Source organism: Pseudophryne corroboree, chromosome 4 (genome assembly GCF_028390025.1).
Source record: "Pseudophryne corroboree isolate aPseCor3 chromosome 4, aPseCor3.hap2, whole genome shotgun sequence".
Lineage (NCBI taxonomy): Eukaryota > Metazoa > Chordata > Amphibia > Anura > Myobatrachidae > Pseudophryne > Pseudophryne corroboree.
Genome location: NC_086447.1, coordinates 46,957,349 through 47,029,437, shown reverse-complemented (window position 1 = coordinate 47,029,437; position 72,089 = coordinate 46,957,349). Strand labels below are relative to the sequence as shown.

Here is a 72,089-nt window from a genome sequence, read left to right as displayed (position 1 = left end):
ATATGGAAGGTACCTGTAATTAAAGGCTCCTTTCCTTGTGGTAATTGCAAGGCTTGCCAATATATGATCAAAACTGATCATACTTTTGACAAACAAGGAAGGAGGGTGGAGATCAGTAGGGGTAATATATTACCTGCATTGTGAGTGTGGAATAAGATATGTGGGTATGACATTCAGAGCCCTTAAACAAAGGGTTCTGGAACATATTGGCAATATAAGGAACATCTCATCTCACCTCAAAAAGATGAAGAAACTTTCACCTGTGGCTAGACATAGTCATAACAAACATGGAGATACATGTAGAGACCTCAAGGCATTTGGATTAGAGAAAATACACCTTGGCATTAGGGGAGGTGACATGAACAAGACTCTCCTACAAAATGAGAGCCAATGGATTTTTAGGTTGGGACCCTCAGCCCAGATGGACTTAACAAAAGTCAAAATTTTGCAGTATTTCTATAAAGATTAGATATCCTCTTTCATTTTCCTCTTCCACATATCACTTACCTGATGTTAAGCATAATATAGCACAATGTCACTTAAGATTCCCTTACTTTACTTTATTATTATTATATAATATTTTTATAATTATGTTTATTTTTATTTTTATAATTATATTTATGGTACAAGTATAGGAATTTTTACACTGCGCTCAACCCAGGTGTCTATTTGTGCATGTATATGCACTAATGCAATAAATAATGAAATGTTTGAATGGGTTTCGAAATAATAATATTTATTTTAAATGCAATAGCTGATTGTCCAGAATTCGCATATATTCGTATTGAGCTCTGCTTGGCTTTAATAAGCCCTATGCTGATTGTGCAGGGGCACACTTGCTCCTTGGTATACTTAAATGGAGTCCATATGCAAAAAAAGAAAAAACAATGAAATGGAAATAAAAAGAAAAAAGAAAAAGAAAAAGTCAGTTTGTTAGGCTGCAGACCGCGGCGTCCCGCTGGTCTGTATTAGAAGTAGTGCACTGGTTAGGATAACATGCCGTAACTGATGCTCAAGCAGTTGTGGAGGTTAAAATCAAAGAAAAAAGGCACTCCGGACTGGTCTTACCTACCCCTGCTCCTGCCGCCGTCACTGTGACATTGTTCGGTCACACGCCGGAGGCCGGTCAGCCTGGGTTCATAGCCTGTCTTGGGGGGGAGATGCACGCACTGCGACCGCTCTCGATTGACATATTGGCTGGGGACATAAACTACAAGCCCCATAAGCCATTGCACCACTTCATGTTTTACCTGATTTCAGGTAATTAGTACTTTACCACGATTGGCCCACAGAGTATACCATTGGGATAAATAACGCGGCTATTAGGTAGGGGGGTCACACTCCCGGATGAAGCCACCCAGGCGAAACGTGCACGTAGGAGAGCACTTGTGCACGCGGTTACTGCTATGTTTGTGGGTTTATCAGAGATGCCTTTCTCCATCTGTACAGACAAAACGGAGTACCAAATCGGATAAGTAATTTTCAATTCATTTTTTGATTGTTAAGGATGCAATTACTTATACCACTCTGATTTCACATACTAGAATGGATTACATAATAGCACGGCGCATTTAAGTACAAGATACCATATAAAATAATGCATATGCGCATGTTCACCATAATCATTTAGGAAACTGATATGCTATCTTTTACTCAGGGATTCTGGATGATACAAACGGCAGTAGAACAAGTGGTTCCAATTTATGGTTAATTAAGATTAATCATTGATATAGATCTAATGGCCCACAGCTCTCTGCTTTCCAGTTTTTCTAATGACATTTATCAGAACAGATGGTGTAGAAATTGTGGCGCTGTGTGTTACATATTATATATTATAACTTGATACTTATACAAATGCATTCAATAATTTATGAAGCAATTATACCCCCTTTTAAATCTGTCATTTAAATTGAAAGGGTTTTTTTCTGTGTGGATATTAAACTGAGAGCGACGACAGTTAAAATAATTCCAACCTTGATTATATAGGAATATATGGATATAGAAACATAGAAACATAGAATTTGTCGGCAGATAAGAACCACTTGGCCCATCTAGTCTTCCCCTTATTTTTTTTTCTTATATTCTTTTTATCACTAACCTTATTTGATCCTTATTTCTTTGTAAGGATATCCTTATGTCTATCCCATGTATGTTTAAATTGCTCTACTGTCTTAGCCTCTACCACCTCTGATGGGAGGCTATTCCACTTGTCCACTACCCTTTCTGTGAAATAATTTTTCCGCAAATTTCCCCTGAACCTCCCCCCCTCCAGTCTCAGTGCATGTCCTCGTGTCCTATTGCTTCTCTTCATTTGGAGAATGTTTCCCTCCTGGACTTTGTTAAAACCCTTCATATATTTGAAAGTTTCTATCATGTCCCCCCTTTCCCTTCTCTGCTCCAAACTATACATATTGAGATTTCTTAGTCTTTCTGGGTATGTTTTGTGATGTAGGCCATGCACCATTTTAGTTGCCCTCCTTTGTACAGTTTCTAATGTATTAATATCCTTTTGAAGATATGGCCTCCAGAACTGAATACAGTATTCTAGATGAGGCCGTACCAATGACCTATACAGTGGCATTATTACTTCTTTCTTTCTGCTGCTGATTCCTCTCCCAATGCAGCCAAGCATCTGACTAGCCTTCCTCATTGCCTTGTTACATTGCTTACCTGCTTTTAAGTCATCTGAAATAGTGACTCCTAGATCCCTTTCCTCCTCCTTCCTGCTTGCGGCTCCTTATGTGGTTTTACCGTTTCCCTTCAGATTTCTATAGGGGCAACAGGTGTTTTAGAGGCATGGTGCCCCTTTGTACTACGAATTAGGTATTCAATTTGCTTCATATGGTCTGTTATATATTCACAGTGGCATAGGATGATGGATGATAATATAAACAAATTATAACAAGGATACAAGGGAATCATATGTATTACTAACCTATGGTAAAAAAAAAAAACCCTCCTTCCCTTCCTTGGTTTATATAAATTAAGTAATTGGTTCAGGATCCCTGTATTTCTGATGTAATCCATGTATGATATGGCACATCAAAAGATGTCTCTGTTTTGACTTTGAGGTACAGGGTATTCTCTATTCAGGATCCTCAGACATTTAATATATTTGGTATCCTTCCATTTAATTTAATTTTGTGTTGATTTTCGGGGGACTCCATTAAGGCAGGTATTTAATTCATTGAGACTCATACTTCTCCATATCATCTTTTCTTGCACCCTCATCGGCTACCCGGAAATGGGGACACCAACAATAGTAGCACCTTTATTCCTTGGAGAGGTATTATTAGGTTCTCTCATCTGCAAATCGATGTCTCAATGATAAGATCGCTGACAGCAGAAACCTGTGGTATTACCTTCTTGTGAATACTTCCTTCTTAGAATTTCATTACAATTGTGATATTGATCAGTATTATCTTAATCCTCATCCTTAATATCTAAATTAGTATCATTGTATACTTTAAGAAATTTGTTTTCTCTAATTAAATGTTTTGATTTTTCGTTGGGCATGCTATTCTTGACTGGGATAATCTTTTATTAGGGATTTCTCCTCTGCACTCTCATTAACCGTTACTTAATACGGACATAAGAAGGGTTAACAGCAGATGCAGGATATTGGGATTTTATACATTTGCCCAATACGGTTCTCTCATTGTGAATTTGATGCTTTAAGCAGATTTACAAAAGCAGAAACCGGGCTAATGATATATGTCCTCCTTCCTTCCAAACTTTCTCTCTTATAGGCCCTACACACTGGCTGATCCGCCGCCGAGGTGCCCGACGGCCGATACGGCCGACGGGCTACCCGGTGGTGGAGGAGTAGTGATGGGGCAGTGAAGTTTCTTCACTCCCCCCATCACCCGGCTCCGTAGACGTGCAGGCAAATATGGACGATCTCGTCCATATTGGCCTGCATGCACAGCCGACATGGCACCAGCGATGAACGAGCGCGGGGCCGCACATCGTTCATCGCTGGTGCCTCCACACTGCACGATATGAACGTTATCTCATTCATATCGTGCAGTGATGTCGGCCAGTGTGTAGGGCCCATAACACTATTATTTATGCGGTACTTAGACATCTAAGGAGTAAACTGGTTTAACTCTTATAAACACCACCCTGAGGTAATTGATACTTTAAAGCAGTTCTAGTACATCAACTCTGTTCTAGTATATTACAGGGTCTCTATTGGTTGTTACTTTTTCTGCCGTAATAAAACACAGGAAATAATTACATCAATAACCAGTGGCAAGGACTAGACAGCAGAATTAGCATGTTTGTCAGCTTGTGACCGCACATTGAGCTAATAGTAATGCTATAATAAAATATTCCTCTTTACTCATATGTGATCCAAGTTCAGAGATATATCAATACAATACGGTTAACATGAGAGATGGTAGATTATAAGCCTAACCAGTCATTTTGCAGTAATTATTCATTTATGTTGTATGTAATTGTTTTATCTTATTAGTTAATTAAAATATTAAAAGTTACATTTTAAAGGCAATTATATTTTCTACCAGAGTGCCCCAATCAATAGAGTTGTCCTTTTCTATCCTTCAATGTCATGTTTACCGTTACAACTTAGGGGAGCACACACCGACTTTTCATAATTTCTAGCTGTTCAGTGAGGGCTGAACAGCGATCAATTTAATAGATATTTTCTTTCCATGCCAGTATCACGATTTAGATTATAATTAATAATTTTTTTCCCTTCAGGGAAATAATCCAGTGTGCAATTTCTATCCACATTCACCCCTTCCGCCCCTTTTTTCCCCATATTGTTATTGCTCTGCGCTGTGCACAGAAGACATGATGAAAGTTGCACTTATTCACATAGCGACAAGTTGCTCTGCCTATGATGTGTCTTAAAGATTAACAGCTGCAGTGTAATTACTGTATTTCTGTATTACGTGTTTTCTATGTTTGACTTTGATTACTAGATAGAATAGATTAGGACAGATTTTTTTTATATTGCTTCCCTTATTTATTACAAAAGCAAGCACAGGGATATTAAGCTGCAAATTGTAGAGTATGGCTTTAGGTAATGAGGGGCTGGTGGAGGGAGTTACCAGAACAATTAGCTGGACAGGAAAGTGCACACACAGGAAGTGCAGCTGAGTGACATTGCTCCATTGTGGTGACCAGTATTTTCTATATATTTTATTTCTTACATGTTTTGCCTGTCTTTTCTTCAATTTCTTTTTCTCCTCCATTTTCTCTTTTTCTGGATTATATGTTATTTCCTAATTTCCCAACGACATTTCTGCTTTTTATTTTTCCCACTTTCATTATTTTACTATCTCCATATTTACCCCGCCTTCTGTTTTTTTCTCCTATCCATTTTATACTCCACCTTGCCCCAACCTTTTTATTACTGTCCCTCAGCTTCCTGTCCTATTCAGTTCTCTTATACACCTCATATCCGCCCCTTTTTCCCCACACCGTCCCGCTTTTTCCCACCCTTTTTTACTCACTTGTCATTATCTTCAATACTGTTCTTGTGCATTATTGAATTCTTTCCTTAAATGTATTTGTCTGTTTTCCCCTACTCACTTTCCTTTCTGTCATCCTTCCTTGCTATTTATTTCCCACTCTTGTTCTTCTCCTTTTTTCTTTGTTTCCTTTGTTCCACAGATTTTCATCCCCTCTTTCACCATTTATGCATAATACATGTATTTAACTACTTATTTCTCAAATTCTCCCCTTTTGCCTTTGCTTTGTCCTGAGGTATATACTCAACACCTCTCACCTGAAGGATTCTCTACAACCCTACCCACTGCATCCTGGCAGCCATGCCTGGATGGCAACATTTATTCTTCTTCCCACCTCTTGATGGTCCTCTGTGTTTCTGTAGGGCCCACAAAATGGGGCCAATCTGCTATATACTGCTCCCCCCAAAAAAGTGCCTTCTTTGCCACTGCTAGTTGGATGGCAATAGCTCTGCCCCACAGCTTCTTAGTCCATTACAGCTTTCCATATTCTCTGTGGCTACTGTAACCCATGATCATTCTCTATGAGCAGAAATCCAATATTCCAATTAAATAGTTAGTCTTCCCCTAATGTATGTGGTACATATGCTCATTGGCCTCACACACTCCTCAGTTAAATGCAATGTATTGGGATTGTACATCAGATATAGGGGGTAATTCCAAGTTGATCACAGCAGGACATTTTTTAGCAGTTGGGCAAAACCATGTACACTGCAGGGGGGGGGCAGATATAACATTTGCAGAGAGAGTTAGATTTAGGTGGGTTATTTTGTTTCTGTGCAAGGTAAATACTGGCTGCTTTACTTTTACACTGCAATTTAGATTGCAGATTTAACTCACCACACCCAAATCTATCTCTCTCTGCACAAGTTATATCTGCCCCCCCCTGCAGTGTACATGGTTTTGCCCAACTGCTAACAAAGTTCCTGCTGCAATCAACTCAGAATTATCCCCATATTTATACCATCAGTCAATTTATATAAGTTGGAAAATGTAGCCTAACCGTCAAGAGAACTATCTGATATACATATGGGCCCTCATTCCGAGTTGATAGCTCGCAAGGCGAATTTAGCAGAGTTGCTCACGCTAAGCCGCCGCCTACTGGGAGTGTATCTTAGCTTCTTAAAATTGCGAACGATGTATTCGCAATATTGCGATTACAAACTACTTAGCAGTTTCTGAGTAGCTTCAGACTTACTAGGGTATTCAATTATCCGCAAATTCGCGGCAATTTTTCGCCCGCAAATTTTTCGCGGCAATCGGCCGAAAATTGCCGCGAAAACGTTCCATTTTTCAATTTTTCAGCCGGAAATTTTTCGCGCCAATCGCCCGAAAATTGCAGCGAAAACGTTCCGTTTTTCGACCTATTCAATTCCGACCGGGTTTCACGTGAAAATTCTTGCAGTGAAAAGTGCAGTTGAAAATGGGGAAATCGGCCTGTACCCCAAAAAATGCTAAACTAACATAGAAAAACAGAAGAGAAGTGTGTTAGAGATCACATTAGAGAGTTTTTGGGGACTTAAATTGTGTGAAATGGCTGTTATATGCATTTTTTTTTTAAATGCAAAAAAATGATAGAAAGCAAGTTTTTTTGAGCAAAATAAATGCTCTCATTAAATTTGGGGTACATGAAAATGGGTATAAGTATATATTTACATATACATATGTATATATATACATTTTAGGGTACTTTTAAAAAAAGTGGAAACAGACCGATTACTCCCATCTGCAAGCCTAAAAAACACCTGTCCCACTCATAAAGCACCCCAATATACCTGTCCCATACCTTGAACCTCAATTTAAATCACTTTTTACTTTTTCACCCCAAAAATGACATGTCATTATTGGCCAATTAAAAATAATTAAAAACTTCAACGTGCCTAATTAGTCATTAAGGGGGGTGTCCCAGGAGTTCTGTACCATATCCAAACATTTTTACCTTAAAATAGTGACTTTTCACAACTTTTCACCTGCTTCAGAGAATGTGAAGTGAAATTAGTGAAAAAATGATCAGTGATAAATTTTCCAGGATAATTGAATAGGCTGTAATTGCGTTTCACGTGAAAAGTCCGTTTTTTCACCAGAAAACCGGACTTTTCACGTGAAAAGTCCGTTATCACTGCTAATTGAATATACCCCTTACTCGGCATCTGCGATCAGTTCAGTGCTTGTCGTTCCTGGTTTGACGTCACAAACACACCTAGCATTCGCTCAGACACTCCCCCGTTTCTCCAGCCACTCCTGCGATTTTTCCGGAAACGGTAGCGTTTTTATCCACACGCCCATAAAACGCTGTGTTTCCGCCCAGTAACACCCATTTCCTGTCAATCACACTACGATCGCCGGAGTGAAGGAAAACCCGTGAGTAAAAATACTATCTTCATAGCAAATTTACTTGGCGCAGTCGTAGTGCGAACATTGCGCATGCGTAATAAGCAGAAAAACGCTGCGATGCGAAGAAATTTACCGAGCGAACAACTCGGAATGAGGGCCATGGTCTGAAGTCTGATACTCTGTGTGAGCAAAATGAAAATTGCACCAATAACATAGACTGGGGTATATTTACTAAGATTCGTAATTTCCGAAAAAAGGTCAAAGTTCAATCACGAATGACATCGACAGTGTAAAACTGCAACTTTTTGAATTGATTACGATGGATTTACTAAGCTGTCGTATTCGGGTTTTTCTTTGCTTCCGATGTCGATGTCATTCGTGTTTTTTTACCTAATTTTACGGCAGTGATTAGCAAAACACTGCCGTTTTTTTTTACAATCAATCTCGGCTGGATCTGTGTGATCCGTGCTGTGGTTCGTATTTTTTTTTTTTTAAATTAAACAATGTAAAATCCAAAAAAAAAATGCGTGGGGTCCCCCCTCCTAAGCATAACCAGCCTCGGGCTCTTTGAGCCGATCCTGGTTGCAAAAATATGGGGAAAAAAATGACAGGGGTTCCCCCATATTTAAGCAACCAGCATCGGGCTCTGCGCCTGGTCCTGGTCCCAAAAATACGGGGGACAAAAAGAGTAGGGGTCCCCCGTATTTTTAAAACCAGCACCGGGCTCCACTAGCTGGACAGATAATGCCACAGCCGGGGGTCACTTTTATATAGTGCCCTGCGGCCGTGGCATCAAAAATCCAACTAGTCACCCCTGGCCGGGGTACCCTGGGGGAGTGGGGACCCCTTCAATCAAGGGGTCCCCCCCCCAGCCACCCAAGGGCCAGGGGTGAAGCCCGAGGCTGTCCCCCCCCCATCCAATGGGCTGCGGATGGGAGGGCTGATAGCCTTTGTTGTAAAATAAAAGATATTGTTTTTAGTAGCAGTACTACAAGTCCCAGCAAGCCTCCCCCGCATGCTGGTACTTGGAGAACCACAAGTACCAGCATGCGGCGGAAAAACGGGCCCGCTGGTACCTGTAGTACTACCACTAAAAAAATACCCAAAAAAACACAAGACACACACACCGTGAAAGTATAATTTTATTACATACATACACACATACATACATACTTACCTTATGTTCCCACGCAGGTCGGTCCTCTTCTCCAGTAGAATCCAAGGGGTACCTGTTGAAGAAATTATACTCACCAGATCCAGGGGTCCAGGCTCCTCGGCAAATCCAGGGTTAATCCACGTACTTGAATAAAAAAAAAAACGGTGTCCCGACCACGAACTGAAAGGGGACCCATGTTTGCACATGGGTCACCTTTCCACGAATGCCAGAAACCCACTTTGACTTCTGTCTAAGTGGGTTTCTTCAGCCAATCAGGGAGTGCCACGTTGTAGCACTCTCCTGATCAGCTGTGTGCTGCTGTCCTCACTGACAGGCAGCACGCGGCAGTGTTACAATGTAGCGCCTATGCGCTACATTGTAACCAATGATGGGAACTTTCTGCCCTGCGGTTGACCTAAAGTGACGTCACCGCTGAGCAGAAAGTTCCCATCATTGGTTACAATGTAGCGCATAGGCGCTACATTGTAACACTGCCGCGTGCCGCCTGTCAGTGAGGACAGCAGCACACAGCTGATCAGGAGAGTGCTACAACGTGGCACTCCCTGATTGGCTGAAGAAACCCACTTAGACAGAAGTCAAAGTGGGTTTCTGGCATTCGTGGAAAGGTGACCCATGTGCAAACATGGGTCCCCTTTCAGTTCGTGGTCGGGACACCGTTTTTTTTTTTTATTCAAGTACGTGGATTAACCCTGGATTTGCCGAGGAGCCTGGACCCCTGGATCTGGTGAGTATAATTTCTTCAACAGGTACCCCTTGGATTCTACTGGAGAAGAGGACCGACCTGCGTGGGAACATAAGGTAAGTATGTATGTATGTGTGTATGTATGTAATAAAATTATACTTTCACGGTGTGTGTGTCTTGTGTTTTTTGGGGTATTTTTTTAGTGGTAGTACTACAGGTACCAGCGGGCCCGTTTTTCCGCCACATGCTGGTACTTGTGGTTCTCCAAGTACCAGCATGCGGGGGAGGCTTGCTGGGACTTGTAGTACTGCTACTAAAAACAATATCTTTTATTTTACAACAAAGGCTATCAGCCCTCCCATCCGTAGCCCATTGGATGGGGGGGGGACAGCCTCGGGCTTCACCCCTGGCCCTTGGGTGGCTGGGGGGGGGACCCCTTGATTGAAGGGGTCCCCACTCCCCCAGGGTACCCCGGCCAGGGGTGACTAGTTGGATTTTTGATGCCACGGCCGCAGGGCACTATATAAAAGTGACCCCCGGCTGTGGCATTATCTGTCCAGCTAGTGGAGCCCGGTGCTGGTTTTAAAAATACGGGGGACCCCTACTCTTTTTGTCCCCCGTATTTTTGGGACCAGGACCAGGCGCAGAGCCCGATGCTGGTTGCTTAAATATGGGGGAACCCCTGTCAATTTTTCCCCCATATTTCTGCAACCAGGATCGGCTCAAAGAGCCCGAGGCTGGTTATGCTTAGGAGGGGGGACCCCACGCAATTTTTTTTGTAAAAATAAGCACTTTCCCACCCCTTCCAACTGATATACATGCACGGATCTCATGGATCCCTGCATGCCTATCAAATCACGGAAAAAAAAAGCAGGTCTGTTTTTTTTTAGCACTTTTTTACGAGTTGTAATTTTTCACGGCAGTGTTTTGTGTTTTTTTGCTTTGCACTTCTTAGTAAATGACCGAGATTCATACTTAAACAGCCGCGTTTTGACCGATGGTGTATTCATTCGTAATTTTTTACCTGAACTTGGAAAAAATTACGAATGCCCTCATCACTGCCGTGATTAGTGCTTAGTAAATTACCGAGATGACACTTTGAAGAAAAAACGCCATCTCGGTCAAAATCGGGAGCTTAGTAAATATACCCCACTGTATCCTGTTTATAATGTTAGTGGTGGGGAATTGTTTTGTTTCATTGAGTGTTCTTATTTAAACTTGCTTTTAATAGCAATGAATATTTTTTATCAAGTTTCCCTTGACCTAATGTATGTATATTGCTATTACCACTGCTTAACAGTCTTGTTTAAGGAAAGTGCTTTCAAATAAGGTTCCACTCTGCATATTTTATTATAAATTGTAATAAAAAAAACACAAATAAAATAAAAGTTTTCCAATTTACAGGACTGCTGCATGTTTTATAATGTTCGAATGGTGTAATTTAGTGTCCCATTTTCTCAGAGTGTACAGTACTGTAGGTCCTCCTATTCACTCCTAATCAATGTTACACTTTCATAATGGAACTGGGTAAGGCAAGTAACTTTCCCTTCCAGTTGTCTCCTTGACACAGGTTGCATAGTCTTTCACATTGGTGGAGAACTAGTAAATTTGAAAGGGATATCTTATAATTTTTCCATATACTATGGTAGTCCATCACCTCAGATTTCATAATCTTCTTTTTAATTGGCCATTTGTGAGTATCTTTAATCTTCAACCTTCAATCGTGTACTACAATCTCTACAAGCACCACAGTGGCATGTTGTTGCATGGAGCCAGAGTCCAATGTTCTGAGGTCCAGTTTTTAACCAATCCTTGCTTGTTTCTTTGCTGCCTTCTGCAAAATGCAAACCAAAAGTGTATATATATATATATATATATATAATCTGTTTTATTCTTGGATTGAAGGACTAGATCAGCATAACAGACTGCACAGGATGACCAGAGAACCAAGCTTCATGTCATTTATACATGAATGATACTAAGATACTAAGCTAAATGAGAAATGTATACAGCATAAAGAGACCACAACTAATATATCAATATATATATAGTATTAGCTTATTAAAAATAAAGAGATGTATTATATGGTCATGTAAAGGGTTACTGGGAAAGGGTATATATTTGACTGGAGTTAATGTAATTGGGTACAGTCTGTTATTGGTGCATAATTTGAGAGCAACCGCTGTTATTAAAATTTGACTATGCAATATGTTGGTTTATTCTGTGATAAATATTAGTGATAGTCTACAAGCTTTTAGTCAGTAGGATAATTAGCCACAAATATTAAGAAAGGGGTACTCTCAAGCTTACCTTTGGTGGGACCAACACCATACAAATCTGTGGAAGCTTTGGTGGATGCACCAACAAGAATATTTTCTAACCATAGCCAAAGTTATACCAGAGGACCCATGGTAAGCCAGGGTTTCATTTGGAGGCACTACTGAGATCAAACAAAATTCAGAGCCTGTTTACCATTCAGTTGTCAACAGCCATTAATTTCAGTTGAGGAGTACATATATTTCTCAAAATTGAACATCATAGAAAAGAAACATGAGCACAGAGAAGAGGGTTTTTAAGTGCACTAGCAGCAGCAATTGGGGGAGTAGGAGCCCATAAGGAACAAGGATAGACAAATATGCAAAACTACAATGAAGGGGATGTGCCAAACCAAAAATTTTATTTTATTTTAGGTATTACAAGAGGAGCAGACAAGAGAGAGTTAAAAGAGTAGGGACTAACAAGAGAAATAAAGATGCCAAGGCAAAGGAAGTTACATTTAGACTGGACAACAAAAATAATGATGCAAATGTAAAGGAAGTAATAGCTAAATCTATGGTTTCCAGAAAGGTTGGTGAGAAAGTAGAAGACAAGACATCTCACCAATAACAAGAGAGTTTCCAAAGGAATTAGAAACTGCCACATCAACTGACATGAAGATAAAATATGATGATAAAGAAACTAATAAGAAAGGCAAGGAGAGGAGAAATACTGGACCCAGTTCTCATATTGACATAGTCATACATGATGGTTTAAAAGAGTCAGAGAGGGAGGATTGGCATAAACAGCTAGTGAAATTAGTGAAAAGGACATAGATACTAGAGAACAGAAAATTATTGAAGTTATGGAAGTAATATCTATGGACCTGAAAGAACATGAAGAGCTATTAGGGGATAGACCAAATGGATCAAGCTACATGGCAGAGATAATGAAACACATAGTAGGTATATAGCTGAACCATATTAATGGGATTAAAACTTTTCTCAGGAAGAAGTGACTTTATAGAAAAGATGTGAGGGAACTGATCTGCAAATTTAACTTAAAGAAGTCCACATGAAAACCTTAATTTCATAGTTCAAAATAAATAACTGCACGGGCAGCATTGTGGATTAAAGTAAGAACTGAAATCCTGCTTCCAGAAAAATGAAAGACAGACAGAAAGAGAAAGAGGAATATCATAAACAGAGATTCCTGCAAGAAGAGGAAAAAATGCATTCTTTGGAATCCCAGGTGATAGAGATGTCTTATCTTTTAGGCACAACTGAAACAACCCAACGCCAGGACCAGGTTATTATTAGACAACTGCAAGACCAACTAGTGCAGGTAGACAGAGAACAAAACTATTGATACTGCCACATCCATGGCTAAAGACACTGAAGAAATGATACACCAACATGCACAGTGTTGAATGCGGAGAATGTGGAGAATTTGATGATGTGGAAGGAGAAAGGGGACTAGCAGCTAATATAAAGAAATGCTACTCCTGGTGGATCCAAAACCAGACAAATCTGTGGAGGATTGGGTGGAGGCACCAACAAAAATATTTGGTAACCCTAGCCGAAATTAACCAGAAGACCCACAGTAACCCCGGGTTACATATATTATAATATTACACATATATATATATATATATATATATATATATATATATAAATAAAAAAGACAGCAAGTTTTGTTGGAAAAAATGTAAACATATATATATATATATATATATATATATATATATACTATATATATGTGGGATGCAGTTGATTTGCAGTCAGGATCCCGGGTGTCAGGTTACCAACATCGGAATCCAGACTTCTGACAATAACGACAGCCGGAATCCCGGCCCAAAGGGGCTATTCCCACTTGTGGGTGTCCATGACACCTGTTTTAATTAATTTCACTTGTAGCTATGAAACCCAGCATCTCCTGATCACCCCTGCCTCTTTTCTCCACCACTTCCACTGTTAATATCTATACAACATTCATGAACAAAATGTTAACATACTCCGGATTTGAATCCATTACTTGTGGTCTTGCAATCATACACTCTGTTCATTGAGCTACTTGCCCTTGCATAGAAATCTAGAGAAGTCTAACTATTTTAAGCCCACACTTTGTGAAAAAATTATTAGCATTGCAGCTGAGCAGATCTCTGCAGAGTGTGGCTGCAAATGATTGGATCAAATAGCTCAATGAGTAGGGTGTTTGACTGAAATGCAACAGGTTATGGGCTTGAAGCCTGGGTATGGTAGTATATTGAAATGTGTTATTTAATAAAGGGTATTGTAACTGAATAACAATAAGCTCTCAAGTTAAGTGGATGAATTTGATATAAAATGAATTTGCATTCAAATCCATTTACTTGCAGGGCTCTATAAATGTGTATGTACAATATATCCCCATTGTCACGCTTGGCTTGGTATGAGGATCCAGCGACTGAGGTTTGCCTGAGGAAGTAAACACTTGTGAGTGTAGAAGATGAGGAAAGTGGATGTAATTCTTTGTCATGGGATAGGAGCAGCTGAAGAAGGGGACTTGAGACAAGAAGAGCACTGAAGATAATGAACTGTGAGCTGTGAACTGTGGCTTGAATGACGAGGTTGAAGAACACTGAAGAAAATTAACTGTGGCTTGAAAGACGAGGCTGAAGAGCACTGAAGATAATGAACTGGAGACTGTGAGATGTGGTTTGAAAGACGAGGCTGAAGAGCACTGAAGATAATGAACTGGAGACTGTGAGCTGTGGTTTGAAAGATGAGGCTGAAGAGCACTGAAGAAAATGAACTGAAGACTGTGAGTTGTGGTTTGAAAGACGAGGCTGAAGAGCACTGAAGATAATGAACTGGAGACTGTGAGATGTGGTTGAAAGATGAGGCTGAAGATCACTGAAGATAATGAACTGGAGACTGTGAGCTGTGGTTTGAAAGACGAGGCTGAAGAATATGCTAAGTGTCTGAGACCAAAGATCCTCAAGGGATCAGGGTTACCGGGAGTGCCCCTTCAGGTGGTAGCAGGTTAGGAATGGCTGGACTACAGCAACTGAAAGAACAGAGGCAGAGCAATGCTGGAGAGTAACCAAGGTACCGGAGAAGCCTGGGAGCACAGAGCTGGAGTACCTACACCTGAGTAGTAACTTGAAGCACTGGCACCCATATCCTGAGCCAGCTCCCTTTTATGAGGAGAGATTCCCCTGGATTGGCTACACACAATGAGGCTGTGCTATTGGCTCAAAACATTGGTCTACAACATGGCAGCCCCTGTGTAACAGACACACCAATAGTGCACACAGAACCAGGACACCCCCTGGCCTCTCCAGAAGTTACAGCCTCTGCAACTGAGTTTGCTGTAGCAGCCTCTAGCCTCCACGAATGGACCAGCAGCAGCAGCCCTTTACAGCTGCAGATGGACCCGCTGCAGCAGCCCAGCCCCACCGCTGCATGCCCACCACCGGAGCGGCAGTCCCTGCGGCACCAATTCCCCAGTAAGACTCCGGGATGTGACACCCATGAGGGCATGTGCCTTATGTCCCTTTTGGTAAAATAGGGGTGTGGGGTTGCCAATTCTATTTATGGCACAGGGCACAAAAAATTCTAGTTACGGCTCTGAATGTATGAACCTTGGGTTGAAATCCTACAACCTGTTATGGGGATACTTTGCAGGTTTGAGCAACTGTGGAAGTCTTGAAACCTTCTTGATTCTATTTTTCACTAATACCTATGAATTATGCACTTTTTCAAATATCCTTAACCACTTGTCCGGCATGGTGGCATCAGATGTGACCATGCCTACAAGTGCTCTATCTGACCTGGTGGCACAGGATGCAACCAGTCAGATAGAGAGTGTTAACAGCGGCAAGGAAGATAAACTTCCCTCCGCTGCTGCTGTCAGAGGGACCGGAAAGGTCCCTCTGCCTCCCTGCACTCTCCCCCTGTGTCTGCCATGCTGTCGATCACTGCTGATCAGTCATCACGGCAGGATCTCCCCCCTCCAGTGGCTGCAGACAATGGCAGCCATGGGGGAGAGTAAGTGAACCCTCCCAAGCCACCCTCATTCCCCCTGTATACCTGCAGGCTGTCCTGGCTTTCAAAATGAAAGCCGCTATGGTCACAATGTTCCCGATGTTCCAATGGTCACAATGTTCCCGATCGATGTTTCGATGTTTGGGGGAAATATATATTTTTTAAAACATCCAAAATATTTATTTCCTTTTTTTAACTAAAATCATTTGGGACAGGGTTAAAGTCATGTTTTTCACCTAATTCACTGATAAAAAAACCTGACAATTTCGGAGCGACAGTCAAGTGATTAAAGAGATCTCTCCTAGACCTTTCCCCTAATTTCTTTGCCTTTTTCTACCCTTCCCTTAATCTCTCTTACTCACCCATTCCTATCGTTGCATCAATATCTTACATTCCTTGCATATGTAACTCTAGGCTGATGCATTGTTGAAATAAACCCTTTTGCAGTGTAGATCCTGCTCGTGCTCTAAAAACAGGCCCGTGGAAATATACATTATGTGAAATCTATGGGGGTGATTCAGACCTGATCGCGAGGCTGCATTTTCACACAGCCTGAGATCTGGTCTGAACTGCACCTGCGTATGCACCGCAATGCGCAGGCGCATCAGACGACTGCACCGGGCATTGGTGAATAGCGATGGGATGGTGTGAAAAAAGCTATCGCATGGGCGATCGGAAGGAGATTGATAGGAAGAGGGCGTTTGTCGGTGGCAACTGACCGTCTTCAGGGAGTGTCTGGAAAAAAGCAGGCGTGTACAGGTGTTTGCAGGGAGGATGTCTTATGTCAGCTCCGGTCCCGGACAGGCTGGTGTGATTGCAGCGGCTGAGTAAGTCCTGGGCTGCGCACACACTGCACAAAATCAGTTTGTACAGCTCTGCTACACATGCGATCGCACACTTGCACAGCGAAAATACACTCCGCCCCATAGGGGGTGAATATCTGATCACAGGGCTGCAAAAATCGGTATCCGGACTCCAGGTCGACAGCAAAAAGGTCGACACACCTTAGGCCGCCGCCAATTGGTCGACATGGATGAAAGGTCGACATGGACGAATGGTCAACATGGACAGAAGGTCGACATGAACAAGGTCGACATGGAAAAAGGTCGACATTAGTATTTCACGATTTTTTTCTTTTTTGGAACCTTTTCATACTTAACGATCCACGTGGACTACGATTGGAACGGTAATCTCTGCCGAGCAAAGCGAAGGCACCATGCCCGGAGCATGGCGAGCGAAGCGAGCCTTGCGAGGGGATGCCGTGCACTAATTGGGGTTCCCGATCACTCTACGAAGAAAACGACACCAAAAAAACATAAAAAACTCACGTCTACCTTTTTCCATGTCGACCTTGTTCATGTCGACCTTTTGTCCATGTCGACCTAAGGTGTGTCGACCAATTGGCGGTGACCTAAGGTGTGTCGACCTTTTTGCTGTCGACCCTGAGTCCCAGACCCCAAACATCACTGCCCAGCAATCAGGTCTGAATTAGGCCTTATACTGTATGTCAGGTGAAAAATATACAAGGCCCAGCTCACAAGCTGCCCCTTATATAGATGTTACCCTCTGCATCTGAGAGATGAGTACATGGAACTGCAATGTAGTGGTGTGCTGGGGCATATATGCTAATGTAGAGACTTGCAGAAAATTGGGGTCCCTTGATGATGAGCTGCAAGCTTAAATGTTTTGATGAATTCATGAATAAAATCTGCATGCTTTTATTTGCTGTTAATATGTAGGTGTGCATTGTTAGAGGCAATAAAAGTATTTTTGTTTTGTATACAAATATGGCATTAATACTGCCATGCAACTAGTGCCATGTACAATATGGGCTGCTTTCAATCAAGGCTATACAGTAAAGGACCTACACATTAAGTGATCTGCCGCCGAGCTGCCCGACGGTGGATACGGCCGACGGGCGACCCGGTGGCGGGGGGCAGTGACGGGGGGAGTGAAGTTTCTTCACTCCTCCCGTCACATGGCTCCATAGAAGTGCAGACAAATATGGACGAGATCATCCATATTGGCCTGCATGCACAGCCGACGGGGCACTAGCGATGAACGAGCGCAAATATATGAACAAGATCATTAATAAAAGAGATCGTTCATATCTTTGAGTAATATTGCCCAGTGTGTAGGGCCTATAAGAGGCCTAGTAGGGTGTGGCTCACAAACTAGTCCTTGTATAATTGTTACCCTCTTTACCTGAGAGGTGAGTGCATTTATCTGCAATACAATGGTGTGCTGGGTATATAGGCCCTCATTCCGAGTTGTTCGCTCGCTAGCTGCTTTTAGCAGCAGTGCAAACGCTAAGCCGCCGCCCCCTGGGAGTGTATCTTAACTTAGCAGAAGTGCGAACGAAAGGATCGCAGATCTGCTACAAAAAAAGATTGTGCAGTTTCAGAGTAGCTTGAGACCTACTCCTAGCTTGCAAACACTTCAGACTATTTAGTTCCTGTTTTGACATCACAAACACGCCTTGCGTTTAGCCAGCCACTCCACCATTTCCCCAGCCACTCCTGCATTTTTATCTGGCACGCCTGTGTTTTTTTCACACACTCCCCCAAAAAGGGTCAGTTACCACCCAGAAACACCCACTTCCTGTCAATCACTCTTCGGCCAGCAGTGCGACTGAAAAGCGTCGCTAGACCTTGTGTGAAACTGCATCAGCTTTTGTGAAAGTACAACGCGCGTGCGCAGTGCGCACTATATGCATGCGCAGGTTTGCTGTTTTTTTTGCCTGATCGCTGCGCTGCTAACGAAAGCAGCTAGCGATCAAGTTGGAATGAGAGCCGAAAGCAGCTAGGAATCAACTCGGAATGAGGGCCATAAAGTATGCTAGTGTAGGGAACGGCAGAGAATTGGGGTCCCCTGATGGGTCAAAATACTGTATGAACAAAATACCTATGCATTTATTTGCTAGCAACATACCAGTGGTGCAAGTTCATCCCATTTGCCCAAAAGCAAGTTATAGTTTGTTCCCCCCACCCTTCAAAAAAAAAAAAAATGGAAAATAAATATGGTGGGTTTGTGTTTATATACATGAACATTATATATATGACACAGGCACATGGCTTACAGAATTACATAGATTGCTGTTTTTGCCAGGTCTCCAGCTACACTGTGATTAAGCCATCAGCAGCATGCAGAATCAGCGATCACTGGTGGATCCCATCTCACAGTCCAGTAGCAGCACCAGGTGCACCATCAATTGCTGCAGCGCAGGCTGAGTGGTTCCAGGCAGGAGCCATTGTGTCTCCTATTGCAAGTGTTATCAGGGCCCCTCCGACAGAGCCGATTAACTCTGCAGTAGCAGCAGGTGCACTGCAAAGCTCCAACGGAAGAGCAGCGGTCACACTTGGATCCCTCCGAGAACCCCACAGGTTCTGCTGTATATGCAGGTGCCCCTCCAGGGCTTGGAGGCCAGAGGTCTCTGGGAGTTAAGCCCATATTGCATATAGATTTACAGCAGGCCTGGCCAACCTGTGGCTCTCCAGCTGCTGTAAAACTGCAAGTCCCATCATGCTTTGCCACAGTTTTGCTATTAAGGAATGCTAAAACCGTGGCAGGGCATGCTGGGATGTGTAGTTTCACAACATCTGGAGAGCCACAGGTTGGCCAGGCCTAATTTACAGTATATCACTGTTAGCGGCTATAGCAAAAGTCTTTATTTACGTATACATATACAAAATCTCCGTGACATCAAATATCATTAGTAACCCAACACAATTTTTTGAATATTGGTGGTCATTCCGAGTTGTTCACTCGCTAGCAGTTTGTAGCAGTCGTGCAAACGCTAAGCCGCCACCCTCTGGGAGTGTATTTTAGCTTAACAGAAGTGCGAACGAAAGGATCGCAGAGCGGCTACAAAGAAAAATGTGCAGTTTCAGAGTAGCTCCAGACCTACTCAGCACTTGCGATCACTTCAGACTGTTCAGTTCCTGTTTTGACGAAATGAACACGCCCTGCATTCGCCCAGCCATGCCTGCGTTTTTCCTGGCACGCCTGCGTTTTTTCATACACTCCCTGAAAACGGTCAGTTGACACCCAGAAACCGCCACTTCATGTCAATCACTGTGCGGCCAGCAGTGCGACTGAAAAGCTTCGCTAGACCTTGTGTGAAACTGCATCGGCTGTTGTGAAATAACGTTGCGCGTGCGCATTGCGCCACATACGCAGAAGTGCCGCTTTTTTGCCTGAATGCTGCGCTGCGACCGAAAACAGCTAGCGAACAACTCGGAATGACCCCCATTGCTACTAGATGCAGAAGGTGTGGAATTTCATTCAAACTAGAGCACTCAGCACATTCAAATGTACTGATGACACGGAGTGAGCTATTTGTAGTTATGTAGAAAAATGACATGCAAAACAAAGAGCAAACAATCCTGTATTTAATATTTACTGTGTTCAGGTCACAGTGTCTGCAATAAACCAGGGAGTTCCTGAGAGTAACAAAGAAATCAGAAGCTCTAAGACTAATACAACACCCTGTGAAGAAAACATGAATATTGCAGTCTTTATTCTGTTGTCATCAGTTTGTTGTTCTGTGATTTTTATCGGCTTATTCCTCAACACATTTGTTGTGACAAAGATGCTCATTTGGTGGCAAAAGGGTCAAACTATTCGAACCAATGATATAATCATGGCCAGCGTGGGAGCGGTGAGGATCATTCTTCTAATTATCTGTCTCAAGGAAACTATTGTAGCGAGTGTCGCTCACTCATTTATGACAATAGAGAATTCTGTATATTCTGACACTGCATTGATATTTGTGGGGTTCTGCAGCCTGTGGTGGGGCACCGTTCTCTGCGTCTTCTACTGCGTGAAGATCACAAACTACAGCAACAGATTATTCATGAGACTTAAGATGAACATCTCCAGGATGGTCCCCTGGCTGCTCCTGACGTCACTGCTGGTGTCTTTTCTCTCCAGTCTGCCCAACATATGGGGCATGTACCCAGGACGTTACATGAATTCTACCCAGGACAGTAACAGCTCTAGCATTGGGAATGGAACTGTGGAGGCCAATTATGTGAACGTGTTCATCATCTATTTTGCAGGATCCATCGCACCGTTCCTCATATTCTGTGCAGCCATTTGTCTTCTGATTGTGTCGCTTCTAAAACACACCAGGAATATGAGCAACAAAGATTCCGGGTTCACTAATACCCAACTAGACGTCCACATTAGTGTAATTAAAAATATGGTCTCTTTTCTCTTATTTTATGCTCTGTATTTTATAAGTTCACACTTATTGCTTTTAAGCCTCCAATTAGGAGACTCAGCCTATGTTCTATTGTGCAGTGTTGGTATCTCTGCCTACCCAAGCCTGCACTCTATTGTATTAATATCCAGCCATGCAAAACTGAAGCGCTCCCTCTGTTCTGCTCTGCACTGTGCACAGAAGATATAACAGACGCTGAGCTGATTCACATGTAGACTACAAGTTGCTCTGCAATCGTAGCCTATAATGTGACTTTCAGTTTGACAGCTGCAGTGTAACTATTACTGCATTACATGTGTTTAATATATTTGAGTTTGATTAATAGATAAAACAGATTTGGACGCATTCATTTTCTTTTCTCACTGTTCCCCATTTTTATTGTAGAAGCAAAGGGCCAATTATCTGTAGAGAGATGAGGTGAGGCTATAGTTAATGATCGACAGGTGTAGTAAGTGACCTGGCCAATTACTTTAGCTGGGCAGGGAAGTGCTCACAAGGGGGGTAATTCTGAGTTGATCGTAGCAGGAACTTTGTTAGCAGTTGGGCAAAACCATGTGCACTGCAGGGGGGGCAGATATAACATGTGCAGAGAGAGTTAGATTTGGGTGGGTTATTTTGTTTCTGTGCAGGGTAAATACTGGCTGCTTTACTTTTACACTGCAATTTAGATTGCAGATGGAACTCACCACACCCAAATCTATCTCTCTCTGCACATGTTACATCTGCCCCCCCTGCAGTGCACATGGTTTTGCCCAACTGCTAACAAAGTTCCTGCTGCAATCAACTCAGAATTACCCCCATAGTTATACCATCATTCAATTTATATAAGTTGGAACATGTAGCCTAACCATCAAGAGAACCATCTGATATACATATGGTCTGAAGTCTGACACTCTGGGGCATATTTACTAAAATTCATATTTTTCCGAATGAGGTTAAAGTTCAAACACAAATGACATTGAAAGTGTAAATTTGCAACTTTTTGAATTTATTACGACTAATTTACTAAGCTGTCGTATTCTGCATTTTCGTATTTACTGATGTCATTCGTATTTTTTGGCAGTGTTTTACGGGAGTGAATTGTAAAACACTGCCGACTTTAACACAATGAATCTCGGCCAGATCTGTGAGATCCGTGCTGGGCTTCATTGTGCACCTTTCGTAAAAAATAAAACATTTTTAAAATGTTAAAAAAAAAATGCGTGGGGTCCCTGAAACCAGCACCGGGCTCCACTAGCCAGAAACATAATGCAACAGCCGGGGGACACTTTTATATTGGTCCCTGCGGCCCTGGCATTACATACCCACCTAGTCACCCCTGGCCAGGGTACCCTGGAGGAGTGGGGACCCCTTCAATCAAGGGGTCCCCCCCTCCAGCCTCCCAAGGACCAGCGGTGAAGCCCGAGGCTGTCCCCCCACCCAAGGGTGGCAGATGGGGGGCTGATAGCCTTTTGAAAAGTTTTCCAATTTACAGGACTGCTGCATGTTTTATAATGTTCGGATGGTGTAATTTAGTGTCCCGTTTTCTCAGAGTGTACAGTACTGTAGGTCCTCCTATTCACTCCTAATCAATGTTACACTTTCATAATGGTACTGGGCAAGGCAAGTAACTTTTCCTTCCAGTTGTCTCCTTGACACAGGTTGCATAGTCTTTCACATTGGTGGAAAACTAGTAAATTTGTTTTGAAAGGGATATCTTATAATTTTTCCATATACTATGGTAGTCCATGACCTCAGATTTCATAATCTTCTTTTTAATTGGCCATTTGTGAGTATCTTAAATCTTCAACCTTCAATCATGTACTACAATCTCTACAAGCTCCACAGTGTCATGTTGTTGTATGGAGCCAGAGTCCAATGTTCTGAGGTCCAGTTTTTAACCAATCCTTGCTCTAAGGCAGAGGAGTGATCACTATTGTGCATGTACATGTGTTTCACACCAGATGGGTCATGTGGTTCTAACCTGCCATAAAATTTTTATGTTTTTTATGTTTCTTTGCTGCCTTCTGTAAAATGCAAACCAACAGTGTATATATATATATATATATATAGTGTTTGCAATAGTCAGCAGCACTCCATACTAGATAGTATAAATGGATAAAGCCGGTGCCCTCCGTGTAGCATCCCCAGCAGGGATGTCCTCAAACATCACACCCAGTCGGCAGCACTCAAAGCTCCCTCAGCAGGGAATAAAACGAGATGGAGTCACAAAGCTGGTCAACGTTTCAATGTTATAAATAAAACATTTTTATCAGGACATATATCACAATGTAAACACAACATACCTATATACCCACGAGGCCGTCCATGGCGCCCGCCGTCCACCCGCTTAACATCCATCAAAAATGACGTCATAGTGCCGCGCCAGACGCGGCGTCACGGAGAGCCCCGTTACACCTGTGGGTGAAAACAGCATAATGAGCTGTTACAGAAAAAAGACATGTAATCGGCATTAAAAATCATGTGATAAAAATAGCTTTCAAAAGACACTGTCAATTGATGTAGCAAGGCAATACTCATATATGTCAAAGGCAATGATTCAGGATGGTAATCTGCGATACATATTACTGATAATGGACCATCATTTTTTTAGATGTTTAAATAGGTCACATCTGCAGATGAATCCAATAATATATTAAAAATATATATGTGTACTACTGGACTATAACAATATGACACCTGTAATATGGAATGCATTAAATAAAGACCTGTAAATAAATACATTAATCCTAGAGAAAACAATGTAGCCCGGAGTGTTCATTTAAACCTCTGGGTGCAAGGGTGTCTAGCAAAAAAATCCAACGAGCCTCTGCTTTCAGGAGAATTAACCCCCTATCTCCTCCACGTTTGAGGGGGGGGGGGGGGGGAACGTGATCAATTATTTGATGTCTCAAGACCGCTAAAGAATGATTGGTGGTTAAAAAGTGTCAGGCGACTGGCTGGTCGCTTTTTCTAGTGGACAGGGCAGCTCTGATTGAAGCCCGATGACCTGCCATTCTTTCTTTAAATGTACATTCGGTTTTGCCAATATAGTGTAAGCCGCAAGGGCAACTTAACATATATATGACAAACTTTGTGGAACACGTTAATCTATGTCGAATTTTATACCGTTTTCCTGTATAGGGATGGCAAAAGCTGTTGCCAACAATCATGTGGTTACAGGTGGTGCAACCAAGGCATTTAAAACATCCAGCCTTCAAAGGGTTCAAAAAAGAGGACGAAGAGTGGGATGTAGCTGAAGAATGTAAAGGAAATTGGATATTGGTTTTCACCAAATGGTCACGCATGTTGCGCCCACGTTTGTAAGATGGCATTAAACGGGTATTTGATAATGAACTCAATTGTTGATCGGATTGAATTATGGGCCAAAAATTTTTACTCGTCCGATTAATTTTATTGCTAAGGGTATTGAATTTATTGACCCTAATAAACTTATCCTGATTGGTTTTTTTCTTTCCTGACTCCAATAATTGTGAACGTGGTGTATTTAGAACCCGGGTTTTTAAAATATTTAACTCAGCTGGATGGTACCCTCGTTCAATAAATTTGGCAATCATAGTGTCGAGGGATGCCTTAACCTTAGATTCATCACTCACAATTCTTCTTACTCTCAGCATCTGTGAGTAAGGGAGACCACCAAGTAATGCTTTAGGGTGGTGGCTAGAAGGGAGTAAGATGTTATTACGGTCTGTCGGTTTCACAAACATATTAGTGGTGATTTTACCATCACAGATCTTAATCTTTACTTCAAGATAATTGATGCTCTCAGAATCAATGTTATAAGTTAACTTAATTGGAGTGGTAGACTGATTATGCGTGTCAATTAAGGTAGAAAGGGACTCTCGAGTGCCCGTCCAGAGAACCAGTAGGTCATCTATAAACCTTAAATACAACAAAACATTTGAACGAACTGTTTCTTCTGAAAAGAATATTTGATCCTCCACCTGAAACATAAAACTGTTAGCAACAGAAGAGGAAACATTACTGCCCATGGAGCAACCTTGCAATTGAAGAAAATATTGATTGTTAAATAAAAAGTAGTTACGCTGTAAAGTTAGTTTTAGTAATTCCATAAAGAGATCAATATCAGGGCCTTTATAGACAGGGTTATTTGTAATCAGAGTCCTGACCGCCATTAACCCTTGTTCATGGGGTATGGAAGTATATAGATTGCTAACATCGATAGTGGCCAGTATACAGTTCTGAGGAACTTCTGTGATCCTTCCCAATTGGATTAATAAATCTGTTGTGTCCTTAAGACAAGACACTCTGGCTTGAATGCAAGGTTGCAGATGAAAGTCCCAAAAAATGGAGATGCTCTGGTAATGAGAACCGCGTGCAGAAATGATGGGTCGTGCTGGTGGATGATGACTATCTTTATGGATCTTTGGTACAGAGTAGAGGACCGGAGTTACAGGGAATGGAGTGGTTAATGCTTCACATTCTTCTTTTGTTAGTAAGCCATCATTAGTTGCTCTCGCTAAAATCAGATCTAATTGAGGGTGTCATTTAATTGGCGCTCTAAATCAGCCACGTAGTCCGCAGTGTTCTGAACTACAAGGGCTCCCCCCTTGTCAGCTGGACAGAATATGACATCATCATATTTACTCATTTGCAGAACGCCTCCCACTCACTTTTGGAAAGGTTTGAATAACCAGGTGTTTCATTTTTAATGTCCTGCTGTACTTGATGGTTCACCGCTTTACAATAGGTACATATTCCCAAAGCAGTCCACACTCTTGCCTTATCCACAAATGCTGGGATGACTTCCACAGAATGATAAATCGCCATGATCCATCAGTGCCAATATAAATCCAGTTAATAGGAGCAATATAAATCCAGTAAATAGGGTGTTACACCCCCTGTTTGATGTCTTGCTGCTAATAAAAATTAGAATATTATGAAGACTGGTGAGTGCTCCTATTTACTGGATATATATATATATATATATATATATATATATATAATTATATAAAATCTGTTTTATTCTAGGATTGAAGACTAGATCAGCATAACAGACTGCACAGGATGACCAGAGAACCAAGCTCCATGTCATTTATACATGAATGATACTAAGATACTTAGCTAAATGAGAAATGTATACAGCAAAGAGACCACAACTAACTAATATATCAATATATATATATATAGTATTAGCTTATTAAAAATAAAGAGATGTATTATATGGTCATGTAAAGTGTTACTGGGAAAGGGTATATATTTGACTGGAGTTAATGTAATTGGGTACAGGTTGTTATTGGTGCATAATTTGAGAGCAACCGCTGTTATTAAAATTTGACTATGCAATATGTTGGTTTATTCTGTGATAAATAATAGTGATAGTCTAAAAGCTTTCAGTCAGTAGGATAATTAGCCACAAATAATAAGAAAGGGGTACTCTCAAGCTTACCCCTGGTGGGACCAACATACAAATCTGTGGAGGCTTTGGTGGATGCGCCAACAAGAATATTTTCTAACCGTAGCCAAAATTATACCAGAGGACCCATGGTAAGCCAGGGTTTCATTTGGAGGCACTACTGAGATCAAACAAAATTCAGAGCCTGTTTACCATCCAGTTGTCAATAGCCATTAATTACAGTTGAGGAGTGCATATATTTCTCATAATTAAACATCACAGAAATGAAACATGAGCACATAGAAGAGGGCATTTTAAGTGCACTAGCAATTGGGGGAGTAGGAGCCCATAAGGAACAAGGATAGACAAATATGCAAGACTACAATGAAGGGGATGTGCCAAACCAAAAATTTTATTTTATTTTAGGTATTACAAGAGGAGCAGACAAAAGAGAGTTAAAAAAGGTAGCAGTAGGGACTAATAAGATAAATAAAGATGCCAAGGCAAAGGCAGTTACATTTAGACTGGACAACCAAAATAATGATACAAATGTAAAGGAAGTAATAGCTAAATGTGTGGTTTCCAGAAAGGTTGGTGAGAAAGTAGAAGACAAGACAGCTCACCAATAACAAGAGAGTTTCCAAAGGAATTAGAAACTGCCACATCAACTGACATGAAGATAAAATATAATGATAAAGAAACTAATAAGAAAGGCAAGGAGAGGTTAAATACTGGACCCAGTTCTCATATTGACATAATCATACATGATGGTTTAAAAGAGTCATAGAAAGAGGATTGGCATAAACATCAAGTGAAGTTAGGGAAAAGGACATAGACACTAGAGAACAGAAAATTATTGAAGTTATGGAAATAATATCTATGGACCTGAAAGAACATGAAGAGCTATTAGGGGATAGACCAAATGGATCAAGCTACATGGCAGAGATAATGGAACACACAGTAGGTATATAGCTGAACCATATTAATGGGATTAAAACTTTTATCAGGAAGAAGTGACTTGGTAGAAAAGATGTGAGGGGACTGATCTGCAGATTTAACTTAAAAAAGTCCACATGAAAACCTTAAATTAATAGTTCAAAATAAATAATTGTACAAGCAGCTTTGTGGATTAAAGCAAGAACTGAAATCCTGCTTCCAGAAGAATGACAGACAGACAGAAAGAGAAAGTGGAATATCATAAACAGGGATTCCTGCAAGAAGAGGAAAGAATGCATTCTTTGGAATCCCAGGTGATAGAGATGTCTTATCTTTTAGGCACAACTGAAACAATGCAACGCCAGGACCAGGTTGATATTATCAGACAACTGCAAGACCAACTAGTGCAGGTAGACAGAGAACAAGACTAGCAGCTAATATAAAGAAATGCTACTCCTGGTGGATCCAAAACCACACAAATCTGTGGAGGATTGGGTGGAGGCACCAACAAAAATATTTGATAACCCTAGCCAAAGTTAACCAGAAGACCCACAGTAAGCCCTGGTTACATATATTTTAATATTAAATATATATATATATATATATATATATAAAAGACAAAGCAAGTTTTGTTGGAAAAAATGTAAACATATATATATATATATATATTGCTATGGGTGATACAGCGCCACTTGTGGGGTATAGTCTCAGTAGTAACTTTATATATATAATGTAATAAAAAGATATTAAAAACACAACCACCTTGTTAGAGGTGTCAGCCACCCCTTAAGAATGCAACCCTAGTACGGTGCTGCCAGAGAGATATATAGTGGAGGGATAAGGGTACCGGCGACTATTGTTGTGTAAATGTGCAAAAGGTTAGTGTTAAAAGCTTACGATTCATGAGCCAAAAAATATAAAATCGAACAAACAGTTTTAATAGTACATATAGATAAGATATATAAAAGGTCATAAGATATCAAAATCATGTAAAAAGGTAAAAGGTAGAAAGGTAAAAACTTTTCTTTTTCAAAATAGGCAAGGGGGTCACTACAGGGAACCCAACGCGTTTTGTCACATCAGACTTCTTCAAAGGGTAGGGACAGAGTGAGATAGCATGCCTATTTATAGCCCTAGCAGTCAATGTTGTGGGTGTGTGATGACATCATAGATCACGTGACCAATAGAAAATCATTTAAAGGTGTTTTAGCATAAGAAAATACAGGACAATTCATTACAGTCTGGCCCCAGGTAGTATGGGTCACAGTAGCCATTAAGTGGTGGAAAACGAACGAACCGGAAGTGTAGCGGAAGTATCCGAGGTCACATGACGCGCTACCTCCGTCACCGTAAGTGTGGCAGAAGTGCCGCAATTCACTGTTTTAAAGCCTCTCTGAACAATTCTATTAACTATAAACACTCGTTTTCCACCACTTAATGGCTACTGTGACCCATACCACCTGGGGCCAGACTGTAATGAAATGTCCTGTATTTTCTTATGCTAAAATACCTTTGAATGATTTTCTATTGGTCACGTGATCTATGATGTCATCACACACCCACAACATTGACTGCTAGGGCTATAAATAGGCATGCTATCTCACTCTGTCCCTGCCCTTTGAAGAAGTCTGATGTGACTAAACGCGTAGGGTTCCCTGTAGTGACCCCCTTGCCTATTTTGAAAAAGCTAAGTTTTTACCTTTCTACCTTTTACCTTTTTACCTGATTTTGATATCTTATGACCTTTTATATACATATATATATATATGTACTATTAAAACTGTTTGTTCGATTTTATATTTTTTGGCTCATGAATCGTAAGATTTTAACACTAACTTTTTGCACATTTACACAACAATAGTCGCCGGTACCCTTATCCCTCCACTATATATATATATATATATATATATATATATATATATATGTGTACAAAATAAGCTAGCAGCGCCACAGATGTAGTATCTAAGGTATAAACGACAGTATTAGGAAATATGTGTTCTGAAATAATTACCAGAACATAATCTGGTGGACACTCCCTCCAGACTATTAGGGTGTCAGTTTAGGAACCTCAAAAACATATATAGGCACTGGTATATATGCCTAAAACTTTGAAAATGGTGCAGGGGGATGAGGTATTTGCAAGCGACCGAAGGTGTCGAATTAATAGTGTAAAAACCAGGTGCTATAAAAACATAAAATTTAATTTCAGAAGACAAAGAACTAAAAAGGGATAATATGTAAGATAATAACAATTTTCAAAGATGCAGCCTAGTCAAAAAGTATAGTATAAAAAGCAAAGGCAAAGCTAAAAAAAAATCAGAAACACATATGCCAAAATTAATAAAAAAAAGTACATAAAAACATGAAAAATAAGGTATAAAATACACAGGATAAAAGGTAAAAAGAGGGGGAGAGGTAGCTTAACTTCAGTGGTTGAGGTAAAATCAGAGTAGCACCCAACACGTTTCATCCCTCATGGACTTCATCAAGGGGTGGTGAGAGGCTAGAGACAGAACATATTTATACCTCATAACTGGGGGAGGTGTTGTCAACATCACTTCCTGTTTGTTAATTGATAGATTGCTGTCATATAATCAAAGTGCATGTATACGCAAATAAATGTGAAACTAATACAATAAGGAAACCTGCTGTTATGTTCATTATTCAAAACGAGACCTGCTAGAGCTGGAAAGACATAAAAAACGGGTGAGTCCGTCAACTTCCGGTCCGGACTGTGTGGATCGTCATATCCGCCCCACTTCCTCCCCACTTCCGGCGGCATTAGATCCGTTATGCGCATGCGCCGACTGGGCACAATGCGGTAGAGATCTCTGTTTGCTGTCACTTCCGTGTGCGGCGGACATCTTTTTGGTTATCCAAAAGGGCATAGAGCAGGGGTGGGCAATTATTTCAGCAGAGGGGCCACTTGACACTTTCCTGTCAGTATTCGAGGGCCGCACACAGAATAGCAGCCCCACCCCCTCCATGCGCCAAAAATATAGGGACGTGGCTTCGTGTGGAAGGGGCGTGACCAAAAAATCATACAGATTCATATTAGGCTGCACAATAGTCTTCCTTATTTAAATTACGCCACACAGTAGCACCACTTACACACATTACACCAGGTAGAGCCCCCTTTTACATTACAGCAGGTAGAGCTCCCTTTTACACATTACGGGAGGTAGAGACCCCTTTTACACATTACGGCAGGTAGAGCTCTCTTTTACACATTACAGCAGGTAGAGCTCTCTTTTACACATTACAGCAGGTAGAGCTCTCTTTTACACATTACGGCAGGTAGAGCTCTCTTTTAAACATTACAGCAGGTAGAGCTCTCTTTTACACATTACGGAAGGTAGAGACCCCTTTTACACATTACGGCAGGTAGAGCTCTCTTTTACACATTACAGCAGGTAGAGCTCTCTTTTACACATTACGAAAGGTAGAGACCCCTTTTACACATTACGGCAGGTAGAGCTCTCTTTTACACATTAGAGCAGGTAGAGCTCTCTTTTACACATTACAGCAGGTAGAGCTCTCTTTTACACATTACGGAAGGTAGAGACCCCTTTTACACATTACGGCAGGTAGAGCTCTCTTTTACACATTACAGCAGGTAGAGCTCTCTTTTACACATTACAGCAGGTAGAGCTCTCTTTTACACATTACGGCAGGTAGAGCTCTCTTTTAAACATTACAGCAGGTAGAGCTCTCTTTTACACATTACGGAAGGTAGAGACCCCTTTTACACATTACGGCAGGTAGAGCTCTCTTTTACACATTACAGCAGGTAGAGCTCTCTTTTACACATTACGAAAGGTAGAGACCCCTTTTACACATTACGGCAGGTAGAGCTCTCTTTTACACATTAGAGCAGGTAGAGCTCTCTTTTACACATTACAGCAGGTAGAGCTCCCTTTTTCACATTACAGCAGGTAGAGCTCTCTTTTACACATTACGGCAGGTAGAGCTCCCTTTACACACTGTTGGGGGGAGGGTTTGGGTTAGGCTGCGGGGGGGAAGGGGCCTCGGTTTAGGCAGTCATGGGGCGTGGTTAGGGCTAGGCACCAAGGGAGGAGGTTAGGGTTAGGTTGTGGGGAGGGAGGGTTAGGGGGTTGGGGAGAAGGAAGAACACCCCTTACTCACCCTTGTCAGTTTTGAAATATCGGGATCCCAGCGTCGGTATTTTGACCGACGGGATCCCAAGCGGCGGTGAATCATACTCATCCAACACATACACAGAGCTACATATACATAGTTACACAGACATATATACAGAGCTACAGACACATATAGAGTTACACAGAGACATATACAGACACATACACAAAGTTACAGGCACATTATCATACACAGTTACACAGACATAATATAATTTATGCTCCCTCATACCTTAAATTAAAGACTGTCACTGCATGAAATCTTTGATTGCTTTGGAAGTCCATCTTCCTACGTAGCTGCCATGCATGATAAAGTGCAGGAGCATCAGGGTTGTGCTCCATGCTGGGTAGCCCCGCCCCCTGCAGGGACACTACTTCCTCCTTATTCCTTCCTTCTGATAATCAGGGATGGTTGATTCCATATCGGAGTGGGAGAAGGAACCTTCTGACGTACCTAGGGGAGGAGACCCGTCACCAGGGGGAGGAGCTATGACCGAACAGGGTACCCGAAAAGTACGCTCGCCACGCTTCGGGCTCGGTGGCTCACTTCGAGGAGCGGGGCCCAGGACACATGCCCCGAAAAAGACCCCTGCTACTGAGAGCCCACCACTCTCCACACGGCAAAGCAGTCCTTCCCCCTGTCTCAGAGGCGGAGCTTTGCCTGGCTGGTAGCAGGGGGAGGAGGAGCTGCGCTGACAGGGAGCAGGGGGGAAAGATCACATATGGGCGGGAAGTACTGTACGACACGCACATTATCCCGCAACTTGTCGGGTACAGACCAGTGTTAATGGTGCCAGGGGCACTGACAACTGTGAAGGGACCAGGTAATATAAGGGGGCATGGCCAATGCAGTGATGTGTGGCCAGCCCCCTCCTTTGAAAATATTTAAAAAGTAATGTTTCTGTGCAGCCGCGGAGCGGGCAGACACACTGGACAAGAGGGAGGGTAGTGGTGCTGGTTGAGCAGCAGGTGGCGGCGGGGATGGCTGCTTGGGGGAATTGGCAGACTAAATCGCTCACCTCCCCCGCTCCCCCGCACGTCAAGCAGGGAGAGAGAGGACACTGTTGCAGCTGCCTCTCCCCAGCACAGCACACAGTAGCAGCTCCATGCCAGCGCTGTCTACATTGGGGAGGGGGAAAGGTCAGCCGGACCTTAGTACATCCAGACGATAGTGCAGGCTGCGGCTAATAGAGCCGCGCTGCCGCAGGCATCAGTTCTCAGCCACTGCCGGTGACCTAGGTTGGAAGCTGGCCGGGACAATGACAAGCGGCCCTGACGGCCCGCTTGTCATTGCACGCAGGTGGGAGGCAGCGGGCCGGGCAGGATCGGTTCGCGGGCCACATCCGGCCCGCGAGCCGTATTTTGCCCACCCCTAGCATAGAGTCATAGTCCTGCCGCGGGTAGAATACATATGCTGCGGTCTGTGTAATTCTCTGTTTTAATGCGCACTGCAAAGGTTAAGGATGCGTGCACCTTTGGAGTAATTTGCATATTGATGGTGCATCTCCCCGGGGATACATGAAAAAAAGAAAAAAAGAAAAAAGAGAAAAAAGCAAATAAATAGATGGGGATAGCGGGCCATTTGTAAAAGTTTCATAACAAAATATGTACGGCATTGATAAAAGTGCAGACGGATAATAATTAAAGTAGATGGATAATGCCACTATGGGACATATTATGGAAATATACAAAAAAGGGAGTTGGATGGGACTGAATGATAATCCTGCGAGAAAAAGTGGGAACAGTGAGTATTGCTTAGGTAAGCATGGTGAAGTAAGTGCCGTATGTGATGTGGACAAGACATCATCCATTAGTTTCTGAGATATCCCAATCTATTCCCTTAGCGCCTCCGGATTTACAACACCCGGTCTCCCAAGGAGGTCTCCCAACCTTGTACTGACCGAGCCCAGCCTTGCTTAGCTTCCAAGATCGGACGGTGTTGGGCGTCCCCAAGGAGGTGTGGTTGTAATGTTTAGGGCTGGGTTAGAGACGGGGTCTCTCAAAACAATGGACACCAATAGGAATTCCCAAAAGGCAAGGAGGATATAATAATAAAAAACAGCAAAAAGAGTCTAAGAAGTATACAAGCTACTAATGAGAGAGAGTGTGAGTTTTAGCGTATCAGTGCCCTGATAGCTAGGACAGTTCCCACTATATTCACTGCGCTCCTGGTATTCCCTGGGGTTCTCTCAACCAGGTACTGGCCAGGTCGAGTTGTTATTCAACTTCTAAGATCGGCCCAAATAAAAGTGATCAGTACAGTGTTCGTGCGGAAAAAGGGATTTTGAGAGGCAGGAGTAAAACGTGAGATGAGGGATTTCTTACATCACAGGAACGGTGCTATCTCATATCCTTCGTATCTCAGCCATCCGGATGAAGCGTATTCAGTTCTTATATCCAATACATCTCCCTCCAGGAAAGAGGATTCGAAAGGTCTCCTCCTCTATCTCCTAGCGCTACCAGTTCAATACCTTTGTATGTTAGTGCCTCTGGATCCGAGTTGTGACAAAGGTTGAAGTGTTTGGATATTGCATGGGTGAGGACTTTGTTCTTGATATTCCTGATGTGTTCCTGGATGCGTATTTTAAGGGGTCTCTTGGTTTTCCCAATGTATTTTATTTTGCATGGACACTCCAGAAGGTATATCACTGATGGGTTATTGCAATTGATGAATTGTTTAATCCGATATTCCCTATTAGTTTTAATATTGTGGAATGATTTCCTGTTCGGATGGAGATATCTACAAATATTGCACCGACCACATTTGACGCTTCCTACACATTTAGGCATAATGCTTACAACTTCTGGATTCCTCAGCATACTTGGGGCTATTAGGTCTTTTAAACTCCGGGATTTGCGAAAGACCATCTTGGGCTCTTTAGTGAGGTAGTCTTTTAGTATAGGGTCCATAAGCAATATGTTCCAATGTTTCTTGAGGACATCCTTGATAAGGTTCTCATGTCTACTGTACGTAGTAATAAACTTGACTGTTTCCTCCTTGGTGTCCTTAGGTTTGTACTTTAGAAGGTCCCTCCTTTCTAAAGCTATATATATATATATATATATATATATATATATATACTATATATATGGGATGCAGTTAATTTGCAGTCAGGATCCCAGGAGTCAGGTTACCAACATTGGAATCCAGACTACTGACAATAACGACAGCCGGAATCCCGGCCCTAAGGGGCTATTCCCCCTTGTGGGTGTCCACGACACCTGTTTTAATTAATTTCACTTGTAGCTTTGAAACCAAGCTTCTCCTGACCACTCCAACCTCTTTTCTCCACCACTTCCATTGTTAATATCTATACAACATTCATGAACAAAATGTTGACATACTCCGGATTCAAACCCATTACTTGTGGCTTTGCAATCAGACACTCTGTTCACTGAGCTACTTGTCCTTGCATAGAAATCTAGAGAGGTCTAACTATTTTAAGCTCACACTTTGTGAAAAAATTATTAGCATTGCAGCTGAGCAGATCTCTGCAGAGTGTGGCTGCAAATGATTGGATTAAATAGCTCAATGAGTAGGGTGTTTGACTGAAATGCAACAGGTTATGGGCTTGAAGCCTGCGTATGGTAGTATATTGAAATGTGTTGTTTAATAAAGGGTATTGTAACTGAATAACTTTAAGCTCTCAAGTTAAGTGGATGAATTTGATATAAAATTAATTTGCATCCAAATCCATTTTCTTGCAGGGCTCTATAAATGTGTATGTACAATATATCCCCATTGTCACGTTTGGCTTGGTATGAAGATCCGGTGACTGAGGTTTGCCTGAGTAAGTGAACACTTGTGAGTGGAGAAGATGAGGAGGCTGGATGTAATTCTTTGTCATGGGATAGGAGCAGCTGAATAAGGGGACTTGAGACAAGAAGAGCACTGAAGATAATGAACTGTGAGCTGTGAACTGTGGCTTGAAAGACGAGGTTGAAGAACACTGAAGAAAATTAGCTGTGAGCTGTGAATTGTGGCTTGAAAGACGAGGCTGAAGAGCACTGAAGATAATGAACTGGAGACTGTGAGATGTGGTTTTAAAGATGAGCCTGAAGAGCACTGAAGATAATGAACTGGAGACTTTGAGATGTGGTTTGAAAGATGAGGCTGAAGATCACTGAAGATAATGAACTGGAGACTGTGAGCTGTGGTTTGAAAGACGAGGCTGAAGAGCACTGAAGATAATTAACTGGAAACTATGAGCTGTGGTTTGAAAGACGAGGCTGAAGAACACGGTAACTGTCTGAGACCAAAGATCCTCAAGGGATCAGGGTTACCGGGAGTGCCCCTTCAGGTGGTAGCAGGTTAGAAATGGCGGGACTACAGCAACTGAAAGAACAGAGGTAGAGCAATGTTGGAGAGTAACCAAGGTACCGGAGAAGCCTGGGAGCACAGAGCTGGAGTACCTACACCTGAGTAGTAACTTGAAGCACTGGCACCCATATTCTGAGCCAGCTCCCTTTTATGAGGAGAGATTTCCCTGGATTGGCTAGACACAATGAGCCTGTGCTATTGGCTCATAACTTTGGTCTACAACATGGCAGCCCTGTGTAACAGACACAGCAATAGTGCACATAGAACCTGGACGCCCCCTGGCCTCTCCAGAAGTTACACCCTGTGCAACCGAGTTTGCTGTAGCAGCCTCTATCCTCCATGAATGGACCAGCAGCAGCAGCCCTTTACAGCTGCAGATGGACCCGCTGCAGCAGCCCAGCCCCACCGCTGCATGCCCACCACCGGAGCGGCAGTCCCCGCGGCACCAATTCCCCGGTAAGACTCCGGGATGTGACACCCATGAGGCATGTGCCTTATGTCCCTTTTGGTAAAATAGGGGTGTGGGGTTGCCAATTGTATTTATGGCCAGGGCACCTAGTTACGGCTCTGAATGTATAATCCTTGGGTTGAAATCCTACAACCTATTATGGGGATACTTTGCAGGTTTGAGCAACTGTGGAAGTCTTGAAACCTTCTTGATTCTATTTTTCACTAATACCTATGAATTATGCACTTTTTCAAATATCCTTAAAGAGGTCTCTGCTAGATCATTGACCTTTCCCATCCTCTGCTTTCCCCTCATTTCTTTGCCTTTTTCTACCCTTCCCTTAATCTCTCTTACTCACCCATTCCTATCGTTGCATCAATATCTTACATTCCTTGCATATGTAACTCTAGGCTGATGCATCGTTGAAATAAACCCTTTTGCAGTGTAGATCCTGCTCGTGCTCTAAAAACAGGCACGTGGAAATATACATTATGTGAAATCTATGGGGATGATTGAGACCTGATCGCTAGGCTGCGTTTTCTCACAGCCTGAGATCAGGTCTGATCTGCGCATGTGTATGCACCGCAATGCGCAGGCGCATCAGACGACTGCACCGGGCATTGGTGAATAGCGATGGGATGGTGTGAAAAAAGCTATCGCATAGGCGATCGGAAGGAGATTGACAGGAGGAGGGCGTTTGTGGGTGGCAACTGACTGTTTTCAGGGAGTGTCTGGAAAAAAGCAGGCGTGTCCAGATGTTTCCAGGGAGGGTAACTTATGTCAGCTCCGGTCCCGGACAGGCTGATGTGATCGCAGCGGCTGAGTAAATCCTGAGCTGCGCAGAGACTGCACAAAATCAGTTTGTACAGCTCTGCTACACATGTGTCCGCACACTTGCACAGCCAGGGGGTGACTATCTGATCACAGGGCTGCAAAAATCACTTCCCAGTGATCAGGTCTGAATTAGGCCTTATACTGTATGTCAGTTGAAAAATATTCAAGGCCCAGCTCACAAGCTGCCCCTTATAGAGATGATACCTTCTGCATCTGAGAGATGAGTGCAGGGGCGTATCTACCTATTGCCAAGGATGGCACTCGCCAGGGGCGCCAGCCAAGGAGGGGCACCACCCAGCAGCGCCACCCGCGGCCAGTAGGTAGATTTAATATTAATGTCAACAACTGTCCACTCCGGCCCCCCAAAGTGTGTCTCCCCCCACTCCCTGGTAGTTCGTCTCCCCGAACTGACACCTGGCAGGCTGGCCGCACTGAAGACCATAGCAGGAAGCTGCAGCAGTGGCAGTCACTGTAATTGGTGCCGGGGTCCGACACCGAGCTAAAATCAAGAAACTACAGCTCCCAGCAGCCCTTGCTGCCGGGAGGTCACTGCAGAAAGGGCTGCTGGTAAGGTGTAGTTTCTTGATTGTAGCGCGGTGTCGGACCCCGGCGCCAATTACAGTGACTGCCGGTGCTGCGGCTTCCTGCTATGGTCCAGGGCGTCAGTGCGGGTGAGGAACTAACGGGGGAGGGGAGGGGTATAATTATATTCTACAAAGTTGTGCCTTCACAATTAAACTGAACATGCACATTGTTCCAGAGTTGCCACAAAACATACAGATTGAGTATAATAAAGTCAGCATGTAATGCTCCCAGAGAACTGCCAGCAATACCTCACTTGTTGAATGGAGCTATCCTATCACTCTAGCACACATTTACCAGAGACTAAACAGATGTGTTAACATTTACAACTTTCTATATTGACAAAATATAATGGCTCCTCTTTGAGTACAAAACATTTTAATCAATATCAATCCAGGCAGCATGTATTTGTCCTCTTTAATAGTGCTAAAAAAGGGTTGTTTTTGTATGATTATTGAATTTAAACACATAAAAAGGTATGTGTGTGTATGTGTATATATATATATATTAGAGATGAGCGCCTGAAATTTTTCGGGTTTTGTGTTTTGGTTTTGGGTTCGGTTCCGCGGCCGTGTTTTGGGTTCGAACGCGTTTTGGCAAAACCTCACCGAATTATTTTTGTCGGATTCGGGTGTGTTTTGGATTCGGGTGTTTTTTTCCAAAAACACTAAAAAACAGCTTAAATCATAGAATTTGGGGGTCATTTTGATCCCAAAGTATTATTAACCTCAAAAACCATAATTTACACTCATTTTCAGTCTATTCTGAATACCTCACACCTCACAATATTATTTTTAGTCCTAAAATTTGCACCGAGGTCGCTGTGTGAGTAAGATAAGCGACCCTAGTGGCCGACACAAACACCGGGCCCATCTAGGAGTGGCACTGCAGTGTCACGCAGGATGTCCCTTCCAAAAAACCCTCCCCAAACAGCACATGACGCAAAGAAAAAAAGAGGCGCAATGAGGTAGCTGTGTGAGTAAGATTAGCGACCCTAGTGGCCGACACAAACACCGGGCCCATCTAGGAGTGGCACTGCAGTGTCACGCAGGATGGCCCTTCCAAAAAACCCACCCCAAACAGCACATGACGCAAAGAAAAAAAGAGGCGCAATGAGGTAGCTGTGTGAGTAAGATTAGCGACCCTAGTGGCCGACACAAACACCGGGCCCATCTAGGAGTGGCACTGCAGTGTCACGCAGGATGTCCCTTCCAAAAAACCCTCCCCAAACAGCACATGACGCAAAGAAAAAAAGAGGCTTTTTACTGATATTTGGTGTTTTGGATTTGACATGCTCTGTACTATGACATTGGGCATCGGCCTTGGCAGACGACGTTGCTGGCATTTCATCGTCTCGGCCATGACTAGTGGCAGCAGCTTCAGCACGAGGTGGAAGTGGATCTTGATCTTTCCCTAATTTTGGAACCTCAACATTTTTGTTCTCCATATTTTAATAGGCACAACTAAAAGGCACCTCAGGTAAACAATGGAGATGGATGGATTGGATACTAGTATACAATTATGGACGGGCTGCCGAGTGCCGACACAGAGGTAGCCACAGCCGTGAACTACCGCACTGTACTGTGTCTGCTGCTAATATATAGACTGGTTGATAAAGAGATAGTATACTCGTAACTAGTATGTATGTATAAAGAAAGAAAAAAAAACCACGGTTAGGTCACTGGTATATACAATTATGGACGGGCTGCCGAGTGCCGACACAGAGGTAGCCACAGCCGTGAACTACCGCACTGTACTGTGTCTGCTGCTAATATATAGACTGGTTGATAAAGAGATAGTATACTCGTAACTAGTATGTATGTATAAAGAAAGAAAAAAAAACCACGGTTAGGTCACTGGTATATACAATTATGGACGGGCTGCCGAGTGCCGACACAGAGGTAGCCACAGCCGTGAACTACCGCACTGTACTGTGTCTGCTGCTAATATAGACTGGTTGATAAAGAGATAGTATACTACTAATATTATATACTGGTGGTCAGGTCACTGGTCACTAGTCACACTGGCAGTGGCACTCCTGCAGCAAAAGTGTGCACTGTTTAATTTTAATATAATATTATGTACTCCTGGCTCCTGCTATAACCTATAACTGGCACTGCAGTAGTGCTCCCCAGTCTCCCCCACAATTATAAGCTGTGTGAGCTGAGCAGTCAGACAGATATATAATATATATAGATGATGCAGCACACTGGCCTGAGCCTGAGCAGTGCACACAGATATGGTATGTATGTGACTGAGTCACTGTGTGCTGTGTATCGCTTTTTTCAGGCAGAGAACGGATTATAAATAAAAGTGGTGGTCACTGGTCACTATCAGCAAAACTCTGCACTGTACACTACTGAGTACTCCTAATGCTCCCCAAAATTAGTAAATCAAGTGTCTAAACGGAGAGGACGCCAGCCACGTCCTCTCCCTATCAATCTCAATGCACGTGTGAAAATGGCGGCGACGCGCGGCTCCTTATATAGAATCCGAGTCTCGCGATAGAATCCGAGCCTCGCGAGAATCCGACAGCGTCATGATGACGTTCGGGCGCGCTCGGGTTAACCGAGCAAGGCGGGAAGATCCGAGTCGCTCGGACTCGTGAAAAAAAACATGAAGTTCTGGCGGGTTCGGATTCAGAGAAACCGAACCCGCTCATCTCTAATATATATATATATATATATATATATATATATAGATAGGCAGGTGTGTGCGGCAATCACGGCGACTTTCAATAAGCAGACTTTAGACAGCAAGAAGTTAGCAACGTTTCCATGCTTAAAGCATTGAAACGTTGCTAACTTCTTGCTGTCTAAAGTCTGCTTATTGAAAGTCGCCGTGAGTGCCGCACACACCTGCCTATCTATTGAAACCGTCACATGCGGGCACCCGGTGCGTTATTAGGAGCTTATGGGAGAGAGCCAGCACCTGCTGAGTTTTGTGTATATAAATATATATATATATATATATATATATAACTTCCAAATCACCCGGCACTCATCTATTATACTTGCTTGGGGTGCCCTCCATGAAGAAATCTCCAATACACAAGGCAAAAATGGCGGCACTCCCAGTCTTTCTTTAGTAGAAAATTCAGTGTTTAATTTCAACGTTTCGGCAACCTGTCCCGTCGTCAGGATAACAAATACAATGTGCAAACATACAAATATATACCCCCCTGTGCAAACCCAGTGATTACCTGAGACGATTCCGCTGTGCGTCTGCTTCCCGCTTCCGTCCCGGTGCTCGTGCTGCCTCAACGCTGCTCCGATGTGCCGGTGACCTCATAGGGTCAGGTCCGCCAGTGGAAGTCAAAATTCTGTGTATAGTTGCTATAGCAACAGTACGTGTTCTTACTACAATTAAAAACATATTGACAAACTTAATTGTGGATCATATTAATACTTAAAGGCAAATAGTAACACCCCTATATAACACATAAAAAATTACTTTTTCTATTTTTAAAAAAATGTTATAAATAATGCAGCTTCTATCCAATGGCTATGCACCATAAAGGATACTGTGGGCAAAAACCTATCCAGGAACTTATTCCATTATTTTTAAATAAGTATTTCTTAACCTCTTATGTATGATAGCTTGACTCACTTAATGCTAACTCATTTACTGAATTTAGACCTTGTAATACCACAAAAAAAAATTTTTATACAGTATATTTCAAGGGCTGCGAAACTCATAAAAAGCATTGTAATCCTAATTTTTCATTAAGGCCTTTGGGTGCCAATGCGTCCAACTGGAATATCCATCTACTCTCCAAGCGTAGGAGTTTTTGGCCCCTATTGCCTCCACGTATATCATATGGTATATGGTCTATTATTTTGGACCTGATACTGGCAATACTATGTTTTGCTTGGAGGCAGTGTCGTGCCATAGGTTGGTCGCTATGCCCCGTCTCTAATGCTGTTCTAATAGCAAATCTGTGAAGCGCCATGCGCTCCTTGAATTGACGTTCTGTCTTGCCCACGTAAATAAGTCCACATGGACAAGACAGAACATAAACCACATACTTAGTTGTACGCGTGGTTCCAATAAAACACTGAATTTTCTACCAAAGAAAGACTGGGAGTGCCGCCATTTTTGCCTTGTATATATATATATATATATGCACTGGACTTTGTGAGAGGTGGCAGCATTGAAGCACTCAAACCACATGATTTGAGGCCAACTAAAATCTTTTATCTATCCAGTGGTGTACAAAACACCTATTATATGGGTCTGTTTTAATTTTATAGACCTACTTCACCAATATTTGACTGTTTTTATAAATAATAGTCAAAGGAATTGTCTCTCTGGTTTCAATCTATGAGTCCATTAGGCGTTTTTTGATCTCACTATTATGGATACCGTCTGGAGTTATTAGTTTCAGACTTATGTTGATCTAATACCCCTGAAGAAGTCCTAAGGGATGAAACGCGTTGGGTTCTACATCTGATTAAAACCTGATTGGTATATATTTGAATTGGGTACTGTAATTGAGCCAAAACTTGATTGGTGTATATCGAAATCTGTTGATGTTGTATCCATCCTGTATGATAACAATGTTATTTGAAAAGAGGAAGTAGAGACATACATTGTATTTTAAGAATAAATTTTAAACTATATTGATTGTCTGTAATAAGTCACTAGCGCCCTCAGATTCTGTATGTATTTATCATTTGTGAATCCTTGCTGACGAGGGATTCTTCTAGAGGTGCTGCTTTTTCATATCCCAAGCGCAACTTGATACCATTCTTGTGTATATATATATATATATATATATCTATCAGTGGCGGAAGTACGTCCCAGTTGCCCGGAGGCAAGATAAATATTGGTGCCCCCCCCCCTATTTCCTATATTAAGATAAATAAATGTATGTATGTATGTATGTATGTATGTATGTATGTATGTGTGTGTATATGTGTGTGTGTGTGTGTGTGTGTGTATGTATGTGTGTATGTGTGTGTGTGTGGAGTGTTCTGAAAAAAATGTATATACTGTATTTATACATTTCATTGTCTTTTATTTTAAATCACACAATTCTTAGAAGTCATTCCCAGGATTAGAACCCATGACCTGTTACACTGACAGCAGACACTTTACTGATGGAGCTAGTCGCTCATGTACAGGAAGCATGAAAATTCTAACTATATGAAGTTACGTGTAATTGTCAGAGACGTATCTTCATATAGTTACAATTCTCATATTTCCTATACAGGAGCAAATAGCTCCACTAGTAAGGTGTCTGCTTCCAGTGTAATAGGTCGTGGTTTCTAATCTTGGGTGTGACCCTTATAAAATGTGTATCTACAGTGTAATAAAAAGGGTGTGATTTGTAAGGTGCAGGGACCAGTGAGGAAGTCGGCCACTGAAAAGACAGGGACAGATATCAATTAACTTAATTCAATGGTGTCACAGAATGGAAGGAGAGGTGCCCCCTTCAGAACAGGAGCCCGGCGGCAGATGACTCCGTTGCCTCCCAGAGTTCTGCCTCTGATATATATTTCAAATGGTGATGCCGTGGTCATAGGGACTGAAGACCATCTCCACAGAGCTGCTGCCCGGGCTTCCTCCTCTTTACCGCTGCTGCCCATGTCCTCCGCCGCTGCCCATGTCATCCTCCGCTACACCACCCGGGGCCTTCTCCTGGTCACCACCACTGCCCAGGGCCTCCTCCTCACCACCGCTGACTTCAGCCTCTGCACCGCCGCCGACCACAGCCCCATCAGCTGCTCAGGTACTCACTCTTTCTGTCCCTGTCACTGCTGTCACTCTCTCTGTCCCTATTGTCACTCTCTCTGTCCCTGCTGTCACTCTCTCTGTCCCTGCTGTCACTCTCCCTGTCTCTGCTGTCACTCTCCCTGCTGTCACTCTCTCTGTCACTGTCCCTGCTGGCTCTCTGTCACTATCCCTGCTGTCACTCTCCCTGTCCCTATGTCCCTGCTGTCACTGTCCCTGAATTTTGGCTCATACTGTGTGGGGTAATGTGAATTTTGGCTCATACTGCGTGGGGTACTGTGAATTTTGTCTCATACTGTGTGGGATAATGTGGGTGGGGTAATGTGAATTTTGGCTCATACTGTGTGCGGAAATGTGAATTTTGGCTCATACTGTGTGGGGTATTGTGAAATTTGGCTCATTCTGTATGGGGTAATGTGCATTTTGGCTCATACTGTGTGGGGTAATGTGAATTTTGGCTTAGTCTGTGTTGCATAATGGGAATTTTGGCTCATTCCGTGTTGCATAATGGGAATTTTGGCTCATGTAGTGTGGTATAATGTGTATGGGGCACCAGTACTGGATGGTATAAGGGGTCCTATTATTGTTGTGCATAATGTGTATAAGGGGTATATGATGTGGTACACTACACTTAAGGACAACAATGGGCATTACTGTGCTGTGTTATGTTAGTAAGGAATGCTACTGAGTGGTGTAATTCGTATTTGAGTATTATTGAGTTGCCACGCCCCCTTTTTGGCACATGCGTCTTCGATATTTCAAATATGGGTGGGTGTGTGGCGCCAGTCCTTTACTTTTCATGGGGCGCTCAGACCCCTAGATACACCCCTGGATGAGTGCATGGAACTGCAATATAGTGGTGAGCTAGGCGTATATGCTAATGTAGAGACTTGCAGAAAATTGGGGTCCCTTGATGATGAGCTGCAAGCTTAAATGTTTTGATGAATTCATGAACAAAATCTGCATGCTTTTATTTGCTGTTAGTATGTAGATGTGCAGTATATTATTGTTAGAGGCAATAAAAGTATTTTTGTTTTGGTAACAAATATGGCATTAATACTGCCATGCAACTAGTGCCATGTACAATTTGGGCTGCTTTCAATCAAGGCTATACAGTAAAGGACCTACACATTAAGTGATCTACCGCTGAGCTGCCCGACGGTGGATACGGCCGACGGGCGACCCGGCGGCGGGGGGCAGTGATGGGGGGAGTGAAGTTTCTTCACTCCTCCCGTCACATGGCTCCATAGAAGTGCAGGCAAATATGGACGAGATCGTCCATATTGGCCTGCATGCACAGCCGACGGGGCACCAGCGATGAACAAGCGCAAATATATGAACAAGATCATTAATAAACGAGATCGTTCATATCTTTGAGTAATATTGCCCAGTGTGTGAGGCCTATAAGAGGCCTAGTAGGGTGTGGCTCACAAACTAGTCCTTGTATAATTGTTACCCTCTTTACCTGAGAGGTGAGTGCATTTATCTGCAATGCAATGGTGTGCTGGGTATATAGGCCCTCATTCCGAGTTGTTCGCTCGTTAGCTGCTTTTAGCCGCCGCCCCCTGGGAGTGTATCTTAGCTTAGCAGAAGTGCGAACGAAAGGATCGCAGATCTGCTACAAAAAAAGATTGTCCCTCATTCCGAGTTGTTCGCTCGCAAGCTGCTTTTAGCAGCATTGCACACGCTAAGCCGCTGCCTACTGGGAGTGAATCTTAGCATAGTAAAATTGCGAACGAAAGATTCGCAATATTGCGATAAGACATCTCTGTGCAGTTTCTGAGTAGCTCGAGACTTACTCTGCCAGTGTGATCAGTTCAGTGCTTGTCGTTCCTGGTTTGACGTCATAAACACTCCCAGCGTTTGCCCAGACACTCCTCCGTTTCTCCAGCCACTCCCGCGTTTTTCCCAGAAACGGTAGCGTTTTTTCCCACATGCCCATAAAACGGCATGTTTCCGCCCAGAAACACCCACTTCCTGTCAATCACACGACGATCGCCTGAGCGAAGAAAAAGCCGTGAGTAAAATACCTAACTTCTTAGAAAATTTACTTGGCGAAGTCGCAGTGCGGACATTGCGCATGCGCACTAAGCGGAAAATCGCTGCGATGCGATGAAATTTACCGAGCGAACAACTCGGAATGAGGGCCCTTGTGCAGTTTCAGAGTAGCTGGAGACCTACTCCTAGCTTGCGAACACTTCAGACTATTTAGTTCCTGTTTTGACATCACAAACACGCCTTGCGTATAGCCAGCTACTCCACCATTTCCCCAGCTACTCCTGCATTTTTATCTGGCACGCCTGTGTTTTTTCACACACTCCCCCAAAAAGGGTCAGTTACCACCCAGAAACACCCACTTCCTGTCAATCACTCTTCGGCCAGCATTGCGACTGAAAAGCGTCGCTAGACCTTGTGTGAAACTGCATCGGCTTTTGTGAAAGTACGACGCGCGTGTGCAGTGCGACCCATATGCATGCGCAGGTTTGCTGTTTTTTTTGCCTGATCGCTGCGCTGCTAACGAAAGCAGCTAGCGATCAATTTGGAATGAGAGCCGAAAGCAGCTAGGAATCAACTCGGAATGAGGGCTATAAAGTATGCTAGTGTAGGGAACGGCAGAGAATTGGGGTCCCCTGATGGGTCAAAATACTGTATGAACAAAACACCTATGCATTTATTTGCTAGCAACATACCAGTGGCGCAAGTTCATCCCATTTGCCCAAAAGCAAGTTATAGCTTGTTCCCCCCACCCTTCAAAAAAAAAAAAAAAAAAAAGGAAAATGAATATGGTGGGTTTGTGTTTATATGCATGAACATTATATATATGACACAGGCATGTGGCTTACAGAATTACATAGATTGCCGTTTTTGCCAGGTCTCCAGCTACACTGTGATTAAGCCATCAGCAGCATGCAGAATCAGCGATCACTGGTGGATCCCATCTCACAGGCCAGTAGCAGCGCCGGGTGCACCATCACTTGCTGCAGTGCAGGCTGAGTGGTACCAGGCAGGAGCCATCGTATCCCCTATTGCAAGTGTTAGAATGGCTCCTCCGACAGGCCCTGCATTCGCCCAGCCATGCCTGCGTTTTTCCTGGCACGCCTGCGTTTTTTTATACACTCCCTGAAAACGGTCAGTTGACACCCAGAAACCCCCACTTCATGTCAATCACTCTGCAGCCAGCAGTGCGACTGAAAATCTTCGCTAGACCTTCTGTGAAACTGCATCGGCTGTTGTGAAAGAACGTTGCGCGTGCGCATTGCGCCACATACGCAAAAGTCCCGCTTTTTTGCCTGAACGCTGCGCTGCGACCGAAAACAGCTAGCGAACAACTCGGAATGACCCCCATTGCTACTAGATGCAGAAGGTGTGGAATTTCATTCAAACTAGAGCACTCACCACATTCAAATGTACTGATGACACGGAGTGAGCTATTTCTAGTTATGTAGCAAAATGACATGCAAAACAAAGAGCAAACAATCCTGTATTTAATATTTACTGTGTTCAGGTCACAGTGTCTGCAATAAACCAGGGAGTTCCTGAGAGTAACAAAGAAATCAGAAGCTCTAAGACTAATACAACACCCTGTGAAGATAACATGAATATTGCAGTCTTTATTCTGTTGTCATCAGTTTGTTGTTCTGTGATTTTTATCGGCTTATTCCTCAACACATTTGTTGTGACAAAGATCCTCATTTGGTGGCAAAAGGGTCAAACTATTCGAACCAGTGATATAATCATGGCCAGCCTGGGAGCGGTGAGGATCATTCTTCTAATTATCTGTCTTAAGGAAACTATTGTAGTGAGTGTCGCTCACTCATTTATGAGAATAAAGAATTCTGTATATTGGCCCTCATTCCGAGTTGTTCGCTCGTTATTTTTCATCGCATCGCAGTGAAATTTCGCTTAGTGCGCATGCGCAATATTCGCACTGCGACTGCGCCAAGTAACTTTGCTATGAAGATAGGATTTTTACTCACGGCTTTTTCTTCGCTCCGGCGATCGTAGTGTGATTGACAGGAAATGGGTGTTACTGGGCGGAAACACAGCGTTTTAGGGGCGTGTGGTTGAAAACGCTACCGTTTCCGGAAAAAACGCAGGAGTGGCCGGAGAAACGGGGGAGTGTCTGAGCGAACGCTGGGTGTGTTTGTGACGTCAATCCAGGAACGACAAGCACTGAACTGATCGCACAGGCAGAGTAAGTGTGGAGCTACTCTAAAACTGCTAAGTAGTTTGTGATCGCAATAATGCGAATACATCGGTCGCAATTTTAGGATGCTAAGATTCACTCCCAGTAGGCGTAGGCTTAGCGTGTGTAACTCTGCTAAATTCGCCTTGCGACCGATCAACTCGGAATGAGGGCCATTATGACACTGCATTGATATTTGTGGGGTTCTGCAGCCTGTGGTGGGGCACCGTGCTCTGCGTCTTCTACTGCGTGAAGATCACAAACTACAGCAACAGATTATTCCTTAGACTTAAGATGAACATCTCCAGGATGGTCCCCTGGCTGCTCCTGACGTCACTGCTGGTGTCTTTTCTCTCCAGTCTGCCCAACATATGGGGCATGTACCCAGGACGTTACATGAATTCTTCCCCGGACAGTAACAGCTCTAGCATTGGGAATGGAACTGTGGAGGCCAATTATGTGAACGTGTTCATCATCTATTTTGCAGGATCCATCGCACCGTTCCTCATATTCTGTGCAGCCATTTGTCTTCTGATTGTGTCGCTTCTAAAACACACCAGGAATATGAGCAACAAAGATTCCGGGTTCACTAATACCCAACTAGACGTCCACATTAGTGTAATTAAAAATATGGTCTCTTTTCTCTTATTTTATGCTCTGTATTTTATAAGTTCGCACTTATTGCTTTTAAGCCTCCAATTAGGAGACTCAGCCTATGTTCTATTGTGCAGTGTTGGTATCTCTGCCTACCCAAGCCTGCACTCTATTGTATTAATATCCAGCCATGCAAAACTGAAGCGCTCCCTCTGTTCTGCTCTGCACTGTGCACAGAAGACATAACAGAAGCTGAGCTGATTCACATGTAGACTACAAGTTGCTCTGCAATCGTAGCCTATAATGTGACTTTCAGTTTGACAGCTGCAGTGTAACTATTGTCTGCATTACATGTGTTTAATATATTTGAGTTTGATTAATAGATAAAACAGATTTGGACGCATTCATTTTCTTTTCTCACTGTTCCCCATTTTTATTGTAGAAGCAACGGGCCAATTATCTGTAGAGAGATGAGGTGAGGCTATAGTTAATGATCGACAGGTGTAGTAAGTGACCTGGCCAATTACTTTAGCTGGGCAGGGAAGTGCTCACATTGGGGTAAATTAACTAAGGTGGGAGTTTTTTAGAACTGGTGATGTTGCCCATAGCAACCAATCAGATTCTACTTAACATTTGTCTAGCTGCTTCTAGAAGATAATAGATACAATCTGATTGGTTGCTATGGGCAACATCACCAGTTCTAAAAATCTCCCACCTTAGTAAATTTACCCCATTGTTTGGATTTCAGCTGAGCGACGTTACTCTATTGTGGTGACCAGTACTTTCTATATATTATATTTCTTACCTTTTTTGCTTTTCTCTACTTCCATTTCTACTCTCTTTTCCCTTTTCCTGGATCGTTTATTTCCTCATTTCCATTTTCTTTTCAGCTTTTTGTTGTTTGCACTCTCATTACTTTATCATTTTCTTTTTAATCCTGCCTTCTTTTTTTTAATACAGAAAAAAAGTGTTAGAAAGTAGACTCTTTTTTGGGAGCACTCAAATTCAGAGGGTGGAAATATAATTAATTAATTAATTAATTAATTAATACTGGTAAAACCATTTTTATTAGATTATACATTAAAAGATTTTTTTAGGAGTATTAGCGTGAAAAATTAGAAGCTTTGCGAAAATATAAAACACAATTAATTGGTATGTGATATCCGTATCACAGTGTATCGGTTGCCGGAAATTAATGACTGTGGTTACAGAGTTCATACATCATTGCACATTAAGATTTATGTAATGTATGACCATCATTTATTCAGCAAGTATCCATTGTGGATTACAGTAAATGCTGAGAATTAAATCATAGGTCATATGAGAGTCAGATGCCCCGTAGTATGTATATATGTAAATATATATGGGTGACACTTTATAGGGGAGTCAATTTTTTGCAGTACCAGGGTGTTCAGAGGTGGTCTCCCATCCTAGTACTAACCCGGCCTTTCACTGCTTAGCTTCCAAGGTCAGAAGAGATTGGGCATCTCCAGTGATGTATGACCGCAAATATTGTACTCTCCCTCTAAGATCACCAAAAGGTGTGCAGCCACTTTGTCATGTGACCCTTTTGCTTGGCAGTCACAATTAAGATATAAATGTATTGACAGCCTATTTTTGTGACAAGGGTTACACAATCTGGACAAATTGGGCTTGCCTATTCATTAATGCAAACCGATTTTGTAGGAGTTCCAAAATGCCCAATGTTTTGGGTGTGGATGACACTATAGGGGAGTCAAATTGTTGCAGTACCTGGGTGTTCAAAGGTGGTCACCCATCCTTTTACTAACCCGGCCTTTCACTGCTTAGCTTCCAAGGTCGGAAGAGATTGGGCATTTCCAGTGTGGTATGACCGCAAATATTGTACTCACCCTCCTGAATCATCCAAAAATTAAATTATAATTGTCAAAAAGTAGCAAGTTGTATATACATATGGTGCAATGAAAAAATTGGAATAATATATAGCCACCTGGCTTATTCACCCTGTAACAATCAGCCACAGGTAACAATATACACATGAGTGAAGGTCTATTGTGTGGGTATGATTTCTAAACACCACACAATGTCCACAATTAGGACTGGCCCATCACTCCAGAAAAAACCTTAAGAACGCCAAAAACGGTCGGACCACAAATAATAATTTTATAGGTGCAGGATATAATTATTAGAGATGAGCGGGTTCGGTTTCTCTGAATCCGAACCCGCCAGAACTTCATGGTTTTTCCCACGGATCCGAGCAGACTCGGATCCTCCCGCCTTGCTCGGTTAACCCGAGCGCGCCCGAACGTCATCATGACGCTGTCGGATTCTCGCGAGACTCGGATTCTATATAAGGAGCCGCGCGTCGCCGCCATTTTCACACGTGCATTGAGATTGATAGGGAGAGGACGTGGCTGGCGTCCTCTCCATTTAGATTATAAGAGACTGAGAGAGATTTACTGGAGCTGACTAGGAGGAGTACTGTTACTGTAGAGAGTGCAGAGAGTTTACTAGTGAGGACAGTGCAGTTTATTTATATCCGTTCTCTGCCTGAAAAAAGCGATACACACAGTGACTCAGTCACATACCATATCTGTGTGCACTGCTCAGGCTCAGGCCAGTGTGCTGCATCATCTATTATCTATCTATATATATTATATATATCTGTCTGACTGCTCAGCTCACACAGCTTATAATTGTGGGGGAGACTGGGGAGCACTACTGCAGTGCCAGTTATAGGTTATAGCAGGAGCCAGGAGTACATAATATATTATATAGTGAGTGACCAGCAGACAGTGCAGTTTATTTAATATATCCGTTCTCTGCCTGAAAAAAGCGATACACACACACAGTGACTCAGTCAGTCACATACCATATCTGTGTGCAGTGCACTGCTCAGGCTCAGGCCAGTGTGCTGCATCATCTATATATTATTTATATATCTGTCTGACTGCTCAGCTCACACAGCTTATAATTGTGGGGGAGACTGGGGAGCACTACTGCAGTGCCAGTTATAGGTTATAGCAGGAGCCAGGAGTACAAAATATTATATTAAAATTAAACAGTGCACACTTTTGCTGCAGGAGTGCCACTGCCAGTGTGACTGACCAGTGACCTGACCACACTGACCACCAGTATAGTTAGTAGTAGTATACTTATATTGTGATTGCCTGAAAAAGTTAAACACTCGTCGTGTGACTTCACTTGTGTGTTGTTTTTTTTTTTATTCTATAAAAATAAAACTCATTCTGCTGACAGACAGTGGCCAGCAGGTCCGTCATTATATAATATATAATATATACCTGTCCGGCTGCAGTAGTGATATATATATATTTTTTATATCATTTATCATCCAGTCGCAGCAGACACAATACGGTAGTTCACGGCTGTGGCTACCTCTGTCTCTGCACTCGGCAGGCAGTCCGTCCATAATTGTATACCACCTAACCGTGGTTTTTTTTTCTTTCTTCTTTATACATACATAGTTACATAGACATCTTCTCTTTATCAACCAGTCTATATTAGCTGCAGACACAGTACAGTACGGTAGTTCACGGCTGTGGCTACCTCTGTGTCTGCACTCGGCAGGCAGTCCGTCCATAATTGTATACCACCTAACCGTGGGTTTTTTTCAGTCTTCTTTATACATACATAGTTACATAGACATCTTCTCTTTATCAACCAGTCTATATTAGCTGCAGACACAGTACAGTACGGTAGTTCACGGCTGTGGCTACCTCTGTGTCTGCACTCGGCAGGCAGTCCGTCCATAATTGTATACCACCTAACCGTGGTTTTTTTTCAGTCTTCTTTATACATACATAGTTACATAGACATCTTCTCTTTATCAACCAGTCTATATTAGCTGCAGACACAGTACAGTACGGTAGTTCACGGCTGTGGCTACCTCTGTGTCTGCACTCGGCAGGCAGTCCGTCCATAATTGTATACCACCTAACCGTGGTTTTTTTTTCTTTCTTCTTTATACATACATAGTTACATAGACATCTTCTCTTTATCAACCAGTCTATATTAGCTGCAGACACAGTACAGTACGGTAGTTCACGGCTGTGGCTACCTCTGTGTCTGCACTCGGCAGGCAGTCCGTCCATAATTGTATACCACCTAACCGTGGTTTTTTTTCAGTCTTCTTTATACATACATAGTTACATAGACATCTTCTCTTTATCAACCAGTCTATATTAGCTGCAGACACAGTACAGTACGGTAGTTCACGGCTGTGGCTACCTCTGTGTCTGCACTCGGCAGGCAGTCCGTCCATAATTGTATACCACCTAACCGTGGTTTTTTTTTCTTTCTTCTTTATACATACATAGTTACATAGACATCTTCTCTTTATCAACCAGTCTATATTAGCTGCAGACACAGTACAGTACGGTAGTTCACGGCTGTGGCTACCTCTGTGTCTGCACTCGGCAGGCAGTCCATAATTGTATACTAGTATCCATCTCCATTGTTTACCTGAGGTGCCTTTTAGTTGTGCCTATTAAAATATGGAGAACAAAAATGTTGAGGTTCCAAAATTAGGGAAAGATCAAGATCCACTTCCACCTCGTGCTGAAGCTGCTGCCACTAGTCATGGCCGAGACGATGAAATGCCAGCAACGTCGTCTGCCAAGGCCGATGCCCAATGTCATAGTACAGAGCATGTCAAATCCAAAACACCAAATATCAGAAAAAAAAGGACTCCAAAACCTAAAATAAAATTGTCGGAGGAGAAGCGTAAACTTGCCAATATGCCATTTACCACACGGAGTGGCAAGGAACGGCTGAGGCCCTGGCCTATGTTCATGGCTAGTGGTTCAGCTTCACATGAGGATGGAAGCACTCAGCCTCTCGCTAGAAAAATGAAAAGACTCAAGCTGGCAAAAGCAGCACAGCAAAGAACTGTGCATTCTTCGAAATCCCAAATCCACAAGGAGAGTCCAATTGTGTCGGTTGCGATGCCTGACCTTCCCAACACTGGACGTGAAGAGCATGCGCCTTCCACCATTTGCACGCCCCCTGCAAGTGCTGGAAGGAGCACCCGCAGTCCAGTTCCTGATAGTCAGATTGAAGATGTCAGTGTTGAAGTACACCAGGATGAGGAGGATATGGGTGTTGCTGGCGCTGGGGAGGAAATTGACCAGGAGGATTCTGATGGTGAGGTGGTTTGTTTAAGTCAGGCACCCGGGGAGACACCTGTTGTCCGTGGGAGGAATATGGCCGTTGACATGCCAGGTGAAAATACCAAAAAAATCAGCTCTTCGGTGTGGAGGTATTTCAACAGAAATGCGGACAACAGGTGTCAAGCCGTGTGTTCCCTTTGTCAAGCTGTAATAAGTAGGGGTAAGGACGTTAACCACCTCGGAACATCCTCCCTTATACGTCACCTGCAGCGCATTCATAATAAGTCAGTGACAAGTTCAAAAACTTTGGGTGACAGCGGAAGCAGTCCACTGACCAGTAAATCCCTTCCTCTTGTAACCAAGCTCACGCAAACCACCCCACCAACTCCCTCAGTGTCAATTTCCTCCTTCCCCAGGAATGCCAATAGTCCTGCAGGCCATGTCACTGGCAATTCTGACGATTCCTCTCCTGCCTGGGATTCCTCCGATGCATCCTTGCGTGTAACGCCTACTGCTGCTGGCGCTGCTGTTGTTGCTGCTGGGAGTCGATGGTCATCCCAGAGGGGAAGTCGTAAGACCACTTTTACTACTTCCACCAAGCAATTGACTGTCCAACAGTCCTTTGCGAGGAAGATGAAATATCACAGCAGTCATCCTACTGCAAAGCGGATAACTGAGGCCTTGGCATCCTGGGTGGTGAGAACCGTGGTTCCGGTATCCATCATTACTGCAGAGCCAACTAGAGACTTGTTGGAGGTACTGTGTCCCCGGTACCAAATACCATCTAGGTTCCATTTCTCTAGGCAGGCGATACCGAAAATTTACACAGACCTCAGAAAAAGAGTCACCAGTGTCCTAAAAAATTCAGCTGTACCCAATGTCCACTTAACCACGGACATGTGGACAAGTGGAGCAGGGCAGGGTCAGGACTATATGACTGTGACAGCCCACTGGGTAGATGTATGGACTCCCGCCGCAAGAACAGCAGCGGCGGCACCAGTAGCAGCATCTCGCAAACGCCAACTCTTTCCTAGGCAGGCTACGCTTTGTATCACCGGTTTCCAGAATACGCACACAGCTGAAAACCTCTTACGGCAACTGAGGAAGATCATCGCGGAATGGCTTACCCCAATTGGACTCTCCTGTGGATTTGTGGCATCGGACAACGCCAGCAATATTGTGTGTGCATTAAATATGGGCAAATTCCAGCACGTCCCATGTTTTGCACATACCTTGAATTTGGTGGTGCAGAATTATTTAAAAAATGACAGGTGCGTGCAAGAGATGCTGTCGGTGGCCAGAAGAATTGCGGGACACTTTCGGCGTACAGGCACCACGTACAGAAGACTGGAGCACCACCAAAAACTACTGAACCTGCCCTGCCATCATCTGAAGCAAGAAGTGGTAACGAGGTGGAATTCAACCCTCTATATGCTTCAGAGGTTGGAGGAGCAGCAAAAGGCCATTCAAGCCTATACAATTGAGCACGATATAGGAGGTGGAATGCACCTGTCTCAAGCGCAGTGGAGAATGATTTCAACATTGTGCAAGGTTCTGATGCCCTTTGAACTTGCCACACGTGAAGTCAGTTCAGACACTGCCAGCCTGAGTCAGGTCATTCCCCTCATCAGGCTTTTGCAGAAGAAGCTGGAGACATTGAAGGAGGAGCTAACACGGAGCGATTCCGCTAGGCATGTGGGACTTGTGGATGGAGCCCTTAATTCGCTTAACAAGGATTCACGGGTGGTCAATCTGTTGAAATCAGAGCACTACATTTTGGCCACCGTGCTCGATCCTAGATTTAAAGCCTACCTTGGATCTCTCTTTCCGGCAGACACAAGTCTGCTGGGGTTGAAAGACCTGCTGGTGAGAAAATTGTCAAGTCAAGCGGAACGCGACCTGTCAACAACATCTCCTCCTTCACATTCTCCCGCAACTGGGGGTGCGAGGAAAAGGCTCAGAATTCCGAGCCCACCCGCTGGCGGTGATGCAGGGCAGTCTGGAGCGACTGCTGATGCTGACATCTGGTCCGGACTGAAGGACCTGACAACCATTACGGACATGTCGTCTACTGTCACTGCATATGATTCTCTCAACATTGATAGAATGGTGGAGGATTATATGAGTGACCGCATCCAAGTAGGCACGTCACACAGTCCTTACTTATACTGGCAGGAAAAAGAGGCAATTTGGAGGCCCTTGCACAAACTGGCTTTATTCTACCTAAGTTGCCCTCCCACAAGTGTGTACTCCGAAAGAGTGTTTAGTGCCGCCGCTCACCTTGTCAGCAATCGGCGTACGAGGTTACATCCAGAAAATGTGGAGAAGATGATGTTCATTAAAATCAATTATAATCAATTCCTCCGCGGAGACATTGACCAGCAGCAATTGCCTCCACAAAGTACACAGGGAGCTGAGATGGTGGATTCCAGTGGGGACGAATTGATAATCTGTGAGGAGGGGGATGTACACGGTGATATATCGGAGGATGATGATGAGGTGGACATCTTGCCTCTGTAGAGCCAGTTTGTGCAAGGAGAGATTAATTGCTTCTTTTTTGGTGGGGGTCCAAACCAACCCGTCATTTCAGTCACAGTCGTGTGGCAGACCCTGTCACTGAAATGATGGGTTGGTTAAAGTGTGCATGTCCTGTTTATACAACATAAGGGTGGGTGGGAGGGCCCAAGGACAATTCCATCTTGCACCTCTTTTTTCTTTTCTTTTTCTTTGCGTCATGTGCTGATTGGGGAGGGTTTTTTGGAAGGGCCATCCTGCGTGACACTGCAGTGCCACTCCTAGATGGGCCCGGTGTTTGTGTCGGCCACTAGGGTCGCTAATCTTACTCACACAGCTACCTCATTGCGCCTCTTTTTTTCTTTGCGTCATGTGCTGTTTGGGGAGGGTTTTTTGGAAGGGACATCCTGCGTGACACTGCAGTGCCACTCCTAGATGGGCCCGGTGTTTGTGTCGGCCACTAGGGTCGCTAATCTTACTCACACAGCTACCTCATTGCGCCTCTTTTTTTCTTTGCGTCATGTGCTGTTTGGGGAGGGTTTTTGGAAGGGACATCCTGCGTGACACTGCAGTGCCACTCCTAGATGGGCCCGGTGTTTGTGTCGGCCACTAGGGTCGCTAATCTTACTCACACAGCTACCTCATTGCGCCTCTTTTTTTCTTTGCGTCATGTGCTGTTTGGGGAGGGTTTTTTGGAAGGGCCATCCTGCGTGACACTACAGTGCCACTCCTAGATGGGCCCGGTGTTTGTGTCGGCCACTAGGGTCGCTTATCTTACTCACACAGCTACCTCATTGCGCCTCTTTTTTTCTTTGCGTCATGTGCTGTTTGGGGAGGGTTTTTTGGAAGGGACATCCTGCGTGACACTGCAGTGACACTCCTAGATGGGCCCGGTGTTTGTGTCGGCCACTAGGGTCGCTAATCTTACTCACACAGCTACCTCATTGCGCCTCTTTTTTTCTTTGCGTCATGTGCTGTTTGTGGAGGGTTTTTTGGAAGGGCCATCCTGCGTGACACTGCAGTGCCACTCCTAGATGGGCCCGGTGTTTGTGTCGGCCACTAGGGTCGCTAATCTTACTCACACAGCTACCTCATTGCGCCTCTTGTATTCTTTGCGTCATGTGCTGTTTGGGGAGGGTTTTTTGGAAGGGCCATCCTGCGTGACACTGCAGTGCCACTCCTAGATGGGCCCGGTGTTTGTGTCGGCCACTAGGGTCGCTAATCTTGCTCACACAGCTACCTCATTGCGCCTCTTTTTTTCTTTGCGTCATGTGCTGTTTGGGGAGGGTTTTTTGGAAGGGACATCCTGCGTGACACTGCAGTGACACTCCTAGATGGGCCCGGTGTTTGTGTCGGCCACTAGGGTCGCTAATCGTACTCACACAGCTACCTCATTGCGCCTCTTTTTTTCTTTGCGTCATGTGCTGTTTGGGGAGGGTTTTTTGGAAGGGCCGTCCTGCGTGACACTGCAGTGCCACTCCTAGATGGGCCCGGTGTTTGTGTCGGCCACTAGGGTCGCTAATCTTACTCACACAGCTACCTCATTGCGCCTCTTTTTTTCTTTGCGTCATGTGCTGTTTGGGGAGGGTTTTTTGGAAGGGCCGTCCTGCGTGACACTGCAGTGCCACTCCTAGATGGGCCCGGTGTTTGTGTCGGCCACTAGGGTCGCTTATCTTACTCACACAGCGACCTCGGTGCAAATTTTAGGACTAAAAATAATATTGTGAGGTGTGAGGTATTCAGAATAGACTGAAAATGAGTGTAAATTATGGTTTTTGAGGTTAATAATACTTTGGGATCAAAATGACCCCCAAATTCTATGATTTAAGCTGTTTTTTAGTGTTTTTTGAAAAAAACACCCGAATCCAAAACACACCCGAATCCGACAAAAAAAATTCGGTGAGGTTTTGCCAAAACGCGGTCGAACCCAAAACACGTCCGCGGAACCGAACCCAAAACCAAAACACAAAACCCGAAAAATTTCAGGCGCTCATCTCTAATAATTATGCTGCACAGAGATAGGTTAATTTGTGATATACCCTGTTCGCACTGGACCAAGCAATAGATTAGAGGTGCCTGATGCATAGAACCTCTAATGACTACCTGCATGTATTGTGGAAAAGCAGGCTAGAAATAGGTGCTTGTTATTCGTTTGCACATGTGTTGATATGCTTAAGCATAATAAGTTCAAAGTTCTGAGTATTTGCTGCAATTAGCCATTGTAGTATTTCAGAAAGAAAAGAAAACACAGTCAGTGATAATTATAGAATTGTTATCAGCTTGCTATTGAAATGAGGATTTTCCCAATTGTAAGCCTTGATACTGGAGGTATACAATCCATATGGTATTGCTAATTGGGACAATTGATCCTATGTTGTTCTTTAGCATAGTATGATGATACGACTGATAATTGTAATGTCACTTGTGGTGGCTGCTGTTAGTTCACAGAAAAGAAGGAAGAAAGAAAAGAGAAGAATGAAGAGATTATCAGTCGTATCATCATACTATGCTAAAGAACAACATAGGATCAATTGTCCCAATTAGCAATACCATATGGATTGTATACCTCCAGTATCAAGGCTTACAATTGGGAAAATCCTCATTTCAATAGCAAGCTGATAACAATTCTATAATTATCACTGTCTGTGTTTTCTTTTCTTTCTGAAATACTACAATGGCTAATTGCAGCAAATACTCAGAACTTTGAACTTATTATGCTTAAGCATATCAACACATGTGCAAACGAATAACAAGCACCTATTTCTAGCCTGCTTTTCCACAATACATGCAGGTAGTCATTAGAGGTTCTATGCATCAGGCACCTCTAATCTATTGCTTGGTCCAGTGCGAACAGGGTATACCACAAATTAACCTATCTCTGTGCAGCATAATTATATCCTGCACCTATAAAATTATTATTTGTGGTCCGACCGTTTTTGGCGTTCTTAAGGTTTTTTCTGGAGTGATGGGCCAGTCCTAATTGTGGACATTGTGTGGTGTTTAGAAATCATACCCACACAATAGACCTTCACTCATGTGTATATTGTTACCTGTGGCTGATTGTTACAGGGTGAATAAGCCAGGTGGCTATATATTATTCCAATTTTTTCATTGCACCATATGTATATACAACTTGCTACTTTTTGACAATTATAATTTAATTTTTGGATGATTCAGGAGGGTGAGTACAATATTTGCGGTCATACCTCACTGGAAATACCCAATCTCTTCCGACCTTGGAAGCTAAGCAGTGAAAGGCCGGGTTAGTAAAAGGATGGGTGACCACCTTTGAACACCCAGGTACTGCAACAATTTGACTCCCCTATAGTGTCATCCACACCCAAAACATTGGGCATTTTGGAACTCCTACAAAATCGGTTTGCATTAATGAATAGGCAAGCCCAATTTGTCCAGATTGTGTAACCCTTGTCACAAAAATAGGCTGTCAATACATTTATATCTTAATTGTGACTGCCAAGCAAAAGGGTCACATGACAAAGTGGCTGCACACCTTTTGGTGATCTTAGAGGGAGAGTACAATATTTGCGGTCATACATCACTGGAGATGCCCAATCTCTTCTGACCTTGGAAGCTAAGCAGTGAAAGGCCGGGTTAGTACTAGGATGGGAGACCACCTCTGAACACCCTGGTACTGCAAAAAATTGACTCCCCTATAAAGTGTCACCCATATATATTTACATATATACATACTACGGGGCATCTGACTCTCATATGACCTATGATTTAATTCTCAGCATTTACTGTAATCCACAATGGATACTTGCTGAATAAATGATGGTCATACATTACATAAATCTTAATGTGCAATGATGTATGAACTCTGTAACCACAGTCATTAATTTCCGGCAACCGATACACTGTGATACGGATATCACATACCAATTAATTGTGTTTTATATTTTCGCAAAGCTTCTAATTTTTCACGCTAATACTCCTAAAAAAATCTTTTAATGTATAATCTAATAAAAATGGTTTTACCAGTATTAATTAATTAATTAATTAATTATATTTCCACCCTCTGAATTTGAGTGCTCCCAAAAAAGAGTCTACTTTCTAACACTTTTTTTCTGTACTGCTTTACATTGACTCTGGGGAGCACCACTGAAAGCAACAATCAGTTGGGGCTAGGATTAACTATCCATACCCCTAGTTGCTATATCTAGAAGCAATTCGAGATAATTCAGTTTTTCAGAGGCTACTAATTATACTAATAATCTATCTGAGGACTTGTGCGGTTCCCAAAACTCCCTTCTTTTTTTTAATCAAATCCTTGTTATACCCCCCTCGACTTTTTTACTGTCCCTCTGTTTCCTATCACATTCAATTTTCCCTCTCATACACCTCAATGGTGCATATCCCGCCTACATTCCTGTACCGTCCTGCTCTTTCCTTCCATTTTTCATTTACTTACCGTGGTCATCAACACTTCTGTCTAACTTCCTTGCTATTTATTTTATACTTTCATTCTACTCTTTCTTTTTACTTTGTTTCCTTTTACTTTAGTTTTTCCCCTCTACCAATTATGTATAACTAATAATTTAGTTATACACTGTCCCCATTTTTTTTTCCAATTTATAACCAAAGCCTTTTCCCTTTGGCAAATCTTATTCCTCCATTTCTCTCCCATTCTCTGTGCCCCATCCTGCGGCATTAGCTCTAAACCTCTTAACTATAGGGTACTTTATAACCCTGTCGCCTGCTTCTTTCCTACTCTTATTCCTGACTCCATCATCCATGCTGGCATGTCTGGCTGAAAACATCTGTTCCTCCTCCCAACATTTTATGGCCTTGTGTTTTCCATCAGACCGATGAGATAGTGCCACCCACCACATACTGTTCTCACCCAAAATGTGCCTTTTTTCTTGCTAATTGGAGGGCAATAGCTCTGCCCTATGAGCTCTTGTGGCCATTTTAGTTTTCCATGCTCTACCCGTTATCATTTTGTATAAGAAGAAATACAAACATTCAGTTACACAGTTAGTCTTCCCCTTATGTACTGTTCTATGGGATATGTTCTCATTATCATCACATGCTCCTCAGTTTAAAGCAATGTACTGCTATACAGCTGGGATTGTACATCAAATATAGTTATAACATCAGTCCATTTATGTAACTGCTTCATTTGGTCTAATGTCTATAGTTGGGACTTGTAGCCTAATGGTTTGGAGAACTATCTGATACTCTGTGTGATCAAAATGAAAATCTTGCCTGTAGTCTGTTTATAATGTTGATGGTGAGGGGGATTTTTTTGTTTCTGACACATCTGTCCAGCTGCTTCTCCAGATGCCTCAATTTGAAAATCGCCACCAATGATTTATGGTTACCTCAGCACCTACGGTTAATGAAACCCTGGTAACTGCCACCAGAAAAAAAGAACACAAAACATCAATGTATGGACACCAGACAGTCCTTTGCTGCAATCTGCATCCATAATTATTAATTGCACACTCACTTACACTTAGGTACGTAGCTTTGGCCTCACAGGCTTACAGATCCACTAAGAGACATGGAGAATATGCTAGAATTAATTATCTTTTAATTCAACAAGTAATTAAAAAACTTATAAGATTATAAATATGTACAGGAACTACAGGACATAAATCTCAGAAAATAAACAGGAAATTATATTTCAGGAACCTAGCACTTTATTCAAAGAGCCTAGCGATTTCCGAAGTGGGGGGACTCCACAATTGAACATATAGGTTGCATCCTCAGCGCGTGGCTGAATCTTCGAGAAATGAACACAAAGTATTGAGGGACAGGTACAATTACACCCTCACAGCTGGACTCCACCCTCCCATCTTTTTGTTTTTAACTAGTTTTATGCTGGACATTTGACATTTAAGGGATCATATACTCCCTCCATGTAGCTGCCTTGCAATAGATAGGGGAGGGGGATAAGGCCAGACAGGCACAACATTCCACTATTTCCTGGAGGTGACATTCTCATAACCTTGTTAAACCTACCTGACCTGATCTGGTTGTTGATGAATGAATGTTTTTCCTCCAGTTGTTATTGTGGAGTTCTGGATAAGTGATCATTATTTACATCCAGGACTCTGTATACATAGGGTCACATACAGGGCACAGGGTAGCCGTCATGTTGCTCCATCTAGGTGAAATATAACAATCTTTTACATACAGTACTTGTACATAAGATACACATCTACTACTGCTGACTGCATGTAAATGTCACATCCCGTCACAGTTTAATTGAGTGTTCTTAATTAAACTGGCTTTTGTTAGTGCTACAGTTCTTTTTAACAAGTTGCCATTGACCTATGTTGAAATTATTATTTCTTGTTTCAATATAGTGCTTTCAAATAATGTAAGCTCTGCAGATTTTATTGATGCTCAAAATGTAATTAAAAAGTTACAAATAAAATATAAATAATTTACAGGACTGATATATGTTTTATAATGTATGAACAGTGGGGGTGATTCCGAGTTGTTCGCTAGCTAGCAGATTTTAGCAGCATTGCACACGCTAAGCCACCGCCCTCTGGGAGTGTATCTTAGCTTAGCAGAATACCGAATGAAAGATTAGCAGAATTGCGAATAGAAATTTCTTTGCAGTTTCTGAGTAGCTCGAGACTTACTCCTACATTGCGATCAGCTCAGCCCGTTTCATTCCTGGTTTGATGTCACAAACACGCCCTGCGTTCGGCCAGCCACTCCCCCTTTTCTCCAGACTATCCCGTGTTTTATCCTGGCACGCCTGCGTTTTTCCGCACAGTCCCAGAAAATGGTCAGTTTCCGCCCAGAAACACCCACTTCCTGTCATTCACACTCCAATCATTTCAACGATGAAAAATCTTCGTTCTGCCGTGAGTAAATCTACTAAGTTTTGATCTAAAATACTAACCACATGCGCACAGCGTACCATGCGCATGCGCATTTTTGAATTAATCGCTCCGTTGCGACAATCGGCAACTAGCGAACAACTCGGAATGACCCCCAGTGTTAACAAGTGCCCCTTTTCTCAGAGTGTAGCAGGGACAGATTGGGATATCAGGACAGATCCTGGATGGCTCGAGTCCATCCTCTGTCTGGCTGGCTTGACCTGCCTGCCGGCCGATCCGCTCGTGCACATGCATCTGGTCTGGCCACCTGCAGCGCTCCATCTGCCTATCTAGCGGACACTGCTGGGGATCAAGAACCGGGAGAGGCAGCACCTGTCCTGTACTCTGCTGCTCCAGGGCATGCAGAGGTTAACTGGAAACCCCCCTTGCACACACACAGCCTGAATCTCCATCTCTTTGCACGGGCTTCTGCTATCAGGGATAGGAGAAACAAAAAGTAACTCTATCTCTGCACTGGGTTTCTGAGCCCTCCCCTTCTACTGGCTGCTGCATGGGACATCTATCCTGTGTTCAGCGCAGCCCAACACTCTCAGTGATAAGTTAATTCTTTCAAACACATGTTTATTTTTTTATAGCAATTGTCATGTATACTATCCAATGTGTCCTACCAATGTATGTTTTCAGTGTGTCAGCATCTGCCTGTGTCAGTGTCAGCGTCTATATGTCAATGTCCGTGTGTCAGCACCTGTCTTTGTGCCAGTGTCTGTCTGTGTGTCAGCATCTGTGTATCCATATGCCAGCATCTGTGTGCCAGTGTTTGTCTGTGTGTCAGTGTGTTAGCATATGTGTGTCAGCATCAGTGCATTGGCATCTGTGTCAGCATTTGTGTATCAGTGAGTGTCTGTGTGTCAGCGTGTCTGTGTGTGAATGTCTGCGTGTCAGCATCTGTGTGTCAGCATTTGTTTATGTGTCAATGTCTGCATCAAATCATGCTCTATGCGGAGGTAGTATTCCAACTTCTCTACAAACCCCGCCCCCTCCACAGATCCCACCCCTGTTAGGGCTGCTTCCTGAATTTTCCTGGGCTGATTTCCGATCCCAATCCTCCGCTAGAGTGTAGAACTGGCTATTCACTTTTATTTTACACTTTATAATGGGACTGAGAAAGGCCAGTAACTTTCCGTTCCTTAGATAACTACAAGTTGCAAAGTCTTCCACTTTGGTAGAGATCCAGTAAATGTGTATTTAAAGGGTTAGCTTATAAAGTTTTCATATATTAAAGTATATTACTCCATAATTTACTTAATTTACTTTCTCAATGGCCGTGTATCTTAAATCTTCATCCTCCTGTTTTGGCGTGCCCAAGCGTTTTCAGGGAGGGTGTCTGACATCAGCTCTGGCCCCGATCAGCTTGTTCTGATCGCACTGTAGGAGTAAGTCCTGGGCTGCGCACACACTGCAGAAAGTGCACATGGGATCGCACACTTGCACTGTGAATTTACCCCCCTGGAGGCGGCGACTATCTGAACACAGGACAGCAAAATTAGCAGCCCAGCGATCAAGTCTGAATCACCCCCAAGGTACAGTGTATCCGCAATGTCATATCCTAACATTTGCTCAAAACTTACCTGCAGTATTATTTAGGTTGTATTATCAAATTCCTGCACCGCTTCTTTTCATCCCTTTAGATGATATCTAAACTATTGTACACATGTCAGTTCATAATGGATAGGCCCCTGATCTGCCCAGCTTACTTAATATTTCTTTATTCTCCTTGTATACTCCAGCAATTCTCAGAAGCCACACCTGCATACAGTAGTTGTGTGTTAACATGTTTAGGCTGGGTTTTCCTGTGGCATTATTTGACAGCTGTCAAATTAGTGGGTCATTTATCTCATGTATATCCACAGTTTTCTTGTGCATAACAGACTCCTAATTCAGGGTGTCATTCTGATCCGATCGCACGCTGCAGTTGTTCACTGTGCAGCGATCTGGTCGGAACTGCGCATGCGCTGGTGCCACAGTGTGCCAGCACATGCCAGATGGCCAAAGGTCTTCGGTACCCAGCGAACGCCTCTGACTGATTGACAGACAGAGGCAGTCACTGGGTGGGAATGGGCGGCATGGCAGCGTTTGGCCACCGTTTTTGTGGCGTGGTCTGGCCAATGCAGGCATGGGCGGACTATGCTGGGGGCGGGCCACAGCGGCAGTGTGATGTCACACACAGCTGTTGCAACCCGGGGCAGCGACAAGTAACTCCCAGCCAGCCGCAGGAGCTGCACTGGTCGGGAGTTACTCTTCAAGTACAAAAGCATCGCTACCTGTGCGATGCTTTTGTACTTGTGAGGGTGGGGCCGGACTGATATGCGGGGTACACTAGCCCTGTGCTGAGCGTCCCCCCACATGTCTGGGAAGAATTTAGCACAGCTACGATCACCTTGGAATGACCCCACAGACCTGATCACAGCAGCAAATGTGTTAGCAGTTGGGTAAAACCATGTGCAGTGCAGGGGGGGGGGGGGGGGGCAGATGTAACATGTGCAGACAGAGTTAGGTTTGGGTGGGGTGTGTTCAATCTGAAATCTAAATTGCAGTGTAACAATAAAGCAGCCAGTATTTACCCTGCACAGAAACAATATAACCCACCCAAATCTAACTCTCTCTGCACATGTTACATCTGCCCCACCTGCACTGCACATGGTTTAACCCAACTGCTAACAAATTTGCTGTTGCGATCAACTCTAAATTACCCCCTTAGGGGGACATGTACTAAGTAGTGATAAAAGTGGAGAAGTGAGCCAGTGGAGAAGTTGCCCATGGCAACCTATCAGCTGCTCTGTATACTTTTATAGTATGCAAATTATAAATGTTACATCAATGCTGATTGGTTGCTATGGGCAAATTCTCCCCTGGTTCACTTCTTCACGTTTATCATTGCTTAATACATGCCCCCCTTAGTTCCTTGGTAGATAACCAGGTCTCCCACAGATCACCATGGTAGAAAGAAGGATGAGGTTTTCCTTCCCGTTGCAAGTGTAGCAGTTAGCTTTCATTTTACACTGGTGCATACCTTTTCTCGTCCAGCCTTCTTCTGAGGTGCAATGGTGGGTGCAGGGAGAGGCGTAGCATGGACATATGACATCCCCACCACCACCAGCGCCGGTTCTCTGGCATCTTGCACCCCGGGCGGCATTGGGGGCGTGACTTCATACAGGTGGCATGGTCAGTTACGCCCCCTGTACTGTAGTAGGATGTGCGGTGCGCGATGATGTCATCGCGCACCGCACAGCAAAGGTCCTCTCCACGAAGGAAAACTAGACGCTAAGCGTCTTGTTCCCTTCGTGGAGAGGACCTTTGCTGTGCGGTGCGCGATGAAGTCAACGGGCACCGCACATCATTACAGTAAAGGTCCTCTCCACAAAGGGAAACTAGATGCGTAGCGTCTAGTTTCCCTTCACAGCGGGCAGCGGGACAACGGGCAGCGGGGGGCACAGCAGCAGCGGATCTTGCCATAGTGCTACACCCTCCGGATGGCGCTGGGACCCTCCGGAAGGCGGTGCCCTGGGCAAAAGTCCTGATTGTCCATGGTAAGAGCTGCTACTGACCACCACATATACATATACTGTATATATATATATTCCCACACATATAGGCACAGATATTCATAAACACACACACACACACACACACACACACACACACACACACACACACACAAAAACACACAGATATATGCACAGACATATACATATAAACACACACAGATATACACATACATGCATAAACACACACATATACACAGCTATACACAGACATACACATATACACTAGAGATGTGCACCGGAAATTTTTCGGGTTTTGTATTTTGGTTTTGGATTCGGTTCCGCGGCCGTGTTTTGGGTTCGAACGCGTTTTGGCAAAACCTCACCGAATTTTTTTTGTCAGATTCGGGTGTGTTTTCGATTCGGGTGTTTTTTTCGAAAAAACCCTAAAAAACAGCTTAAATCATAGAATTTGGGGGTCATTTTGATCCCAAAGTATTATTAACCTCAATAACCACAATTTCCACTCATTTTCAGTCTATTCTGAACACCTCACACCCCACAATATTATTTTTAGTCCTAAAATTTGCACCGAGGTCGCTGGATGACTAAGCTCAGCGACCCAAGTGGCCGACACAAACACCTGGCCCATCTAGGAGTGGCACTGCAGTGTCACGCAGGATGGCCCTTCCAAAAAACACTCCCCAAACAGCACATGACGCAAAGAAAAAAAGAGGCGCAATGAGGTAGCTGTGTGAGTAAGCTAAGCGACCCTAGTGGCCGACACAAACACCAGGCCCATCTAGGAGTGGCACTGCAGTGTCAGGCCGGATGGCCCTTACAAAAAACACTCCCCAAACAGCACATGACGCAAAGAAAAAAAGAGGCGCAATGAGGTAGCTGTGTGACTAAGATAAGCGACCCCAGTGGCCGACACAAACACCTGGCCCATCTAGGAGTGGCACTGCAGTGTCACGCAGGATGGCCCTTCCAAAAAACATTCCCCAAACAGCACATGACGCAAAGAAAAATGAAAGAAAAAAGAGGTGCAAGATGGAATTGTCCTTGGGTCCTCCCACCCACCCTTATGTTGTATAAACAGGACATGCACACTTTAACCAACCCATCATTTCAGTGACAGGGTCTGCCACACGACTGTGACTGAAATGACGGGTTGGTTTGGACCCCCACCAAAAAAGAAGCAATTAATCTCTTCTTGCACAAACTGGCTCTACAGAGGCAGAGGCAGACTCCTAAACTACTAGTATGAAGAAGATAGAAAAAAAAAACCCACCACAGGTAGGTATACAATTATGGACGAGCACTGACGACACAGAGGTAGCTACAGCCGTGGACTACCGTACTGCGTCTGCTAGTATAGAGATGATAATGATATAAAAAATATATATATATATCACTACTGCAGGTATATATAATATAATGACGGACCTGCTGGACACTGTCAGCAGACTCCTAAACTACTAGTATGAAGAAGATAGAAAAAAAAACCTCACTACAGGTAGGTATACAATTATGGACGAGCACTGACTACACAGAGGTAGCTACAGCCGTGGACTACCGTACTGCGTCTGCTAGTATAGAGATGATAATGATATAAAAAATATATATATATCACTACTGCAGGTATATATAATATAATGACGGACCTGCTGGACACTGTCAGCAGACTCCTAAACTACTAGTATGAAGAAGATAGAAAAAAAAACCCCACCACAGGTAGGTATACAATTATGGACAAGCACTGACGACACAGAGGTAGCTACAGCCGTGGACTACCGTACTGCGTCTGCTAGTATGGAGATGATAATGATATAAAAAATATATATATATCACTACTGCAGGTATATATAATATAATGACGGACTTGCTGGACACTGTCAGCAGACTCCTAAACTACTAGTATGAAGAAGATAGAAAAAAAAAACCCACCACAGGTAGGTATACAATTATGGACGAGCACTGACGACACAGAGGTAGCCACAGCCGTTGACTACCGTACTGCGTCTGCTAATATAGAGATGATAAAGATGATATAGATGAACAATAAAAATATAACACTACTGTAGGTAAATATTTATATAATATAATGAATGACGGACCTGCTGGACACTGTCAGCAGAATGCGTTTATAGAATAAAAAAAAAAAACACCACAGGAGTGTTTAACTTTTTCAGGCAGACAATATACTGGTGGTCACTGGTCAGTCACACTGGCAGCAAAAGTGTGCACTGTACTCCTGCTATAACTGCACCCCAGTCTCCCCCACAATTCAGCTGTGTGAGCAGTGAGCACTCAGCACAGTCAGATATACATATAGATGATATTATCATGCAGCACACTGAGGCTGAGCACAGATATGGTATGTGACTGTATCGTTTTTTTTCAGGCAGAGAACGGATTATATTAAATAATAAATAAAACTGGTGGTGGTCAGTCACTAGTAACTATCAGCAAAACTCTGCATTCTGAGTACTCCCTAATGCTCCCCAAAATTACTAAGTAATCAACTCAAGTGTCTCTATCTATTCTAACGGAGAGGACGCCAGCCACGTCCTCTCCCTATCAATCTCAATGCACGTGTGAAAATGGCGGCGACGCGCGGCTCCTTATATAGAATCCGAGTCTCGCGATAGAATACGAGCCTCGCGAGAATCCGACAGCGGGATGATGACATTCGGGCGCGCTCGGGTTAACCGAGCAAGGCGGGAAGATCCGAGTCTGCCTCCGACCCGTGTAAAAAGGCTGAAGTTCGGGGGGTTCGGATTCCGAGGAACCGAACCCGCTCATCTCTAATATACACACAGACATACATAAACACACACACATACACAGAAATATACACACAGACGGGTGTGGTATGGAAGGTCGACCACACTTAGGTCGACAGTAACTAGGTTGACATGGATTCTAGGTCGACATGGTCTAGGTCGACAGGTCAAAAGGTCGACATGAGGTTGTTGGCTTTTTTTCTTTTCATTTTGTTTGGTGTTGTTTTCTCCATACAGTGACCAGGTACCCCAATTAGTGCACCGTGTCCCCATGCATGGCTCGCTTTGCTCTCCATGCTTCGAGCAAGGTTATTGTTTCCAGTCGTAGTCCACGTGGATCGTTAAGTATGAAAAAGTTCAAAATAAGAAAAAAATTGTGAAAAACTCATGTCGCCTAGAACATGTCGACGTAGTTACCGTCGATCAATAGTGTCGACCTAGACATTGTCAACCAAAGTGTGGTCGACCTAGAGACCGGATACCCACACAGACATACATTATAATTTATCACACACATATACTCACACATTTTGTATACAAAGAAATATACACAAACACACACATATACACACAGACATACATAAGCACAGACATATTATACACACATATATACACAGACATATACATGGTATACACATAAACACACACATATGCACACATATAAACACATTTACACACAAACACTCACATTTACACACACATACATATACATATACAGACACACAGCCATATAAACAAAAACACACAGCATACACAGACATAAACATACACATAAACGCACACATATACACACATTAATTTTCACCAAGATATACCTCCCAATTGTCCCAATTTTGGCCAGACAGTCCTGTTTTTCATGGTCTGTCCCACTGTCCCACCCATGGGTCGCAGTGTCCTGCGGGTGGTGGGCAGTTGGGAGATCCCCCTCTGTCACTCACTACTCTGATCAGAGCAGCGGTGAATAGATGCTGTGCACATGCGCACAGCATCTATTCCCTGACAAAGAGGGACAGGAGGCATGGCCAGCATCTCACTGAGCCCTGGCCATGCCCCAATAGTGACAAAAATAGGGCCATGCCCCCAAATTCAGATGCGCGTCTGCAGCGCGTGTAAATGTCCTGCCTTGTGTAGCCCAAAAGTTGGGAGGTATGCCAAGAAGAGGGCAGCAGCTCCTCATTCTAGCCTAAAGGGGCAAAGCTTCTATGTGATTGACAGTCTGGGCCTCCATGGGTAGGAAATAGGACTGAGGATAGGGAAGGGGTGGCCACCACACTGCCTGCATGTTTCATATCACTGAATGCAGATACCTGACAGCTAGGAAGGTTCTTCTGACAATCCTCCAAACCTCTTCTCTTCCCTAACAACACACCACACTGCACTGCACTTGATTCTCTGCATTGCAATCAGTGTTATGGAACATGCAGCAGTGTGGTGGCCACCCCTTCCCTCTCTTCCAGTCATCTCCTCCTACCCTGAGTCCAGGCTCCCAGCTCTGTCACAGAGAGCCGGCGCCTTCTGTCGCCAGCGGCGCCTGGAGCTCAAGCTCCACATGCTCCACCCCCGCTATGCCCCTGGGTGCAGGAGGATGTTTCTCCTCTCACCAAGTTAAAATTTCATGCAAGTTCAAATATATGACAGTATAAAATACTGTACTTTACAACCCAGTAGCCTTCAGAACCCATTATTTTCAGATATGGTTTATACTGTAACATCCACTTCTGGAGTCAGTTGCTGAAGTGAAGACCTACCTTTTAGCTCATTTGACCTTCTTCTAGGGTACAATGATTGGTGCATGAGGTTGGGTCTCCTCTCTCCACGATACATTTTTGTAACGTTATATGGAAGACTTGAGGTTTGACAGTAGTGACTTTGGTACCCATTTGATTCCGTATAGGGGATGATCAGTTGTTGTCTGTATGTTCAGTCTCTGAGATGAACATTTTGAGAGATTGAAGTCTTCTGTGTATAATGAGCTAAATATTCCAGTTTGCTTTTCATATGACATGGCAAATAATATCTCCCCAAAATATGTAGAAAAATATATATATTTTTTGTTTATTTGTACTAAAATTGCATGGAAATTAACTAAAAGCCAAAATATTATTTGTGAGTTTGAATGAAAAGTATAAGACCCAGATTTACCAAGCCTTGGAGGGTGATACATTGCATGGTGATGAAGTACAAACCAACCAGTTCATAACTGCCATGTTACAGGCTGTGCTTGAAAAATGACAGTCAGAAGATGATTGGTTGGTACTTTATTGTTGTGCAATTTATCGCTCTCCAAGGCTTGATAAACCTGGGCCTAAAACATGTAGGATTAATATGGTAAAGCATTACCAGTGGAAAAGTAGATGTCCTACTTGACCAACTGAAGGCATCCCTGAGTTTTTATTTAAGCCAAAATGGGAGAGGTCTGGGTATTAACAGAGGTGTAGCATGTCCGTGGTACTCCATGAAAGTGCATGTTATGCCCCAGTCAGCTTTGGAAAAGTGCACCTAGGAGAGAAGGTGGAGAAATTACACTGAGGAAGTAAGACAATGTGGATACAAGGGAATGCACATCTGTAGCAGAGGGGGAGTGAAAGAGGCAAGAAAATGAAAGAGGCAAGAAAGCAAGCCCAGGACTACAAAGAGGACTTGATGGAGGACCAAATAGTGAGGGAATAGAGAATGGGAGGAAAGGATTTGATGGGGGCATTTGGTGCATGAATGTGGAAATATGGATGAGCTGGGTGGCATGGTGGGGGTGGAGAAGCAGTTGGAAGGAATGAGAGCAAATATAACAAGTCAAAACAAATTCAACAATAGTAATGGCAGATTAATGATGGCAGATCTTATGGTATTTGACCATAAAAGTGAGAACACCTGGATAACTGGCAGTTTTGTAAAAGAAAACAAAAAATGGAAAACTGAGGCCGAAAATGAAATTGACGAAAGGTGTAAACATGAAATACCAT

At 43.2% G+C, this 72,089-nt stretch overlaps 1 protein-coding gene and 5 pseudogenes across 1 annotated transcript; 3 read left to right on the top strand and 3 right to left on the bottom strand.

The window, feature by feature from the left end:
* The first annotated feature begins 27,718 nt into the window (after nucleotides 1-27,718).
* On the top strand, nucleotides 27,719-48,598 carry LOC134910820 (taste receptor type 2 member 40-like). Its single transcript, XM_063919204.1, has 3 exons — nucleotides 27,719-27,901; nucleotides 47,078-47,326; nucleotides 47,930-48,598. The coding sequence occupies exons 1-3, from the start codon at nucleotides 27,719-27,721 to the stop codon at nucleotides 48,596-48,598; spliced, it is 1,101 nt and encodes a 366-aa protein (XP_063775274.1).
* Nucleotides 33,504-33,622, bottom strand: LOC134912898 (5S ribosomal RNA; annotated as a pseudogene).
* A 1,145-nt stretch (nucleotides 48,599-49,743) lies between the features above and the next one.
* LOC134913723 (5S ribosomal RNA) lies at nucleotides 49,744-49,863 on the bottom strand (annotated as a pseudogene).
* A 229-nt stretch (nucleotides 49,864-50,092) lies between these two features.
* On the bottom strand, nucleotides 50,093-50,212 carry LOC134913713 (5S ribosomal RNA; annotated as a pseudogene).
* An 8,954-nt stretch (nucleotides 50,213-59,166) lies between these two features.
* On the top strand, nucleotides 59,167-59,286 carry LOC134913515 (5S ribosomal RNA; annotated as a pseudogene).
* Nucleotides 59,287-59,515: 229 nt separating this feature from the next.
* LOC134913721 (5S ribosomal RNA) lies at nucleotides 59,516-59,635 on the top strand (annotated as a pseudogene).
* Nucleotides 59,636-72,089: the final 12,454 nt, after the last annotated feature.

Excerpts from the sequence above, each read along its gene's own strand:
- LOC134910820 (XM_063919204.1), top strand. The coding sequence starts at position 27,719 with ATGACAGACAGACAGAAAGAGAAAGTGGAATATCATAAACAGGGATTC. Across the intron at positions 27,902-47,077 it reads TGCAAGACCAACTAGTGCAG|GTCACAGTGTCTGCAATAAA; the intron begins GTAGACAGAGAA and ends TACTGTGTTCAG. Across the intron at positions 47,327-47,929 it reads TCATGGCCAGCCTGGGAGCG|GGCCATTATGACACTGCATT; the intron begins GTGAGGATCATT and ends ACTCGGAATGAG.